The 70,703-nt window shown below is 44.7% G+C and overlaps 1 protein-coding gene and 2 long non-coding RNA genes across 6 annotated transcripts; all 3 read right to left on the reverse strand.

Moving 5' to 3' along the window:
• Positions 1–38,458: 38,458 nt before the first annotated feature.
• On the reverse strand, positions 38,459–41,650 carry LOC124686656. Its single transcript, XR_006997897.1, has 3 exons — positions 41,300–41,650; positions 39,328–39,412; positions 38,459–38,801 (listed from the first exon to the last, which is right to left on the reverse strand). It is a non-coding gene; the product is annotated as an uncharacterized LOC124686656 (long non-coding RNA).
• A 1,252-nt stretch (positions 41,651–42,902) lies between these two features.
• LOC124689852 (glycosyltransferase family 92 protein At1g27200-like) lies at positions 42,903–44,729 on the reverse strand. Its single transcript, XM_047223313.1, has one exon. It carries the CDS (start codon positions 44,727–44,729, stop codon positions 42,903–42,905), a length of 1,827 nt encoding a protein of 608 aa, XP_047079269.1.
• Positions 44,730–46,674: 1,945 nt separating this feature from the next.
• On the reverse strand, positions 46,675–51,094 carry LOC124686657. Of its 4 annotated transcripts, XR_006997901.1 has the most exons (7): positions 50,973–51,094; positions 47,938–48,127; positions 47,768–47,835; positions 47,424–47,602; positions 47,254–47,344; positions 46,988–47,079; positions 46,675–46,857 (listed from the first exon to the last, which is right to left on the reverse strand). It is a non-coding gene; the product is annotated as an uncharacterized LOC124686657 (long non-coding RNA). The 4 variants fall into 4 exon arrangements; XR_006997900.1 differs by having other exon boundaries at positions 46,675–47,079; positions 47,538–47,602; XR_006997899.1 differs by having other exon boundaries at positions 46,675–47,344; positions 47,967–48,127.
• Between the last annotated feature and the right edge of the window lie 19,609 nt (positions 51,095–70,703).

The following is a 70,703-nucleotide window of genomic DNA, read 5'->3' on the forward strand; positions in this document are numbered from 1 at the left end:
TAGGAATGGGCCCGGGGGTGTTATGTTCCTGAAGCAATAGTTATAATACTTTTTAGCTATAAATTTGTCACCCCATTTATACTTCCATTTATCATTTACCGAAGTGTTCCGAGAGTCTTCATCCATCGCGGTCTGTATTTGCTCCCATTCATCAAAAGCTTCAGGTGAGATAGGTAAATGAAAAAGATCAATAAGATCTGTTGATGAGTAGACCTCCGCAACTGAAATGTCTTCTTCAACAGCATATGAGTAAAGGCATGGATAATTATGCTGCATTATTCCATGAGACCAATCATCCTTCCAAAATAGAACTGAATTCCCTTTTCCAACTGTACATTCTTCTACTCCTCTGAATACCGGGGACAGCTTCATAATCGATCTCCACCAAAAGGAACCACAGCTATCAGTAGCATGTGGTATGGAATTTTGATAGTATGTATTCCAAATCAAATTTCCCTATTGAAGATCTTTTTTGTTATAAAATTTGTCTAGGTATTTCAGTAATAATGCTTGGTTCTGTGTTTTCATATGAATTATGCCCAATCCACCTTTATTTTTTGGTTTACAGACCATATCCCAGGCCGCCAGCGAAAAGCATTTATCTGAACCATCATCTGCTTTCTTTTCCCATAAACATCTTCTTATTATTTTCTCATTTTGTTCCATTGTCTTAGGATTTATTTCAATTGAGCACATTGTATACATTGCAATTGAAGATAAAATGGCATTGACATAGGCCAGCTTCCCTGCATAGGACATGAGAATAGTAGCAGTAGTAACTTTCCTTTCAATTCTGTCCACTAATGGTAATAAATCTGTAACAGTTGGTCTTGTTGTTCCCATGGGTAGGCCTAGATATGTAAATGTCATTTGAGCTACTGAACAACCAAAGATATTTGCTAGATCCTGTGCTCTCTGTGCAGTAATGTTTATTGGTACTAGGTTTGATTTATGAAAATTAATCTTTAGTCATGTGGATACAACATAATCTACCAAAATATTTTTGAGGTGTACCAATTGAGCTTCACAGGCTTGCATAACCAAGATTGTGTCATCTGCATATTGAATAACTGGGAAATATCCTCCACAGGGTATAGGTAGCTTGAGCCTGTCATTTTGATATTCTTTATTAATTACTTTCTACAATAATTCTGCACCAGCCACAAATAATAGGGGTGAAAGTGGATCCCCTTGCCTCACACCTCTTTTACAATGAAAAGTATTGCCGGGAACTCCATTAAGTAATATGGACGAATATCCTGAGTCCAGAATGCACTTTATCAATTTTAACCATGTTTCATCAAAACCCATGTGAGATAAGATTTTTAAAATTGTGTCATGCTCCATCATGTCAAAAGCCTTTTCAAAATCAAGTTTCAAGATAATTATTTCCCTTTTTGATGTCTGACATTGATGTAAAAAAATTCAAAGACCTATGCTAAACAGTCTTGTATTGTTTTCCCTTTAATAAAACCATATTGATTTGGATGCACTAATTTTATAATCCATTCTTGAAGTCTATCTGCTAGCAATTTTGTGAGTAGTTTCAAACAGGAATTTAAGAGAGATATGGGTCTGTAGTCATTAACACCTGTTGGTGATGCCTTCTTTGGTATAAGAGTGATTAGGGAATTATTAATCTCATCAAGAAACACTTTCCCTTCTGCAAATTCTTGTAATAGTTCATAAAAATCAGGGGCTATAATGTCCCAGTATGTTTTAATAAAACACCCATTAAACCCATCTGGCCCGGGTGCTTTGTCAATGGGCATTTTCTTTACTACATTGTCAATTTCTTCCTTAGAGAAAGGTATAGAAATGGACTGCAAACCCGGCAGTGGACTGAATAGCTCACTGAGATTGAATTTCATTTGGTGTGGAGCTGAAATTCCCAACCTCTGTTTATATGCCAGGAATAATGCTTGTGCTTTTCCTTCATGATCTTGAATATTTGAACCATCAGATAATGTAATTGTTGCAATGGTATTTTTTACTGTGTCTCTTAGTTGCTATTCTGTGAAAAAAATTGTATTCTCATCGCCATATTTAATCCATCTCTCTGTACACCTCTTTTTCCAATATTGTTGTTTGTATGAATGCAATCTAGCAATGTGTGCTTTAAGAATTAATCTGAAATTCCACTCTGGTGTAGACAGAATCCTCAACTGCTCTAAGTCATGAATTTGCACCAGAACCATTTTACACTTTTCAATCAATAAAGATAGCTTAGATAAAGATTTACTCCATTTCTGAAGGGCTACTCTCACATTTGCAAGTTTGGCATTGAGAATCCCTACTGAGTTCGGCTTATTGACTGGTATTTTCCATGCATTATTTACAGTCTCCTTAAATCCAGGGTGGTGTGTCAAAAAATTCTCAAAACGAAATAATTTACTTTTTGGTATTTTTGATTCTATTGAGATTAAACATGGAATATGATCAGATACTGGCCTGGACATTGTTGTGACTCTTGTGTTTGGAAAAGTTGTAGTCCAATTATTAGAAGTGAAAAACCAATCTAGCCTTTCAAGTAATGGTGTAGTTTGCATATTGCTCCAAGTGTATGTTGCCCCATGAAGTGGTAAATCTACAAGATTTTGTGCCCTTATGATATCATTGAAAGTAAACATATCATCTATATTTCCTCCCTCTCTATTTCTATCATTTGGTGATCTGTAGAAGTTGTAGTCTCCAATTAAAAGCCAATCTTCATTATTTGGTATTTGTAAGTTATATAACCATTGGATAAATTAATTTCTTGCTTCACCAGCACATGGGCCATAGATATTTAATAAATACCAAGTGTTATTTGATTGAGTTGAGTGAAACTTGACAGTGGTAGCCCAAGATTGGTTATCAATAACCTCTCCATCAAAAACTGAACTATTCCAAATTATAATTATTCCACCAGAGTTTCCCATCGATGGAAAATATGCAAACTTATCAAATCTTCTCGGACAGAATTTTCTTATGTATGAATGTTCAAAGTGTTCTCTTTTAGTTTCTTGTAAGCAAATTATTGAGCAGCCAGAGGAATCTATATGTGTTCTTAGAGCGTTATGTTTTTCTTCCCCATTTATGCCTCTGATATTCCAACAAAGAACATGCCATAATCTCAACGATGAATTCATATCAAAGGTTCAAATAAAAGTAAAGCTCGAGCTAAATTGTGAAAAAACGATAGAACTTCCTAAACTGAACTTCCTTAGGAGCTAGAGAAAATAAATAAAATATTTTATTCAACTGAAAACCTTCAAACCTCATCACCCTCAGAGTCTTCCTCCACTTCATCTTCATATGATTTCTCATTCTGAAGCTTACTTTCCTCCAACTCCTCTATAGGTATTCCACAATTATTAACTCCTATTTTCTGCAGCACCTTGACAGGGGTTGGTGGTGGAGGAGGAGGGGTAGAAACCTTTGCATGAGTACCTCCAGACTGAGCAGACTCTTCCTTGTCTCCAGGAACAACAATAGCTTTGACCTTGGACTTTCTCTTCCTCGAATCTGTGGGCATAGAAACTTTATGACCAGCAATTGCATGATTCCTTGGGCTTCTTCGAACATCTGTTGTTATCTGAGGGATATTCTTTTTCTTTCTCCTAGCTGTGCTGACAGTATCCACAGAAACCTTATGGCTAATGCTAGATTCACTGACAGAATGACTAGGAACGATACTATTCCCAACTGTGTCAGTATCAGAGCTTTCAGAGAATGGATCAAACAAAAACATAGAGGAGTCTGATGTTGGAGATGCATCAAAACACATCCTTCTTGCTACTCTTCTGCTTGAGAACCCAGGAGAAACTTCTGACAAAACAGACACATCCTTTTGCTGCACAAACTTTAACAGAGGGACATGAATAGAATTTGGCATGAGTAGTTGTTTGGTCCCAATATAAATAGAAGGTTGCTGCAAAGACATCATGACTGTCCTTGCAAACATAAAAACAGTAGGCACATCAGTAGGTCCTACATGATTATTTACTGGAACAATTGCCGAATCTGATGAACTATCACCCAGAGGGATAAAATCTTCCTCACTCTGCATGTTTAAGTCCATAGCTGCACCACTTCCTTGCTCCAGGTATAAATTAGCAGAGCTAGTGCTGCCCTCAGAAATCATATCTGTCCAAGCCTGCATGGGACTATCTATAACATTGTTTGTGGGAACAATGCCATCAGAGTAAATCCTGCCTTGCTCCCTAAGAATATGCTGATAATTGATTTGTCCTCTGTCTGGTAGATGCACTGTGTTTGCAGCCACCACAACCTATCCTGCAGCATCACCTCTAGCAAAAGCATTTCCTCCATTATTTCCATTACCTCCAACTCCTCCAGCCTGACCCATACCATTCTGCTGCAACCATATCTGGAACCTTTGCTGGAACCTTGTATCAGTTGTAACATGTGGCCCGTAGATAGGGTGTGGATTACCGTCAGCTGGGGGTTGGTCCTCAGAATCTGCAGGAACATTATGCATATGTGCAGTCCATGCTGCAGGTCGAAGCAAGTAAACATGAACAGTCCATGAATTCCTATGTCTACCCATCTGCCTGAGAACAATACTTTTTGGCACTAATGCATCACTCATAACCCAAACCTCGACCAACATACGAACATGACTAGTTGTAGGGTTTTGCCAGATCAGTAATTTACCAAAAAGTGAGACTGCCTTTTCAACCCAATAATCTGTCTGAAAATCCAGAAGAAAGCACAATAACATAACCCATCTTTCTTGCCCTAAGTTTGCAACTCTCCTATTCAGCGCCTCATCATGCTTAACAAAATTTACTTGCAGATTTTCATTGATTGAATAAGTTTCCCCTAGGACAGTGTCCCTGACAAATCCACTAGCAAAAGCAAAAAGACCCAAACCAATCGGATAGTCCTCCCCGCCGGACCATGATCAATGGCAAAGCCGTTGGGCACATAAGCATAAGGGTTGCAGGTGAAGTTCGCCATTGTATGAGAAGAAGCTTGTTCTGCGACAAGGGCTGTAGGTTGGTTTTTGCTAGCCACAACAATAGATTGGTTCTTGTTGAGGCTGGCTGTTAATATATGCGGTAGATTAGTTTTCTTAACTCGCCAAACTCTATCCGGAGGATTTTTAGCAACATAACAGCCTATTATTGAATGACCATATCGTGAACAGAATTGACATCTAGGGCTAGAAGAACAAACCAAACACGAGTGCCCCACAAGCAGACATCTTGTACAGAAGGAGAAAAGTCCTTTTGGGACCCATCTTTGTTTAAACTGTCTAGATCTCGAGATAAAGCGATTAGCTGTTGGAACAGATTTGCTGAATTTCTTGGGGGACTCTGGAGTTATATTCCAAATATGAATCTTGGACTGACATTGTTTTTTGACGTGCCCAAACTGCAGACATCCAAGACATAGAACAAAAAAGGTGCAGATGTCTGTACCATGATCAGAAGCAATGCAGTTTATACAAGATATCTTATACCTTTCAATGTACCAAATGATATCTGATGGAGAATATCCCGCATGGATGAAATCTTGTATAAGTTTCAGAGAAAAAGGTGGCAAAGATAGTTTAGTCTGTGTCTGATCTGTTTTGAATATCAATGGCATGTCACACTTACCAGGTGACATAGGCATCCCAAATGGGCATGCCGAATATAGTACCCGGGGTTTATTGAAGGCCCACTACCCGAAGAATAAGAAGATTCGGAAGCCCAAGATGTGTTAAAGGAAAAGATAGAGTTGTAATAGGAAGTGTTATTTGTAATCTGGCGGGATGAGTTAGAAATCGTCCCGGACTCTGTAACTTGTATAAAACGAAACCCTCGGCTCCACCTCTTATATAAAGGGGGAGTCGAGGGACGAAGAGATCATCGAATCATTGTCTGCAAACCCTAGTTTTCATATTCGTCGAGTACTTTTCGGCTGAAACCTTCGAGATCTACTTGCCCTCTACTTCTAACTAAACCCTAGCCTACAATCCATAGGCATTGATAAGTTAATCCCTTGTCAATTGGCGCCGTCTGTGGGAATTAGAGGCGTAAGGATCTGATCTCGATGGCACGTTCAAGATCTTCGACATCGTCAACCGGAAGCAACACTATGGATCGAGGTAAACAGATCGCTGCTGGTCTTGTCGATTTTGTTCCTCACCCACCCTCCCGTTTGGATGCATATGCGTATCTGGCGGAGCCCTTGGAGATGACGTTCGGAAGGTTCCACTTTCGCGTCGAGAAGGAAGGGTCGTATCGTGTCGAAATTCCGATTTCGTCGGGATCGTCGGCGGTCGATTCTGATTTTTCAAGCTATGCATCGTCAACTGAGTCAGAAGAAGAAACTTCGGCAACACGTTACGTCAGCATCAGAGCAAGAGAGAAACTCGCCAAGATCTTCAGCAACGCATCGTTTGAGTCATCTCGCGGACTCATATATAAGCGATGGCTCAAGCGATGTCGACAGTTACGACTTCATCGACAAATCTCTCACAGTGGGCAAGGTCTTCATCAATCTCAACAATGATGTCACCAAACCCAACATAGATCTGAGTACAAAATATCATCAGATTTATGCTATAGAAAATCAAGAGGAAACATCGGAGGCTTTCGACGAGTTGGGAAATCCTTTTGTCGATCCCTCAGATCTAAGGAGAGGTATGGGCACTAAATATGTCGGGCCCACACCACGCGTCGAGTTCAACTTCCACAGGCAGCTCGGGATAGAGCGGCAAAAGCCATAGATGGTTCGGAACCAATGACGACGACAGCTACAGCTCAAGAACTGCAAGCTTATCAATATATGCTCGCACGAACCGCCCGAGAAATAGAAAAACAGACAGCCTGAGTTGAACAGGAGAAAGGAGGCAGCTTCGCATCCAGCAGAGAAGGGCAGATCTAAGTGGACAATCTAGAGTTTCGGATGATAGCCACAGTGGAGGCTCGAAACAGAGGAAGATCAAGGTTACAACACATACCCGAAGCGTAAAGAGAGCACTTGATTCAAAACCTCGACATGTCTTTTATGACGATAGATACAAGAGGAAATATTATCCCTAAGACACCAGAAGCCGGGTATATGGCGACACAAGCTTACATCCTTGCATCCAGACCACCCCCAGGAGATCCAAGGGAAACATTATACAATATGGCGTTAGCAGGGGTTGGAGCTATGGGGACAGCTGCTCGTAGCAACGCCTCCCGAAGAAGCGGCAAGGCAAAATAGTCCACGACCTGCAGCAGCAACGGCGGCAGCTCCGGAAGGACCAAGTAGAGCAAGAGATACAGGAGCACAAGCAAGGGTCGATAGAGCGAGGCAAAGCAGAAGAGATCATCGACAGTCCCCGGAGCTTAATGACGAGGATATGTGCGGTCTGCCGTGCTTCACGAGAAGAGTCCGAAAACTCGAGTCCCCTCGAGATTCAAATTACCCGACCACTTCAAAAAGTTCGACGGCCCGCAAGATCCGGAAGATTGGTTAATTGATTACCTCGAGACGGTGAAGCTAACTGGAGGAACTAGAGCAACAGCGATGCAAAGTATTCAGGTGCACTTAAGTGGAGCCGCACGATCTTGGATTAAAAAACTTCCGCCAGGATCCATCGACAGCTGGGAAAGTTTCGAGGACGTATTCGTCAAGAACTTCAGGTCCACATGCAAGAAGCCTGCGTCGTTAGAAGAGCTGAGGGCGTGTCGACAAAAGCCAGATGAGTCAATGAGAAAATACATCCAAAGGTGGAACATCATAAAAAACTCGGCGAGAAAATATATCCGACGAAAGAGCAATAGATGCGTTTGTCGCGAGAATCGAGCGCGGAGATTTCGTCGAGGACTTGGGAAGGACCAATCCAAAAACAGTATCCGCGTTGATGGAGATAGCAAATAGATGGGCGGACGGAGAAGACGCTGTCCACAATAAACGACACAGGTCGCCGAAGAGGACCGTGGTCGAAATTATCGAGCCGAGGCGACGATTTCCTCGGCAGTATCCGAATTATGACGCCCTGTGGCAAATTTCGGCAGGATTTCGGGCAAATACAGGAGGAAGCAACAGAGACGATTATCAGAGAAGCAATGAGCAGCGAAGCGATAATAGGGACGACTCCCGCAACAGGCAAAATAGTGGGCCAAGGTTCCCAAGACCTTTCGTGTCCCCCGAAGAAATGCTGAACGGACCGTGCCAGATGCACTTCTTCCTCGAGAGCAATGGGAAAAGACAGTCAGGGCACCTACAGAAAGATTGTCGAAATTTTCAAGCAATGTTCAGATGTGCAGAAAACGCTCACGCACGAGCAGCACAAAGAAACCCTCGGGAGCCTAGGAGCGAAGTTCATCTACCGCCACCTCCCGCGATTACAGAGGACAATCGACACCAGCTCAGAATAGCGGCAGCACCTGCACCACCACCCTATGTTGATCCTAACTCCAACGGAGCAAGTGTCGATGATTCAGAAGGGAAGGCCGTCCAATAGAGCTCAAAAAGTAATCTCGCGACAGGTGTTCATGGCAGAGAAAATGCCTCCACCAACAGTTGAGTACCTCAATTGGTCAGGGCAAGACATCGGTTTCACCATAGCAGACCACCCGCAACAGGTTCCTCGACCAGGGCAGTCAGCACTTATACTGCCAGCAGTTATCGCAGGATTTGACGTTTCTCGAGTATTCATAGATGGTGGCAGCAGCTTAAACCTTATGTATGCATATACATTGAGGAAGATGAACATATCCTTAGCAAACCTGAAGCCAACGGACACAAGGTTCCACGGCATCACACCAGAGAAACCAAGTTACCCATTGGGGAAGATCAACCTCGACGTTCAGTTTGGAACCCGACAAAATTATAGAATCGAGAAACTAGAGTTCGAAGTCGTGGATTTTCCATCGCAGTACCACGCTTTGTTGGGACGACCAGCATACGCTAGATTTATGGCAGTACCACACTATACATACCTATTATGGAGATTGCCTGGACCCAAAGGACCAATCACGGTCAAAGGGAGTTTCGCCTTAGCTGATAAGTGCGACAAGGATTTCCATCGGTTATCAGAAACCTTCGGGATGCAAGCTGAATACTTGGCGTCGAAAAGCATGACCGATTACGACGTATCGCCGGACGTTGGAAGGCCAAACAAAGAATCAACTTTCAACACGAGAGAAAAATTCTAAGGAGGTGCAGTATTCACCCGACAGATCCAAAAAGACGACATCCATTGCAAACAACATGGATATCGCATAGGAAAGCGCGCTCGTCGAGTTCCTCCGTGAGAACTCGGAAAATCTTCGCATGGTGTCCAGCCGACATGCCAGGAGTACCTGTGGAACTTGCCGAGCACCACCTAAATTTGGATCCAACAGCGAAACCAATCAGACAACCTTTGCGGCGTTTTTCGGAACCAAACCGCAAAGCCATGCTTTCAGAAATAAATCGACTAGAGGAAGCTGGTTTTATCAGAGAGATATCTACAGAAGCCACATGGGTAGCTAACCCAAGTGATGGTGTCGAAGAAAACACGACAGCTCCTTCGCATGTGCGTCGACTTCACGTGTCTCAACAAACATTGCCCTAAGGATCACTTTCCCCTCCCAAGGATCGATCAAATCATCGACTCCACGGCAGGTTGTGAACGTCTTTCCTTTTTGGATGCATACTCTGGTTATAACCAGATCAGATTAAAAGAAGATGACGAATCCAAAACAGCGTTTATTACACCTTACGGCGTGTTTTGCTACAAGACAATGCCCTTCGGTCTAAAAAATGCGGGAGCAACATATCAGAGGATGATGCAGAAGTGTTTAGCAACACAGATCGGGAAAAACGTGCAAGTATACATCGATGATGTCGTCATAACATCAAAAAAGGGGACAACGCTGATCGAGGATCTCAAAGAAACTTTTGACAACCTCGACAAATTCTCGCCTCAAGCTGAACCCGACGAAGTGTTCTTTTGGCGTCCCAGCAGGAGAACTTCTGGGATTTCTAGTTTCAGCAAGAGGGATTGAAGCAAATCCCGACAAAATACAAGCCATAGTAACAATGAGGAAGCCAACGAAGTTGAAAGAAATACAACAGCTAACTGGGCGAGTCGCAGCTTTGAGCAGATTCGTCGCCGGGTTAGGAGAAAAGCGTTACCATTTTATGCGCCGATAAAACAAGGAGATAAATTCCAGTGGAACGAAGAAGCCGATAGAGCTTTCGAGGATCCGAAGCGAAAAATATCGACACCACCAATCCTGGTGGCTCCAAAGGAAAAGGAACCTCTCCTGCTGTATATTGCAGCCACACCCCAAGTGGTTAGCACGGTGTTAGTTGTCGAAAGAGAAGAAGAAGGGAAAATCCATGGAGTACAACGACCGAGTATACTTCGTGAGCGAAGTCTTGTCGCCCTCAAAACAAAGGTACCCTCAGTACCAAAAGCTAGCATATGGAGTGTTCACGACAAAGACGAAAATTGCGCCACTATTTTTCGGCACACCCGATCATAGTGGTCAATGAAGCTCCTTTGTCAAATATACTCGAACAACCCGTAAGCTACGGGTCGTGTCTCCCTTTGGGGAATAGAACTTTCCCCTCGGGACATCACGTATGAAAAAGAAAAGCAATAAAGTCGCAAATACTACCGGACTTCATCGCAGAGTGGACGGAGTTGCAAAATACAGGACCCCGAGATTTATCGAGAACCCGGACTATGAACTTTGATGGGTCCAAAAGACTAGAAGGGGTCGGCGCAGGAGTAGTACTCATATCACCCGAAGGCGACAAGTTGAAGTACATCCTTCGGATGACGTTCCCTAACGCGTCTAACAATGAAGCAGAATATGAGGCTCTCATACACGGGATGAAGATGGCGAAAGCATGCGGAGCAACTCGATTAAAAATCTTTGGCGATTCACAGTTGGTAGCTCAGCAAGTTATGAACCAATGTGACGCAGTCAACGATAGCATGATGGCATACAAGGAGGTGTACAATGAGCTCGAGAAGTTGTTCGATGGATGCGAAGTAAATCATATTAGTAGATTGAGCAACGACGAAGCCGACGTTCTGGCAAACATCGGGTCGCAGTGCCTTGCAGTCCCACCAGGTGTATTTTGGGAAGACATAACAGAGAGATCTACTGAGTCCACAAAATCAAAAAAGAAGGAGAAGAAACCCTCGGGGGCTACCAAGGAGAAGCAAGAGGAAGAAGAAGAAGAGCAAGACCTGGTCATGGTAATACAGATACCATGGATGCAGCCATACATATCATATATACTCAGGAAAGAAATACCCGACGATCCGAGTCGAGGCAAGGCGAGTAATTCGACGCTCCAAAGCTTTCACAAGTGGTTAAGGGAGAATTATATAAGAGAAGTATTTCAGGCGTCTTGCAAAGGTGCGTCACACCTGAAGAAGGAAGAATAATTCTGAAGGATGTACACGAAGGAATATGTGGCCACCACGCAAGTAGTCGAGCTATCGCAGCCAAGGTTTTTCGGGCAGGATTCTACTGGTTAACAGCAATTGAGGACGCTAAGGACATAGTACGAACTTGCGACGCGTGCCAAAGGTTTGCCGCAAAACCTCACTCTCCAGCAGCAGAGTTAGCACCAATACCTTTGTCGTGGCCCTTTGCACAATGGGGACTCGATATGGTGGGCAAGTTACACAAATCGTGGCCAGGAGGAAAGGAATACATGCTAGTAGCTGTCGACAAATTTACAAAGTGGATAGAAGCGAAGCCGATAAATTCACCAGACGGAGCATCTGCAGTAAAATTCATACAAGGCCTCGTCTTCAGATTTGGAGTGCCCCATAGCATCGTCACAGACAACGGCAGCAATTTCACATCCAATGAATTCAAAGACTATTGTAAAGAGGTGGGTATCAAGCTGAACTTTGCGTCAGTTGCACATCCTCAAACCAATGGGCAAGTCGAGAAAGCCAATGGCATCATTTGCAATGGCATCAAGAAACGTCTGTTGGGGCCTTTGGAAAAAGCTCGACATACCTGGCCTGATGAACTACCAAGTGTGCTGTGGAGCATCCGAACAACACCAAACACGGCGACACAAGAAACCCCGTTTTTTCTAGTCCATGGCGCGGAAGCAGTACTTCCAATAGAAATAGAGCACGACTCCCCTAGAGTCACAGCATATGATGAAGAAGCGTCAAAAACAGCATTGGAAGACGATGTAGATGCACTTGACGAAGCTCGAGACGAAGTATTATCAAGGGTCACCAAATATCAACAGGACTTGAAAAATTATCACAATCGACGTTTGCGGCCAAGATCTTTTCAAGTGGGGGACTTAGTTCTTCGGCTCACGCAAAAAGTCATGAAAAACTCGAGTCACCATGGCTTGGTCCCTACATCGTCACGGAAGTAATCGGAGGAGGAGCATACAGGATAAAAGACAAGAAGACAGGGGTGGAGGAGCCAAACCCCTGGAACGTGGCGCAACTTAGGCGGTTCTACGCCTAGAGTCGAAATATAGTCCTTGTAAAACTTCAAAGTACTGAAACGCCCACGAGTTTTCAGACGCACTCTTTTCCTTTTTCGGGGCACCGAGTGGGGCCGGGAAAGGTTTTTAATGAGGCGGGCTCGTGGTGCTGCAATATAATAAAGATAGTGGAGATACACTTCTTATTCTTCGACACGCTCGGGGGCTCAAACGTCCAAGTCTCAAAATACATACAATATAGATTCACTGAAATATTTCGCCTTGGTACATTAATACCTCGCCCAATATAACAAAATCGGAAGACAGCAATCATAAATATAGTATACACATCAAAACAACGTAAGTGCCTTGGTTTAAAAACCTCGCCATGTAAATATAGAACTTCGACATCAAAGATACTCAAGGGACAAACAAAGATGTTTTATTCCAGCAGAAAAAACAGATTTCAAGGAAGGAAAAATAGTGCAATCTTCGCCTAGTCAGGCTCGGGGGCTTCAACAACATAGAGGACCTCAGCAACATACAATAAGTTCCTTCGGAAATACAAAAAAGAGAGAGGAGGAAAAACAAAAAAAATTAAGACACAAGGTTTTCTAACAATGATACAAGTCAATTAAATCCCAAGATAGCATCTACCGACAAACCCCTGGTTGTTTTATGTTTAGCATACGAACCCTTGGTAAAGAACTCGGAGTCCATCCGAAGAAGTTCATCAATCATCGACTCAGCCACAGGAGCTACCATGGCATCGATTGAGTCAATATCATTTTTCCGACGCGTTTTCTTGGCCGTGCAACCAGCAACAATCTTCGTCGAGTCCAACTTTGGATAACAAATGTTTATCATAATCATGGCAAATCTAGCTCCAGCGAGTGAGTTGAGCCCGCACAAAGTTATGGATGCGAGGAGCATCTCTGAATACCTCCAATAATTCGGGAAGAGTTTTTGGAACCTCGTTTCTCGGAAACAGATTCCTATAGACAAGGGTCAATGTCGACGTGCAAAAGCTGAGAAAATCGCGCACCGGGCAAGCACGATCTTGGAACCTAACAATTTGTTGGGTTCGCTCAGAGTGGCCCGTAACAAACACCCATGATTAAGGGAGAGATTAACAAGAAGATTTGTCCTCTCATTCACTCTCTGATCTTCGGCAGCAGAATCAAGAACTGAGCCTGTTAAAAGCGACAGGGCAAGAAATTGGAAGAAAGGCACAACAAGATAAAGAAGAGGCATCAAAAGAAGGCAAAAACGTACCTAGCATATCTGTGCTAGCTTCTAGCATTAGCTCAAGCATACTATTTTCTCGGGTTGTGGCTCCCTTTGCTTCCAAGATGCAGCAAGCATCCCTAGCAGCCACAGCCTTCTTCGGCTTGATGAAGAGCAAGTTTTTCTCCTTCAGAGGCTTTTCGAGATTGTTCCATCATGGCCAAAGTTTGTTTCTTCATAGACTGAAGTTGTTGTCGAAGTTCTTGTAAATCTTCCGACAAATGTCTGCTTGAGGAACTTTCAAGGAGACTAGGGTCGACTAGTATTTTCTTCGAGAAGGAAGATGCAGGTGAAGCAAGTGGCGTAACAAGGAGGAGTCGAGTAGTTATCAAATATTAACTGGAAAAGAAAGGCCCAGGATCAATGAAAAGCACGAAGGGAAATTTCATTACTTGCTAGAATATTTACATGGGTATTACAAAAGAAAGTTCTCCAGGTGGACTAAGTGAGTAATTGTCGCCAAGGCTAAAATGGCGACAAGAGCAAAAGAAACAGAAAAGGAAACAAGGAGGCATGCAACTAGACCTCCGGCCTCGAGGAGCTAGGAGTCGAAGTTGGCTTGATCCCGAGATACGCCAAGATTTTCTTCGTATTGGGTTTGGCCGCCTTAATCAGTGACTTCCATCTTGATTGCTCAATCTGCTCGGTGTCGCCAACTTTCATCCAGTCAATAGCCTGTCCACTGTCAGCAACCAACGCGACAGTGTTTTCAACAGCAACCTTCATATTTTCTTGGCGCACTTTTAGTCCAAGGTCCTCCGATGTATTGAACATCTTGGCGAGGTCAAGGAAAGTCGAAGGTTCCTCTTTCTTCGGGAAGAAATAGGGGAACAACACCGACAAAACCGCACTGGCATTGGCCACGCCTTCACGAATTTCGCGTCCATGCAATTCCAAAAGAGAGAGTGCGTCAAGGAGAGGGTCATTGACGGGATTTTCCGCATCAAAATCCTGGTCCGTTTGGGCTGCCATGTGAGACAAAACATTAGTCGAAAACCAAGATACAGGAAATGCAACAAAATAGAAGAAATTGAGGATATTACTCAGCGTACGTCGACTTTGCGACTTCAAACGCTTGATGATCCCTTGCTCACGAGCAGCATGTGCAGATTTTTGCTCGTGTAAGGCAGATTCAGCATCTTTGAGCCTTTGCTGCAATTCTTCAACACTAGCGGCCTTTGCTTTGGCATCATCAGCTTCAGCTCTAGCTTCGCTAGCGGCAAGCTCAGCTTTCTTGCGAGCCGTCTCACTTTGCTCAAGTTTTTGAGCAAGTGTCTCGGCACGTTTGTTAGCCTCTGCAAGTTTTTCTGTTGAGATGTGGAAAAGAAAGAGAAGAAAGATCAAAAATAGCGACAGGCAGCAGGAGTAAAAAACCAAGGAAAAACAGCAAATATAAAAGTCGTTACCTTCGGCTCTGCTGGCATACTCGCGGTACCCAATAAATTGGGACCCGATGCGGATAAGATCCTTGATCATAGGCTGTCAAAGAAGAAGAAAAGAAGGGGAAAAACTTCGGCATTACAAAAAGTAAGGGTCCACAAAAGCAAAATAGAGGAAATATAGATCTCGATAAACTTACATCATCCAAGAGCTGCGACGAAGAGCTGCTCAATTGAGGAGGAGGCTCAACGATAATTTCAACCCTTGCCCTTTTTGGCGAAGGGACAAGGGGGCTTGATGGTGGAGTAGTGGTGACGACGTTTTGTTGAGGAGGCGATGTTTCATCTCCTTCAACTAGCGTGTCTGAAACAAGTACGATACGTGACGTGCTTGTCCGAGGAGCCACGTCGTGGATCGGTATTTCTTCTTCCTCATCACTAGTGAACAAAAAGTCGACAGTATAAAAAGCAAGACAATATAAATATTTCGAGTACAAAAAAAGGGGGGAGAGATAAAAGTTGACTTACGAGCTGATGAGGGATTCAACATAAGGATCATAAGCTGCCTTCGGATGAGAAGGAACAACTTCTTCAGCCTTAGAAATGCCAGAATCCTCGGCATCAGTCCTTTTCCTTTTGTTCTTGGGAGAAACAGCAGGAGGAAGGGATTCAGTTGATTCACTGGCCTCAGACTCAACTTCTTTCTCATGGGAAGCCGCAGATTTGTGAGAACCCGCGACTTCACTTTCAGGAACAGAAGAGCCTTGAGTATCGTCGGCAACGATGGCCATTTCTTCGACCTCTCCACCCTCAGGAAGAGGAGGAAGGGAAGTCATACTAGGATGGTCCTGTAAAAATAGAAAACAAAGGGAAAGTAAAGAGATGACAATACAATGAGATGCAGGAAAAAGGGCGCAACAAGATAAAATACGGAAAGACAAAATACCTTGGGGAGTGGATTGGTGGAGCTGTATGGTTCCACGCGACAAGAAGAAGGAACTGGATCTTTGCCCGTGCGAGAAAGTCTTCGAACCAACTTTTCCAAGTCCTTGGTGGAAAGGTCACCGGAGATTCTGTTGGCGTCATTTTCACCGTAGTACGTCCAAAGGGGATTTTTGCGAGCCTCGAAGAGGCTGCACTCTAATCCTAAGGAAGTAGGCAAGTGATTTGAACACCGGATAGCTCCTTGCCTCGAGTGTTTTGAAGCCGACGAATGCGAGACATGAGCGCTTCTGTCGCCTTTTTCTCTTCCTCAGAAGCTTCGGCATCCCAGGAGCGACGGCGCTGAATTTTGGCATTCCCGTCGAAGGGAATTATGTTGTGCTCAACGGAGTTGGCGCTTTCTTCATGGATGTAAAGCCACCTCTTGCGCCATCCTTGGACAGAATCAGGAAACTTGACGTCGAAATAATCGACATCAGTACGAACACAGATAACAACGCCACCTATGTTATAAGTGACGTTGTGGGAGCCATTGCGGCGGATGCAGAAAATGCGCTTCCAAAGAGCCCAATTAGGAGCGACTCCAAGGAAGCATTCGCAAAGGGTGATAAAAATAGAAATGTGAAGGATGGAATTGGGGGTCAGATGATGCAGCTGAATCCCATAAACAAAAAGAAGGCCGCGGAGGAAATCATGAATTGGAGGCGAAAGGCCGCGGATTAGATGGTCAACAAAACTAACCCGGTACTCCATTGGAGGATTGGGATAGCTTTCTTCGCTAGGAAAGCGGATGGCGTCCTCCTTCTTCATAAGGCCGAGCCTCTTCAGCATGTTGGTATCTTGGTTGGAGATTTTCGATCTCTCCCACTCAAGATCCTCAGCGGCCATCTTGGATTCCGGAGTGCTGTGGCGAGTTAGGCGCACGCGCGGTGGCATCAACGGCAATGGGCGGAGCAATGTATGCGAGTGCGGAAAAATCAGAGAGAGTTGGGCGCAGGGGAAGTTTTTGCGAAGAGGAACAGGTGAGCGGCGCAAGCGAGGGGATGAACGGAGGTTGAAGACAGGTTTATATAAGAATTGAGGGTCGCAGAAAGCCATTGGATGAGGAAATCGTGTGGTGAGAATCGATCTTCTGGGTACAAGGGCAAAAAAGTATTTTTACTGAGATAGGCGTTACCGTACGTGCGCCAGAAAAAGCGGAGGACGTGTGTCCCCCACTTACACGACGTGTCAACGTGGTGGAAACAATGGACCCACAAGGCAGGAAAAACTCGGCCATTCATAGAGTTGAAGAAAATTTGCCAAAGGAAAATATGTCGACAAGAAAAATAAAAGGAGAATGGCGACAGGATGAGTATTTGCATACTTCGGGAGCCTTTGGTCAAGAACAAGTGTTTGCCCAAATGCTCGGGGGCTACTTTGACAGAAAGTAAAATTTCGAGTATGACAATATAGAAAATGTTGAGCCTACAGTCAAGCACAAGTTCTTGGCTGTAGCCTCGGGGGCTACTCCCATCGGGAGCGCTGTTCGCGCACCCGATAGATAACAAAAAAAAAAAAGAAGAGAAGGGAAAGAATATCGGGAGATAATGGCAATATAGCGACAAGGTGGACTAAAATGTTGAGCCTACAACCAAGCACAAGTTCTTGGCTGTAGCCTCGGGGGCTACTCCCATCGGGAACGCCTGTTCGCGTGCCCGATGAAATTAACAAAGGAAAAATAGAACGAGAAGAGAGTATATTTCGAGTTATAATTAACTCTACATATACTCCCATCGGGAGAGCAATATAAGTCATATTTGACTCGATAAAATGTGCCATTCCAACAGCCGGAAAAGCACTCGACAATATATTCTCGAACGCCAAAGTTGCGATCAATTTCGAATGCCGCAAATTTGCGAAGGTAAGACCCCGGATCTATTCTCGCCGGGCGTGGCATCGCCGAAGACTCGCGCTCTGCTACTTTTATCCGTATCAACAGATACGAAGAAAAATCCTAACGGACGCGTTAGGTACTCGATAAATTTGACCGGGACTCGACTGAATGGTAAGACCTTAAGCGGCACCTGTCGAAGTTTACACCAGTATCCCGAGTTCATGTCCAGGGACGTGATTTTGAAGTATGTTTTTGCGTATTGCCACTAGAGCAGCTTAACTAGTACCCGATCCGTCGGATGAACTAGCCCCAACTACCAATATCCCTGTACAATATAGAATTTTATGAGAAGAAGTATGAAAGTTAGAGCTTTCGAGTAAAAATAAACAAGAGAGATTTTCCTTGACTCTATGATTCAAGCAAAATCTCGGGGCTACTGACATAGGCATCCCAAATGGGCATGCCGAATATAGTACCCGGGGTTTATTGAAGGCCCACTACCCGAAGAATAAGAAGATTCGGAAGCCCAAGATGTGTTAAAGGAAAAGATAGAGTTGTAATAGGAAGTGTTATTTGTAATCCGGCGGGATGAGTTAGAAATCGTCCCGACTCGTAACTTGTATAAAACGAAACCCTCGGCTCCACCTCTTATATAAAGGGGGAGTCGAGGGACGAAGAGATCATCGAATCATTGTCTGCAAACCCTAGTTTTCATATTCGTCGAGTACTTTTCGGCTGAAACCTTCGAGATCTAGTTGCCCTCTACTTCTAACTAAACCCTAGCCTACAATCCATAGGCATTGATAAGTTAATCCCTTGTCACCAGGAGACATTTTTAAAGCTGAGAAAGATAACTGTCCAAACGATATAGAATTAAACTTTGAAAATTCTGCATGACATTCATTAACTGAATTAATTCCATGAACTGAATCCGTGCTGTCCTGTGGAAGATGAGTGCACTCCTCTGAATTCATATTCTTCGAGGGTGTTAAGGACTGACTAGATTTCAAAACTCCAAGATCCACCTTAACCGCCAGAGGTTTCCTATACGCGATCTGGCCTTCGCATCCTTTTAAATTTTTTGGTACATTTCTCAGATAGAAAGGCACTGTTGATCTAGATCTCTGCTTGTCTGATCGAAAACCATCGTCATGAAGAACAATACGATCAAATACTGAAGTCTTGTGAGATCCCCGGTACAAATTAAAATGACAAGGGAAGTCCGGGCATTTAAAGAACTTGAGAGCACAGATGAAGTGACCAACTCTATTGGAGGCAACCGAAAATTTGAATCTATGTTCATGAAGTTGAGAAACTTTTAGTCTATCGTATCTGCCTCCAATACACGATTCCAAAGCCAGAGCCACATTCTCCTCATTTAGATCAAAATTCTCCTCGGAAAACGTGGCAACAAGAAAGAATTCCGATCATGGCAGCTTACCATCATGATGAACAGAAGAAAGGAAACGTCTACGAATCTGATCCGCCACCTTGGATATGTGAGAGAAGTCCCACATGATCAAGGAATCCATACCTCCGATGAGATCTAGAAGAAGAGGACGATCTTGCCGTGGATTAAGTTCACGATAAATTAAGTTTACTATTAATTTTTAAATTAACTAGGTGAACTCCCACTCAAAACAACATTCCTCACGTTGCCTTAGTGATTACACGAACCAAATCCACTACACCAAGTCCGCTCATCACGAGATATGATGTAGCTTCAATGGCGAACATCGACATGTTCATCATATCATCTATATGATTCATGCTTAACCTTTTGGTTTGCCGTGTTCCGAGACCATGTATGTACATGCTAGGCTCATCAAGTTAAACCTTAGTTTCCGCATGTGCAAATCTGGCTTGCACCCGTTGTATGCACACATTGAATCTATCACACCCGATCATCACGTGATGCTTCGAAACAATGAGTCTTAGCAACGGTGCTAACTAAGGACGAACAATTTATTATCTTGATTTTTAGTGAGAGAGATCATCTTATAATGCTACCGTCGCGATCTAAGCAATACAAGATGCATAAAAAAGATTAACATCACATGCAATTCATAATGTGATATGACATGGCCCTCTTATCTTGCGCCTTTGATCTTCATCTCCAAAGCACGGACATGATCTCCATCATCGTCGGCCGGACGTCAAGGTCCATGGTGTCGTCTTCATGGTTTTCCATCACGTGTAGCAACTATTACAACTACTTTGAAATAAAACTACTACATGATGAATCGATATGAAATTAAAGACAACTATAAGGCTCCTGCCGGTTGCCACAATACAATAAGGATCATCTCATACATCAAATATAATCTCAATCACATCATGGCCATATCATATCACCAACCCCTGCAAAAACAAGTTAGACGTCTCTAATTTTGTTTCCATATTTTACGTGGCTTGGGGTTTTTGAGTAAGATCCGATCTACCTACGAACATGAACAACAACGCTGATACAAGTGTTGTCAAGTACAACTTGTAAATTGGATCTTAACTATGGTGAGAGAGACATACACCTGCAGAGCCACTTATGCAATACAAGTTGCATGTCGAGCGTGGAGCAAGTATCATGAACGCGGTCATGTAAGGTTAGCCCGGGCCGCTTCATCCCACCATGACGCAAGATGCAAAGTACACGATAATAAAACGAAAATAAAAGCATCAACGCCCACAGAAACATTGTGTTCTACTCGTACAACCAATCTATGCATATACACGACTCTGATACCACTGTTGGGATTTATAGCATAGAAAATAAAAAATTCCTACCGCAAGAACGAATAACAATCCATGATCTAATCTAGTAAATGATAGCAACAAGATGAAATCAACATACCACTACTAGGAAACAGCTAATCACTAGGGCACCACTTTTGACTATCAGTGGCGCACCTGGGTGCACCACTACTATCACGCCACTGCTAACTGTTAGCAGTGACGCACCTCCTAATGCTCCACTAGTAAATCAAATACCAATGGCACACTAGTCAATGCGCCATAGCTAGACATTCCATGCGCCACAACAATAATACTAGGAAACCAAAAAGTAAGACCCGTGCGCTACCACTAGGGATTGACGTGCGCCACTGTTAACCATAGTGGGAAACAAAAAAAAGTTGGCATACTAGGTTGGCTTGGTAATAACAATAAATTAAACTATTTTTTAGGGACATAAATTACAGTAATTAACTTAGACAGCAGTCAAAATACAATTACAACACACATTTACAGAAACCACCCTATACACAAAAATCAAAAGCAATCAAGTCCAAATGGACCGCGTCGCCGCCGTTGTCGCTTCCATCGCATGCTGCTGTCGACTTTGCAGCTCAGGGCATGGGCCAGTGTCAGGAGCACGGGCCGGTGTCAGGAGCGATGCGGCCGCCGCTGACCGAGGCCCTCGTCGCCGAGCTGCCACCGCCTGCTGCCGTCGAGGTGGGGGCGCGTGGGAGGAGCAGGGGAGCAACGTCGGTAGCCCCAAGGACCCATCCCCGTCGACGTTGAAGTGCAGTGTAGTTGCGACGAGACGATGCCGCGGCCCTAGTGGTCGTGCGCGAGCGCGTAGCCGAGGTTGGCCCGGTGGCCGCCCTCATCGGCGTAGGGCCACACGGGTGTCCCTGATCTGCACCACGGCCTCCTCCCTGGACACGCACAGGGGACGCTTCAGGTGGCGCATCCACGGTCGTCGACGCCCACGCCGTGAACGCCTCGACGTCCTCCAGGCCCAGCAGCCGGAGCCACACCGCGGGCGCTGGTGGGGTGTCCGAGCCCTACACCTGTCGTCCCTGATGTCGCGCCGGGGTGAGGAGGAAGGGGGCCGTGACTAGGGCTTGGGGCTATGAGGAGAGAGGGGCAACGAGCGTGCTAGGCCTCTTCCGGTGATGGTGGCGACCGGATCGGGGTGGGTTTGGGGGAGAGAGAAAGTGGGTCTTGGAGAAGGAGGAAGAAGTAGGTGCGGTTGGGTCGGGTACGGGTGATCTGGGGAAGAGAGAGACGATTGGGTATGAGTGGATGGGTGCGGTTGCGTGGGTGCGTGCAGTGCGGGTGGGTGGGTGCAGTGCGCACTGCATGTGCGGTGGCAGCACAGTGGCGCACCTTGTATACTGCACCATTGCAATTTGCAGCACAGTGGAGCACCACATTTTGTTGCGCCATTGCTATTCAAAATAGCAATGGCGCACCTATATGTGGTGCGCCACTGGTAACCGTAAACCCATCTATAGTCCAGTTCTAAAATTAGTAGTGGCACACCACTTGTACTAGTGCGCCATTGGCAATTCGCTAGCAATGGGGCACAGTATTAATGCGCCACTGCTATATAGCAGTGGAGCACCTCAAGCATGGTGCGCCACTAGTAGTAATCTTACGGCTAGGCCATTTTCTAGTAGTGTACCCTCGAAGATTGCTAAGTGTTAACGAGATAAATCTCATGGATGATGTAGTCGATCACTTGCCGCTCTCAAGAGAGCATTGAAGATCTTGACGGTGCCACAATCGGGCAGCACCTCCGCACTCGGTCACACGTACGGTGTCGATGAAGACGTCCATCTCCCCATTCAAGCGGGTAGCAGAAGTAGTAGATCATTCTAAGAATCCCGGCAGCACGACGGCGTGGTGACGGTGGTGGTGGTGGAGAACTCCGGCAGGGCTTCACCGTAAGCAGAGCGGGAGAGAGGTGGAGGAGGGAGTCGCTAGGGTTTAGAGAGAGGGGGCTAGGGCATCGGCGAGGGTGCCCTTGGGTGGTGCGGCTCAAGCGGTGGCCGGCCCCGCCCCTCCTCTCCCTTTTAAATAGGTGAAAAACCCTAGTGTTCACCCAAAAACCACATTGAAGTCCAACTCCAAAACTTAGCAAATTGGGAAACCTAGACAAGGAGCGATTCCTCCCTTTCCTTGTCATGTGGCCGGTCAAGGAGGTGGAGTCCACCATGGACTCCACCTTCCCACCTTGTAGGTCGGCTAGGGTAGGTGGAGTCCCTCCACCTGCCATAGTGAATTATTCCGGATGATTCTAGAACCTTCTACAACCTTCCATAAATTCACCGGACCACTCCCAAACTTGGAATGTAACTTCCCATATATGAATCTTATCCTCCGGACCATTCCGGAACTCCTCGTGATGTCCTGGATCCCATCCGAGACTTCGAACAATATTCGAACTCCATTCCATATTCTATATCTACTTAAAACAACATCGAACCTTAAGTGTATCACCTACGGTTCGCGAACTATGCAAACATGATCGAAACATTTCTCTGATCAGTAACCAATAGCGGGACCTGGAGATCCATAATGGCTCCCACATATTCAACGATGACTTCGTGATCGAAAGAACCATTAACATACGATACCGATTCCCTTTGTCGCGCGATATTTTACTTATCCGAGGTTTGATCGTCGGTATCTCTATACCTACTTCAACCTCGTTACCGATAAGTACTCTTTACTCGTACCGTGATATAACATCCTTTGTGAGCCAGTCTTACATTTAGTCCATGAATCAATACCATTCTTAGGCAGAGATAGCAACCAATCTTTAGCTCTTCCTCTTAATGAGAAAGGAAACAATTTTAATTTTATAATGTCACCATCTACATCTTTATACTTTTGCATTTCACACAATTCAACAAAGTTATTAAGATGGGCAGCAGCATCATCCGAACTAACACCAGAAAATTGCTCTCGCATAACAAGATTCGAGTAAAGCGAGGTTTAATTTCAAAGAATTCTGCTGTAGTAGCGAGTGGAGCAATAGGTGTGCATAAGAAATCATTATTATTTGTGGTTGTGAAGTCACACAACTTAGTATTTTCAGGAGTGGCCATTTTAACGAGTAGTAAATAAAGCAAACTAGATAAAGTAAATGCAAGTAACTAATTTTTTTGTGTTTTTGATATAGAGTGCAAGACAGTAAATAAAGTAAAGCTAGCAACTATTTTTTTGTGTTTTGATATAATGCAGCAAACCAAGTAGTAAATAAAATGAAGCAAGACAAAAACAAAGTAAAGAGATTGGATTGTGGAGACTCCCCTTGCAGCGTGTCTTGATCTCCCCGACAACGGCGCCGTAAAAATAGCTTGATGGCGTGTAACTCACACGTTCGTTGGGAACCCCAAGAGGAAGGTATGATGCGCACAAGCAACAAGTTTTCCCTCGGAAAGAAACCAAGGTTTATCGAACCAGGAGGAGCCAAGAAGCACGTTGAAGGTTGATGGCGGCGGGATGTAGTGCGGCGCAACACCGTAGATTCCGGCGCCAACGTGGATCCCGCACAACACAACCAAAGTACTTTGCCCCAACGAAACAAGTGAGGTTGTCAATCTCACCGGCTTGCTGTAACAAAGGATTAGATGTATAGTGTGGATGATGATTGTTTGCAGAAAATAGTAGAACAAGTATTGCAGTAGATTTGTATTTCAGATGTAAAAGAATGGACCGGGGTCCACATTTCACTAGAGGTGTCTCTCCCATAAGATAAATAGCATGTTGGGTGAACAAATTACAGTCGGGAAATTGACAAATAGAGAGGGCATAACAATGCACATACATGATATTGATGAATATTGTGAGATTTAATTGGGCATTACGACAAAGTACATAGACCGCTATCCAGCATGCATCTATGCCTAAAAAGTCCACCTTCAGGTTATCATCCGAACCCCTTCCAGTATTAAGTTGCAAAACAACGAGACAATTGCATTAAGTATGGTGCGTAATGTAATCAATAACTACATCCTCGGACATAGCATCAATGTTTTATCCCTAGTGGCAACAAGTACATCCATAACCTTAGAGGTTTCTGTCACTCCCCAGCATTCACGGAGACATGAACCCACTATCGAGCATAAATACTCCCTCTTGGAGTTAAGAGCAAAAACTTGGCCGGAGCCTCTACTAATAACGGAGAGCATGCAAGATCATAAACAACACATAGGTAATAGATTGATAATCAACATAACATAGTATTCTCTATCCATCGGATCCCGACAAACACAACATATAGAATTACGGATAGATGATCTTGATCATGTTAGGCAGCTCACAAGATCCGACAATGAAGCACATGAGGAGAAGACAACCATCTAGCTACTGCTATGGACCCATAGTCCAGGGGTGAACTACTCACTCATCACTCCGGAGGCGACCATGGCGGTGAAGAGTCCTCCGGGAGATGAATCCCCTCTCCGGCAGGGTGCCGGAGGTGATCTCCAGAATCCCCCGAGATGGGATTGGCGGCGACGGCGTCTCAGCAAGGTTTTCCGTATCGTGGCTCTCGGTACTGGGGGTTTCGCGACGAATACCTTAAGTAGGCGGAAGGGCGGAGTCGGAGGGGTCACGGGGGCCCCACACAGCAGGGCCGCGCGGGCCCCTCCTGGGCCGCGCCGCCCTAGTGTGGCGGCGCCCCGTGGCCCCACTTCGTCTTCTCTTCGGTCTTCTGGAAGCTTCGTGGCAAAATAGGCCCCTGTGCGTTGATTTCGTCCAATTCCGAGAATATTTCCTTTGTAGGATTTCTGAAACCAAAAACAGTAGAAAACAGCAACTGGCTCTTCGGCATCTCGTTAATAGGTTAGTGCCGGAAAATGCATAAATACGACATAAAGTATGCATAAAACATGTAGATATCATCAATAATGTGGCATGGAACATAAGAAATTATCGATACGTCGGAGACGTATCAGCATCCCCAAGCTTAGTTCTCGCTCGTCCCGAGCAGGTAAACGATAACAAAGATAATTTCGGAGTGACATGCCATCATAACCTTGATCATACTATTGTAAACATATGTAATGAATGCAGCGATCAAAACAATGGTAATGACATGAGTAAACAACTCGAATCATAAAGCAAAGACTTTTCATGAATAGTACTTAAAGACAAGCATCAATAAGTCTTGCATAAGAGTTAACTCATAAAGCAATAAATCAAAGTAAAGGTATTGAAGCAACACAAAGGAAGATTAAGTTTCAGTGGTTGCTTTCAACTTATAACATGTATATCTCATGGATAATTGTCAACATAGAGTAATATAACAAGTGCAATATGCAAGTATGTAGGAATCAATGCACAGTTCACACAAGTGTTTGCTTCTTGAGGTGGAGAGAGATAGGTGAACTGACTCAACATAAAAGTAAAAGAAAGGTCCTTCGCAGAGGAAAGCATCGATTGCTATATTTGTGCTAGAGCTTTTATTTTGAAAACAAGAAACAATTTTGTCAACGGTAGTAATAAAGCACATGTATTATGTAAATTATATCTTACAAGTTGCAAGCCTCATGCATAGTATACTAATAGTGCCCGCACCTTGTCATAATTAGCTTGGACTACCGGATCATCGCAATACACATGTTTTAACCAAGTGTCACAAAGGGGTACCTCCATGCCGCCTCGTACAAAGGTCTAAGGAGAAAGCTCGCATTTTGGATTTCTCGCTTTTGATTATTCTCAACTTAGACATCCATACCGGGACAACATAGACAACAGATAATGGACTCCTCTTTAATGCATAAGCATGTAGCAACAATTAGTGTTCTCATATGAGATTGAGGATATATGTCCAAAACTCGAAACTTCCACCATGATTCATGGCTTTAGTTAGCGGCCCAATGTTCTTCTCTAACAATATGCATGCTCTAACCATTAAAGTGGTAGATCTCCCTTACTTCGGACAAGACGGACATGCATAGCAACTCACATGATATTCAACAAAGAGTAGTTGATGGCGTCCCCGGGAACATGGTTATCGCACAACAAGCAACTTAATAAGAGATAAAGTGCATAAGTACATATTCAATACCACAATAGTTTTTAAGCTATTTGTCCCATGAGCTATATATTGCAAAGGTGAAGAATGGAAATTTTAAAGGTAGCACTCAAGCAATTTACTTTGGAATGGCGGAGAAATACCATGTAGTAGGTAGATATGGTGGACACAAATGGCATAGTGGTTGGCTCAAGGATTTTGGATGCATGAGAAGTATTCCCTCTCGATACAAGGTTTAGGCTAGCAAGGTTTATTTGAAACAAACACAAGGATGAACCGGTGCAGCAAAACTCACATAAAAGACATATTGTAAACATTATAAGACTCTACACCGTCTTCCTTGTTGTTCAAAACTCAATACTAGAAATTATCTAGACTTTAGAGAGACCAAATATGCAAACCAAATTTAGCAAGCTCTAGGTGTTTCTTCATTAATGGGTGCAAAGTATATGATGCAAGAGCTTAAACATGAGCACAACAATTGCCAAGTATCAAATTATTCAAGATATTTTAGAATTACTACATGTAGCATTTCCCGATTCCAACCATATAACAATTTAACGAAGAAGATTCAACCTTCGCCATGAATACTATGAGTAAAGCCTAAGGACATACTTGTCCATATGCAACAGCGGAGCGTGTCTCTCTCCCACACAATGAATGCTAGGATCCATTTTATTCAATCAAAACAAAAAACAAAAACAAACCGACGCTCCAAGCAAAGTACATAAGATGTGATGGAATAAAAATATAGTTTCAGGGGAGGAACCTGATAATGTTGTCGATGAAGAAGGGGATGCCTTGGGCATCCCCAAGCTTAGACGCTTGAGTATTCTTAAAATATGCAGGGGTGAACCACTGGGGCATCCCCAAGCTTTAGAGCTTTCACTCTCCTTGATCATATTGTATCATCTCCCTCTCTTGATCCTTGAAAACTTCCTCCACACCAAACTCGAAACAACTCATTAGAGGGTTAGTGCATAATAAAAATTCACATGTTCAGAGGTGACATAATCATTCTTAACACTTCTGGACATTGCATAAAGCTACTGGACATTAATGGAACAAAGAAATTCATCCAACATAGCAAAAGAGGCAATGCGAAATAAAAGGCAGAATCTGTCAAAACAGAACAGTCCGTAAAGATGGATTTAATCGAAGCACCATACTTGCTCAAATGAAAATGCCCAAATTGAATGAAAGTTGCGTACATATGTGAGGATCACGCATGTAAATTGACATATTTTTCTGAGCTACCTACAGAGGGGCAGGTCGAAATTCGTGACAGAAAAGAAATCTGTTACTGCGCAGCAATCCAAATTTAGTATGAACCTTACTATCAAAGACTTTACTTGGCACAACAAAGCACAAAACTAAGATAAGGAGAGATTGCTACAGTAGTAAACAACTTCCAAGACTCAAATATAAAACAAAAATACTGTAGTAAAAACATGGGTTGTCTCCCATAAGCGCTTTTCTTTAACGCCTTTCAGCTAGGCGCATAAAGTGTATATCAAGTGTTATCAAGAGACGAAGTATCAACATCATAACTTGTTCTAATAATAGAATCAAAAGGTAACTTCATTCTCTTTCTAGGGAAGTGTTCCATACCTTTCTTGAGAGGAAATTGATATTTAATATTACCTTCTTCATATCAATGGTAGCACCAACAGTTCGAAGAAAAGGTCTTCCCAATATAATGGGACAAGATGCATTGCATTCAATATCCAAGACAATAAAATCAACGGGGACAAGGTTATTGTTAACGGTAATGCGAACATTATCAACTCTCCCCAAAGGTTTCTTTATAGCATTATCAACAAGATTAACATCCAAATAACAATTTTCAATGGTGGCAAGTCAAGCATATTATAGATTTTCTTAGGCATAACGGAAATACTTGCACCAAGATCACATAAAGCATTACAATCAAAGTTATTGACCTTCATCTTAATGATGGGCTCCCAACCATCCTCTAGCTTTCTAGGAATAGAAGTTTCAAGTTTTAGTTTCTCTTCTCTAGCTTTTATGAGAGCATTTGTAATATGTTTTGTGAAAGCCAAGTTTATAGCACTAGCATTAGGACTCTTAGCAAGTTTTTGCAAGAACTTTATAACTTCAGAGATGTGGCAATCATCAAAATCCAAACCACTATAATCTAATGCAATGGGATCATCATCCCCAATGTTGGAAAAAATTTCAGCAGTTTTATCACAGGCAGTTTCAGCAGTTTTAGCAGTTTCAGGCAATTTTGCACGCTTCACACTAGGAGTAGTAACATTGCCAACACCAATTATTTTACCATTGATAGTAGGAGGTGCAGCAACATGTGAATCATTATCATTACTAGTGATGGTAATAGTCCAAACTTTAGCTACATTATTCTTTTTAGCTAGTTTTTCATCTTCTTCTCTTTCCCACCTAGCATGCAATTCGGCCATCAATCTTATATTCTCATTAATTCTAACTTGGATGGCATTTGCTGTAGTAAATTTTTTATTTTCAATATCCCTATTAGGCATAACTTTCGATTTCAAAAGATCAACATCAGAGGCAAGACTATCAACCTTAGAAGCGAGAATATCAATTTTATTGAGCTTTTCCTCAACAGATTTGTTAAAAGCAGTTTGTGTACTAATAAATTCTTTAAGCATAGCTTCAAGTCCAGGGGGTGTGTTCCTATTATTGTTGTAAGAATTCCCATAAGAATTAACATAACCGTTACCATTATTATAAGGATATGGCCTATAATTATTACTAGAATTGTTCCGATAAGCATTGTTGTTGAAATTATTATTTTTAATGAAGTTTACATCAACATGTTCTTCTTGGGCAACCAATGAAGCTAACGGAACATTATTAGGATCAACATTAGTCCTATCATTCACAAGCATAGACATAATAGCATCAATCTTATCACTCAAGGAAGAGGATTCTTCGACAGAATTTACCTTCTTACCTTGTGGAGCTCTTTCCGTGTGCCATTCAGAGTAATTAATCATCATATTATCAAGGAGCTTTGTTGCTTCACCAAGAGTGATGGACATAAAGCTACCTCCAGCAGCTGAATCCAATAGGTTCCGCGAAGAAAAGTTCGATCCTGCATAAAAGGTTTGGATGATCATCCAAGTAGTCAGTCCATGGGTTGGGCAATTTTTGACCAAAGATTTCATTCTTTCCCAAGCTTGTGCAACATGCTCATTATCCAATTGTTTAAAATTCATTATGCTACTTCTCAAAGATATAATTTTAGCAGGGGGATAATATCTACCAATAAAAGCATCCTTACATTTAGTCCATGAATCAATACTATTCTTAGGCGAGAGATAGCAACCAATCTTTAGCTCTTCCTCTTAATGAGAAAGGAAACAATTTTAATTTTATAATGTCACCATCTACATCTTTATACTTTTGCATTTCACACAATTCAACAAAGTTATTAAGATGGGCAGCAAGATCATCCGAACTAACACCGAGAAAATTGCTCTCGCATAACAAGATTCGATGAAAGCGGGTTTAATTTCAAAGAATTCTGCTGTAGTAGCAGGTGGAGCAATAGGTGTGCATAAGAAATCATTATTATTTGTGGTTGTGAAGTCACACAACTTAGTATTTTCAGGAGTGGCCATTTTAACAGTAGTAAATAAAGCAAACAAGATAAAGTAAATGCAAGTAACTAATTTTTTTGTGTTTTTGATATAGAGTGCAAGACAGTAAATAAAGTAAAGCTAGCAACTATTTTTTTGTGTTTTGATATAATGCAGCAAACCAAGTAGTAAATAAAATGAAGCAAGACAAAAACAAAGTAAAGAGATTGGATTGTGGAGACTCCCCTTGCAGCGTGTCTTGATCTCCCCGGCAACGGCGCCAGAAAAATAGCTTGATGGCGTGTAACTCACACGTTCGTTGGGAACCCCAAGAGGAAGGTATGATGCGCACAGCAACAAGTTTTCCCTCAGAAAGAAACCAAGGTTTATCGAACCAGGAGGAGCCAAGAAGCACGTTGAAGGTTGATGGCGGCGGGATGTAGTGCGGCGCAACACCGGAGATTCCGGCGCCAACGTGGATCCCGCACAACACAACCAAAGTACTTTGCCCCAACGAAACAGATGAGGTTGTCAATCTCACCGGCTTGTCTGTAACAAAGGATTAGATGTATAGTGTGGATGATGATTGTTTGCAGAAAATAGTAGAACAAGTATTGCAGTAGATTTGTATTTCAGATGTAAAAGAATGGACCGGGGTCCACAGTTCACTAGAGGTGTCTCTCCCATAAGATAAATAGCATGTTGGGTGAACAAATTACAGTCGGGCAATTGACAAATAGAGAGGGCATAACAATGCACATACATGATATTGATGAATATTGTGAGATTTAATTGGGCATTACGACAAAGTACATAGACCGCTATCCAGCATGCATCTATGCCTAAAAAGTCCACCTTCATGTTATCATCCGAACCCCTTCCAGTATTAAGTTGCAAAACAACAGACAATTGCATTAAGTATGGTGCGTAATGTAATCAATAACTACATCCTCGGACATAGCATCAATGTTTTATCCCTAGTGGCAACAAGTACATCCATAACCTTAGAGGTTTCTGTCACTCCCCGCATTCACGGAGACATGAACCCACTATCGAGCATAAATACTCCCTCTTGGAGTTAAGAGCAAAAACTTGGCCAGAGCCTCTACTAATAACGGAGAGCATGCAAGATCATAAACAACACATAGGTAATAGATTGATAATCAACATAACATAGTATTCTCTATCCATCGGATCCCGACAAACACAACATATAGAATTACGGATAGATGATCTTGATCATGTTAGGCAGCTCACAAGATCCGACAATGAAGCACATGAGGAGAAGACAACCATCTAGCTACTGCTATGGACCCATAGTCCAGGGGTGAACTACTCACTCATCACTCCGGAGGCGACCATGGCGGTGAAGAGTCCTCCGGGAGATGAATCCCCTCTCCGGCAGGGTGCCGGAGGTGATCTCCAGAATCCCCCGAGATGGGATTGGCGGCGACGGCGTCTCAGCAAGGTTTTCCGTATCGTGGCTCTCGGTACTGGGGGTTTCGCGACGAATACCTTAAGTAGGCGGAAGGGCGGAGTCGGAGGGGTCACGGGGGCCCCACACAGCAGGGCCGCGCGGGCCCCTCCTGGGCCGCGCCGCCCTAGTGTGGCGGCGCCCGTGGCCCCACTTCGTCTTCTCTTCGGTCTTCCGGAAGCTTCGTGGCAAAATAGGCCCCCGGGCGTTGATTTCGTCCAATTCCGAGAATATTTCCTTTGTAGGATTTCTGAAACCAAAAACAGTAGAAAACAACAACTGGCTCTTCGGCATCTCGTTAATAGGTTAGTGCCGGAAAATGCATAAATACGACATAAAGTATGCATAAAACATGTAGATATCATCAATAATGTGGCATGGAACATAAGAAATTATCGATACGTCGGAGACGTATCACATGCTTGCAAGCTAATTGGATGAAATTCCACCGAGAGGGACCAGAGTATATATATTCGTCATTTGGATGGACAAATCCCACTATTGATCCACGCGCTTCAACCTATATTTTTCGAATACTTAATGCCACATTTATAATCACCCATTTACGAAGTAGTGTTTGATGTCATCAAAGTATCCATCCGGTGCAGGTGATTAACATGATCTCATGGTCGAAGGTTTAGGTTACTATGTATCTTAAAACTTGTAGCAAAAATGAACTTAATGACTTGATCATATGGTACGCTTATTATGAGTGTGTGTCCATCACATCCTTCACCTAATGATACGATTTTGTTATTAATAAAATCCAATGTTCATGATCAGGAAACCATGATCATCTATTAATCAACAAGCTACTTTAACAAGAGGCTTACTAGGGACTCTTTTATGTTTATAAAATACACAACTATTAATGTTTCTGGTTAATATATTTATAGCATGGGATATAAACATTTATCATGCACACTAAGATATAACAAAATACACTTTTATTATTGCCTCTTGGGCATATATCCAACAGTCTCTGCACTAGAGTCAATAATCTAGTTCATTTGTGAAGATCTAACACCGTGGCCTTCTGATGCTTATCATGTTTGTTCATGGGAAGGGTTTCAGTCAACGAATCTGACACGCTCAGAAACGTATGTATTTTGCAATTCATTTGCGTCTTCACTCATTTTTCAAATGAGTCGGCATTAATCGTGTATGTTTGGCGCATCAACCTCGGCACGTTCGAGACCGCGCACGAGGCGATGCGCGTACGACGCCGTTGCCTGGAAGCTCGGGCGCCCGCGCCAACGGGCCGAGGACCTCGCGCCGCCGCGCCTCGTCACGCATGAGGAGCATCGTCGCCTTCTCATCGCCGAGTAGGACGAGCGCGTGCGGCTCGAGTGGGTGGCCCGCTTCCCCGAGGACGTCGCCACCGATAAGGCACACTTCGCCACGCGCAAGGCGGCGCAGAAGGCCGCGAAGGAGGACCGCATCTTCCGGAGGCCCGACAAGGCGGCGAGGCGCGCCTTCATCGAGGCGCAGATGGAAGGTCCGTAGACCATCTCCAACATCGACGCCCGCTGGGCCAATCAATTCTCGTCGACACCAGTGCCGACCACGATACCAAACTCGTCCTATGTCGAGTATATTAGGTTTGTTTTTCTGCTCTAATATGAACTATCTATGTTTTTTGTTCTATCTAAACTAGTTTTTTCCCTATTTTCTAAATCTTATTTTGTGTTATTTCTTTGCAAAATCGTGTTTCTCGCGCTGCATTTTAGCGTGCCTGTGGGGAACAATTTGAGCTATTTTGGCGCATTGCCTTTTAGTGCTTCCCGCGGAGGAGAAACCGACACCACACGCTATGGGACGATGCAGCACGCTGCAAAGCTAGTTTAGCACGTCGCTATGTAAAGCCGGCCTCTATTGGAGATGCTCTAACTATCGAGGGATATTATTTTGTCTTTCTATACAGACCACAAGATGTTTTCCTTGTAGCGTGGTGTGCGAATATAGAATGTGCGGATGTACATGCAAAATTTTATTTTAGTACTTATAATTTTTTTGTTTTTATATATTTTTATGCACTTGTGAGCCAAAACACTAATTCCGTGTTCGATGCACTACTTGTTTTTTTTTTCCTTTTCTACCAATGTAGGATGTCACGTGTCCTGCAAGATCATATTAACATCTCGAAGATCTAGTTTGTTGTGACGATGTGGAGTCGATCTTGAGCTAAACAATACAATAAAAAATCAATATATGGAGCAATTGTTTTATCAATTTAGGCCATAGCAACATTATAAAAACAACTATAAATAGTATTGCAGGCAAAACAATGATCATATAAAATTTGAAAGTAGCTTGGTTTATTTTCTGTAGATCTATCTGCAGAATCATCAAAATGCCTTTTTTTCTGATCGAGGCTGGGTGGAAATAAAGAGTTGGACTCATCAACATGTTCGACTATGCGGTGTGGATGTAGCAGCAGCTCTACAGATTTCGGGTTTCCAGAGATGAAATGGAAGAGCATGAAACGCACACTAGCGGCTCTCATCCCCCTCTCGTATGAGAGCTTCCTCGGTCCCCCCCGGCTTTCCTTCCCCCTCGTCCGGCAGCTCCACCGGCTGGAGCGGAAGGGGGAGGAGAGGCTGGCCTTCTCTCCTGTATAGTAGTAGGTTTAGATTGTCTACCCATGTGTGGAGGCTGGCGCTATGCTATTAGAGTGGAGCGGAGTGCTTGATCTGTTCGGCCAGATCTGGTACGGATTAGGGTTCCTCCTTGTCGTCTTCTTGATCTAGTGGCAGGAGCAACATGCAAGGATGAGGAGCACCGTCTCCTTCAATAAAGCCGATCCTTTTGGTGGGGGTGGTCTGGGGAGGGGGAGCTCCGCTCTGTTTCTGTCTCCCGTGGTGGCGAGGGGAGACGGGATGGTGGAGCTCTGCTCTTCTTCAGATGGTGCCTACCCCGGTGTCGGTGGCTCTAGCTACATCAACGTGCGCAACCAAACTAGAGGAATCTTCGCCTCTGCTATCCTTGGCCGACATGGCGGGCCATCATCGACAACCTCCAGATCAGAGGCTCTTCTCTGTCTTGGCTGCTAGAGCTCGACGCTTTGTTGCCACCAACTGGTGCGTCCCCGATGGCTTCGAGGTGACCAGCGGCGACGGTTCCTCGCCGAAAGGGGGCGTTCGAGCGCTCTCGCCCTGTTCCTCGGTGGCGACGCCTTGAGGACGCCGACGTCTGGTGGCGGAGGCACCTAGGGACTTGATTGCTTTTTTTATATTCTATGGTCTTTTTTTGTAAATAGGCAGGCTTTATCCTCAAATACTAGGTTCTTTAGGCGAGTGTTGTAAAGGGCCTATCTGGAAATTATACCTGCCACATGTTTTTCAATACATGTTCCACCAGGGTCTTCGGGTCTTCTAGACCCCTTCTTTGTGCAAAAAAAAAAAAAGGAAGAGCATGGGTTTGCACATGTGGGTTAGCCCTTGAAATAAAACTCCAAATTGGTGAGTTAAACAGGCAGCTCGGAGCTTGACTTTTACTCGGCTTATAACGAGCCAAGCAAGTTTTAACTTTCGTTATTAAACGAGTACAATTTAAATAAGCCGGGTTCATCGAGTAGTCATTTAGCTTCGTTTAACTCGGCAAAAATCTAGTTTTTTTTTTCTTTTGCTTAGGAGTTCTTCGAGTACGGATGTAACAACACTAGGCAAATCTTTGCCTCCGTTTTGAAAAAAAGGGATATCCGTTTAAGTAGTGTCCTATCATCTCTATGAGAGTCCAGCAGCTGCTAACATAAATTCCACGAATAAAACGACAGAGTCAGTAGCTATCAAGGGAGAATCACCGTATTGAAACATCATCATCATTCGTTTAGAGCATCTCCACCGGCGCCCTTTAAATAGTCGCCGGCAGAGACGTCGGCACCTCCGTACGGAGAACGCCGACACTACATACTCTATTTAGGGAGTTGTTCTCACACGGGCGCACCCAAACCGGCAGTCCCGATAGATATTTTGAATTAAAATCACAAATAAAAGCATAGAAAATCGAATAAAGAGAAGAAACATTCCATTCCACAAACTAATACATAATTGAGAACGTGATTTACACGAAGATATAGTTTGGAACATGGTTTTCCACAAACTAATACATAGTTTGAACCATGGTTGACACAAATATAAAACATTGCAAAAAAAACTAAACCTAACTAGGCCGATCATCGCAGATTTCGTGTGTTCGCTGCCAAGAAAGAACACTCGAGGACACACCCAGTTACCCAAACTGGAAAATCCAGCTGGTGAGGGTGCCTCTGTTGGTTCTTTCGAGAAAGAACATCCAAAAACATGCGTGTCGATATTCGCTGCGAAGAAACAACACTCAGTCGTCGTCCTCCTCGGCGTTGTCGTTGTGGTAGTGGCGGCGGCAGCGCATCTCGTCGAACACCTTGACGCTCATGTCCCTCTCGCCAAAGTAGGAGAACATGAGCACAAAGCCGGCTTCGAGGCGGCGCGCGAACTTCTCCCAGCCGATGTGAAGGTACATCTTGCCACGCGCGTCGTAGATCACGTCCACGTCCACCGGCAGCAGCCGCAGGCAGCGTCCCGCAGATGCAGCGAGCCCGGGCGCTCGTCGCCGGCGACGAAGTCGGCGAAGGTATCCGTCAGCCTCTAGATGGCGTGTGGGTCGCCCTTGAGGACGACGACAAACTCGAACAGCACGGGCCCCTCCTCGTCCTGCATGTCCGACGATGAAGACGACGGCGTCACAGGCGACGGCGAGCGTGCAGCTCTGCCGCGGCCATGACCACGACCACGGCCGCGACCTCGACCAGACATGGTGTCGTCTCTTCAGATGGCGGCGGCTAGGGTTGGGAAGAGCTGCGCTAGGATTTGTGTGTGGGAGGGACGATGAGAGGCGGCCCTTTTTATAGGCCGGAGGGAGACGGGGGAGCGGTGGCACTCATTAACGCCAGCACGAAGAGCAAGACGCGCGCGACAGGACGGTTCGCTGCGCATCTGCGCAAACTGCACCGCCGCTGCACCCCAATAATTCCCGTCGCGAGGTAGACAATGGTTAGGTTAAAATTGAATGAGCCGCTGACGCGTCAGCCCCGCCACTCCCCGCTGGCGTCGACTTTTGGGATGTGTGGCTGACAGGTGGCTCCCACGCCCAACATTTTCCGCCTCGCGAGACGCCAGCGTGCCCGATTCGCGCCCTTGGCGAAGGGGCCGGCACGGGATTGCCGACGATTCTATTGGGCTCGAAAAATAGCCGGCACCGTTTGGGACGTGCCGGTGCGAGCCCATTTTCGCTCCCGGCCCCCAAACACTATCGGGGCCGCCGGTGGAGATGCTCTTATATCGATTCAAGCATGAAAGTAGCTAAATGCAAGTAGAACTCTCTCGTCCTCTCGTTCTCCACCGCCCCTGTCTCTCTCGAGTTCTCCACGTCCGGGCCGGCTGGCCCCTCTCCCTCTCTTCTCCGGTGTGAGCCGGTGTTGAGTTGGGCGGGGGACCCCTCTCTGTACAGCCCTAGTCTAGGTGTAGAAGTCTAGTTTAGGATCAGATTTCCTTTTGCCTCCATGGCGTCTGGCATCTTGCCGCTGTTGGGGATTTGGTTGCTGCTGCACGCGAGCTGCACCTGGTGGCCGGCGGTTGCTCCTCTCTTGCTCATGGTGCTTCGGTGGTCGGAGCCGCAGGTGAGTATGGGCGGGATCCTCGCGATCCCAAAGAATAAGCTCGAGTTCTGGCCTCCATCCATGGAGGTCGTTGCCGGTGAGGATGAAGCAGGATTTTCTGCCTTTCCTTACTGCTCCAGCCATCAAGGAGGTGGAGGAGGCGATTGGAAGGCTGGAGTTCAGTTTGTTTCTTCCCGGTGGGGATTTGCTGCTGCATCTCGCGGAGAACCTCTACGGCGGCGATCTGGCGCTGCTGTTATCCTCGGCCAAGGCGGCCACTCCGCGCTGCGGTCCGACCGGAACCGCGGCTTCTTCAACCTCCAGGTCGACATGCCAAGAAGGAGGCCTTTCCGCGACTCCGTCACGGCGCTCTTCGTCACGCCTTCGCCAAGTGTTCTCGTCCCCGACGTTGGTGCTGGCGGCCGCGATGTCGAGTTCGTCACCAAGTTGCGGTGGAGAAGGGCCCAAGCACTTGATTGCTTTTTCTGAAATTGTTTAGGGGTCCTTTGTGTAAACATGCAGGTCCTGGTTGTATTTTCCCTTTCGTTCTGGACATGTATGCAAATTGTAATCCCACCGCTATAATATAAGCAGCTTCCGGGTCCTCATACCCGATCCTCGTTCAAAAAAAAAAGTAGCTAAATGCAAGGAACATATTAAATAACAAAATAAGTTTCTAAAGGCTAGGAACCTGGCACTGAAATAAAATAAAAAAATACTGAAACATAAGCACCCCGTCTATAGTACAAAGGGAACACCTGACATTATATTATATTGTGGTAAAAGTACTACTTATTTTGCTTGTGTACCTCAAGCATGGGGATTCTAAATGGAATTAACGCAACAGGAGAACTCCTTCTCAAGTTAAGCTCTTACGATTCGAATTCAGTTTTATTTTGGCAATGGCTAGTGGTCATAACAGAAAGCAACAAAAGCCATTCTCGAAATTGCCCCTTATAACTAGGAACAGAGGGGGGCAGGCTAATGGCATCTCATTTCCTGGGCATACAATTTTTTTCGATAAATTCCTGGGCATACAAACATGAAGCATTTAGCAGATATAGTTTTTCTTCCTTGTTATGTACATTAGTACATACATCCACCACAGAGCATTTTCGCTCATGCCTCCATTGCTAATTTCCCAGACATGCAACACTCAAAGAAAGATGCCTTATTTTTCTATAGGCAAGTGTTCACTGGTTTTCACTTTTTCCCCCTCTGAAAAAACAAATACATGTACATGTGGTCATGTGGATGACCTGGTCTATCTGGAACTCGAGACACACAATTAAAGGAGCTATCCTTATCATATACTGTATGAAAGAACTACAAATAAAATCTTCTACTAAATACGGGATAGAACACCATAAGCATAGATGGGGTCATTTTTCTAGTCAGCAGTCCAGTCCGTGAACCATTGATCAGACCGGAGATGGAAAATACCAAGTGAACCTGAAGAAGAGTTGAAAGGTAAGATATAACATAAATGCAGTAGTTCCGGGAGATCCAAGAAAGGAAAGTAGTGCATTCTCGGAAATTCAATTCGGCTCCCGGGTGCGTATGCACCCTCTACCAAAAAATCTCCATATCATTTGACTGAACAATTGCCATGTTAACTACTCTATTGACTAACAAGACCCAAACATTGTCAGTCTAAACATCTCTCAAATCACTTGGATAAACAACACATCTGTGTATGCATAGAAATCAAACCTATGCTCAGTTAAACTAGCAATCCAAGGTGCATCAGTTCAATATAATCTAATAATAACTGAATGACCGATTAATCTACCCTCCGATTCATATTAATTGACTCTAATATGGATGTATCTAGACACATTTTAGTTCTAGATACATCCATATTGAAGTCAATTAATATGAATCGGAGGGAGTAGATGGAGTAGTAACTATGGCGAGAATTAAATATGAAGAGCAGAATTCATTCAAAGTATCAAGACTGCAATCCCAAACCACATACCTTTCTAAATGTGCATGGAGGATTGGTAAATAAGATCTTGCAGCCCTCACCGACAATTTCCTGTTATTAAGTGTTACATGCAAACCTGTGAAATAAACAATCTAGCAAGTTTAGTTGAAACCAGAACTCCAGAATGAAAAGGGTCATTTCTTACTCATCTTCACAATATACTAAGTTTCTTTGGATGCAGGCTCGTATATCACCATTATCACGGTATAAACTTCAACTATGAAGAATGGACATAATCTCTGCAATAGGATCTACAGAATCCACCGGCATTATATGAAGGAAAAAACCATTGGAAGGATGTCTGTTGTTGTTTTGCAATAGAAAACTGAAAAGACAGGAACTGAGTTGAGTAAGGGCAACTGAACAAAAGACTACAAACAAGCACCACTGCAAATAAAGATGGGAATCGGAATTACGACCTACATGGACTGCTCACTAATCGGGATACGTATCGGGCAGTATCCGAGCAGTATACAGTATCCATGCAGTATCCGATACCGGTACGCCGACAAAGCGCAGTATCCGCGCTTCATAGCTGCTCAGTATCTAACACGTTCACGCTGGTTTGTGAGGACTGATGCAAGAATATGACTTTAGAGGAAAGATAATAGCACAATTATCTGATGTGGAAGCATCTGCCGTGTGGTCAGGTTCCTCAAATATCTGACAAAAAAGTGTTGGTTCCTCAGTATTCCAGTGATAATCTAACACATAACAACTATCAAACACAGTTCCTTTTTTCGATAAAGATCAAACACAGTTCCTAAGTCTGGACAGCTAATGGTCTTCTTAGATTTCACTGCAGTTAAAAGATTTTCAACAAGCTGCCAATCTAATAACCCTTTGGAAGATCTGGCTAGAATGGAATAGCGGAGTTTTGAACAAGAAGCACACTCGAGCAAGTTAGTCGTCCAAAAAACCCACCTGAACTTTTTCATTCAAAAAATTTGGCCCAAAGCCAGATACACAGCTGGAGTTTGGGGATTACAGAGTGAAAAGGGGGTCAAAGAGGGGGGACTACGGGGGCCTAGAGCTAAGGAGGAGAAGCCAAGCATCAGTGGAGCATTGCACGTCCCAAGGGAGGTGGGCACGCCACAACCGGGCATCATCGCGGCACATCTGAAGCAAAAGCGACAGGCTAGATCACTACTCTCTGAAGGTGACAGCGTTGCGGTGCTTTCAGATGTTCCAGCAGCACAGAAGGATGGAAGTGGAAGCCGTCCTTTGATCCACCAGGGGGGCATGGAGGGATGCTTCATGGGGACAATGGGGCAAGCCGACATTCCCCACAACAACCTCGACCAGGGCAGGGCGCTCTCAGAGTGCCGGTGGTGTAGCAGCTTCACCTGCAGGGACTGGTTTTGCTTGAAGAGACAACGAATGCCCAGGTGGCCTTCCTTCTTGGGACAGCACACCTGCTGCCAGGCCACCAGGCACTTGGCTCCAGAGGGACGATCCAGAGCGTTCCACAGAAAGTCGCGGGGCAGCCGTTCGAGGATGTGCAGCAGCGGGAGGGAGGAACGCCGTGTCAATGGCGTAGTTCGCAAGGGCATCAAGCACTGAGTTGATCAAAAGCGCGATCAGCAGTGAGAAGGTAGCCAGGGTGAGCTTCTCAGCTGACGGTTGCAGCCCTAGGTAGATCTGCGGGAAGCCCTCAACACGGCAGCCCAGAATCTCTTGGATGGCAAGGATATAGTCGGTGGCAACTGCACGATGGTGCTTTTATGGAAGTTAATCACCAACCCCATGGCCGCCGAAAACTGGAGTAGCAGAGAGCCAACGAGCCGAATTTGCAGATGGAGAATAACAATGGTCAATACACATACCAAATGTTAAACAACCCGTAAATTTGGCCATCCCAAAGAGAGGTAGCTCGATCAATTTTCACATCAAAATGAGTAAGTTCATGAGTTTTAAATTGGTTTGTGTAAACTAAATAGAGAAAGTACGATAGTGCGATCACCTGGAAGGCTGCGGTCATAACTGGTGCTATCATGGCACGCCAGAGTTCGGCATCACAGTAGATCTTTTCTGGCCTCCAGACACCATGGGTAATCCGTGGGAGTCAAGCCACCCACATCAAACCACCCCCTTCCTACCGGCTACCGCCTTCGTGTCCGTCGTCATCGCAGTGCCACTCCCAGTTTTAATCCTTAGAATTTGCAGATTGAGAAAAACAATGATCAATTAGCGTAGCAAATGTTAAAAAACCCATAAACTTGTTCATCCTAAAGAGAGATAGCTCGACCAATTTGACATCAAAATAAGTAAGATTATAAGTTTTAGTTTGGTTTGTGTACTACTGAAGAAACAAAATAGAGAAAGTACGATAGTGCAATCACCTTGGAGGCTGCAAGAGCTCCTTGCCACCACCCTGCACGTTGTTTGTAACTTTTAATTCCTAAGTCAATGAATAAAGTGTACCATTAGAAGGGATATACATATATAACTAACCTAAAAATATAAATTTTGTCGGACAACTTAATTACCATAATAATCAGCAAAACGAGGGATAGCATAAAATGTTTTCCAGAACTAATCACCCAGGGAAATGAAAGTAACCTCTATAAGATTCTTGTTGCCAACTGAATTTCCACGTATATTCTCTAAGTGTAAAACAGGAACTGACTATACATATTTTTCCTATATGGGGAAAACATGGTGATATTTATTCGGTTCATATTCCAAAATATATATTTTTAGGTCGTTGGGATCATGGATGGCGTATCTGTCACATATTTAGTATGAAATATAATACTGGCTGCAAGGTACTGAACTGAAGATCAGTGAGGAAGCACAGATAAGGAGCAAGAGTAACATAGGTTAACGCACAAGAATAACAGGGAGTTTAACCTGTGTGTACCGATGGCTGAACAAAGAACCTCCGTTGGGACGCTTCGCTCTCTGAAAAATAGCAGTTGCTCCTAATTACAGATGACCAAGATATCAATATCCAGAAAGAACAAACCGGGGGAATTAGGATCTACAGGAAACTTGTACTGCGTCAAAAACAGCAATAAAAATCCAATCATAAAATTATGAAAAAAACAATCTCACCTAAAAACAGAAATTCAGTAACAGCAGCTACCAGCGCCCACCAAACCACACCTGCAAAATAACAAGTTAACAAACCAAAATCCAGAATAAGAAAAAAAACTGAACACCTGCACCCAGAGGAACAGCCAGCACCAACAGAAGCGCGCCAAGAACCTGCAAAAACTAACGCAATAACCTGATGAAATACATTGAAGCGTCTATATCACAGATAAATTCTGCTAACATGTGACAGGAGATAATAAAATGATGGATCTTTAGATGCATTGAATACTACAGACCTGCAAAAGGAAGAACTTGGAGTACCAACATTACTGGAACCCTAAATAAAAGCATCTAGAAACATTAAATAGGAGTTTCCAGAGGATCCTGAAACAGAACACCCTAAAAAATGAAAATTTTAAGTTCAACAAACAAATATTTTGCAAAAAATATGTATACTATTCAATTTAAGGGCTATCTTTTAATTTTGGCATGTTGAGTGTTTGCTTCATGTTTTATTACTTTATAAACTATGGAAGAGAGGAGGAGAGGGCAACATCACCAGTGTGGGTTTCATGGGAACCCTTTGACTTGGACGATCCATGGCCTGCAAATCCCGTACCAAACCATCTTACACTCAATTCCTGCATAAGAGTATCCTTTACCTCACAAAACTTGTCAGCCCAACCAGGTGGTTCGACAGCTTCAACTCCTAAACCAGGAGCTCGGTCACTGGACTTTAGGTTCACCGGATCAGTCCAGTCAGCTACATATGCAGAAACACGTCTTTTGAACTTTAACTTGAACTCTGTCCACGCTTGATATTTGTAGTGGTTGATGCGCGCCAGCCTGGTCCACATGTTAGTGAAACCAGATCTGAGCGAAAAGTGGTGTACAGAGTTCTGCAGGGAAGGTTCCACAGCCTCAAGACGGACGAAGGACTTGTGCCGCTGCTGGGTCTTCAACCGACAAGTATAGCCTTGACAGACACCATCCTGCGGATGTGCTGTTTGACCCGAGGGACCAAAATCAAAGCAGGGGAGATAGATTTGGCCAATCTGTGGGTCAACCGAGACAAGTGCTTCAAGCATGGACTTCGAGGGACTCTCTAAATTTTTCCAGTCCGGAGAAAAGATGAACTCGTCGACATCAACGAATGCCATCCACTGGCACGATGTTTGGTGCACTGCGGCGCAGTGGGAAAGGCCAGCTTCCTGCGTTTTTGTCCAAGGCCAGGCCACGGTGGAAATGTTGACTCCTGTGGACCTCAAGTCAGCCACCTTACCCGCCAAATTATCCTCGCTTCCATTGTCGTACAAGAAAAACTGGTCGACGCCCAGAGCGTCATGGTACAGTACCCACTCGCAGAGAAACTTTGAGACATTCCGCACCATTGTGCAGGCACAGATATTGTTTCTCGTAGGTGGCGCTACTGCTGCAAGGTCACTTTGTTGTGGACGGTATATCGCAAGGGAGGGGATGGGCTCCTCGCCGATGACAGACAGTGTGACTCGGAGCTGGGTGTTGCTGTGGGAAGTAAGAAGAGCCGGTGGAGGGGGGCACCTGGCTACTTGTTGCGCCGCAGTGATGGCTGGGAGGGAGGCCGACGCGCCATCATCATGGCCACGGTACACGCACTGGACTGGGGGATTGGCTGTGTTTGCCCACTGGCGGCGGATGACACCTTTCGCGAAGACAAGGACGTCGCCTCCGTCGAGAACAGCAGAGTCGAAGACTAGGCGGTTGCTCCAGTTGAGCATCGGGCGGACAGGGAGATCAGCAGGGGCGGCGGCGGGGGAGTCAGCGGAGGAGGAGGCGGAAAGCAGCAGGGGCGCTTGGAGCGGCTGGATGCTCTGCTCTGTTTCAGGCATGGCGCAGAGGTAGGCCTGGCGTCCGGGGCCTGGCAGCGTCCCGAGAGCACGCGCCGGGGACGAGGCACCACCTTGGAAGGCACAGATCGCGTCGTCCACAGGCTCGTCGGCCAGGACCAGGACCTCGGAGTCAGGGAGCAGGACGGCATCGGAATCAGGGAAGACCGCGGCATCCGATTCATCAGGGAGGAAGACGTCGTGCTGGGGCTGCGAGTGGGGGCGGAGCGGCAACAGGCGGCGCGGGAGGGCAAAATCGATGTCGGCTTCCGACGGGTGCGGAAACAGGAAGGTCGGCGGGCGAAGCAGCTCCTGAGGCAGCGGCCAGCTCTCGACGGCGAGGCCGCCGGGGAACAGGCCCGGCGAGAAGACGGGGGCTTTGGAGAGTACCGCCTGGCGGCCGGAGAAAAGCACAAGACCAGCGACGGTAGCAGCCCCGGCGGCGGTGAGGACACGGCGCAGGCGGCTGGGGCGGGGTTGCTTCGGCATGGCGGGAAAGCTTTGCGGCAAGCGGCGGGAGTCGAAAATTGGGAGCAAAGATGGGAGGAAGCTTTTCTTGGTCTCGCGAGCGAACGAAAGCTTGTTTGCAGATTGAGATTGAGACCGGAGTTTAGGGCTAGCTGTCGATATACGATACGATGCCCTAAAACGAACCGACCCGGCGAGGCGGTCGAACCGACCGATCGCGCCGCCGATACGATGCCCTAAAAGAAAATTGCTCTTTTTAGTCTACGGTCATGTGTGTAAAGTCCATGGACTATGTTGTAATTGCTCTTTTCTTTAGCGTCCTCAATGTAATTTGTACTGTCACCGGCTCACCGCTAAAGATTAATGCAATTTCTAGATCCTTCTGGTCCGTTCCTCTGTTAAAAAAAAGACCTCTCCAAACCTATTTTTTCTTTGTTTGCATTTTAAAAATCTTAGTCACTCCCTAAATCGCCATGACCTTTAAAAATCCGGCAGTTTAAAGGTTTCTAGGCCACCGCATTTTCTATTCGAATGACCAAAAAAAAGTTGTGGTGTTGTTCTTTGCAACTGCGGAGCGAGAAGGTTTGGAGATTGAAACTACAACAGTCTTCTGGAGCTCATCCTTGGTGGCTTCCCGCTGGCCTAGGGCTAGCCTGCCACCGAATCTCATGGCTAAAGGGCGGCTGCTCCGAGCGCTGATACCGGTAATTGCTCGGTGCCATCTCAGATACAACCTCCAGGCCCGATGTGCCATTACGGATCAGCTTCGATGCAGGATTCCCCGCTCAGGATGGCTTTTCTTGTTTTTATTATACGGTCATGTGTGTACAGACTAGGGACTATGTTGTAATTGCTCTTTTCTTTGGGTCCTTGATGTAATTTGTACTGCACCGCTGAAGATTAATGCAATTTCTGGATCCTTCGGGTCCCTTCTCCTGTTAAAAAAAACTCTCCAAACCTATTTTTTTTATTTGTTTGCATTTTAAAAATCTTACACATTCCCTAAATCACCACAACCTTTAAAAACCCAGCGGTTTAAAGGTTTCTAGGACACCGCATTTTCTACTCGAATGACCAAAAAGAAATGTGCTGGCTTATGGTGCAGGCCAATAACTTTGTGGGGACTGCGCATTTACACATGATGGGTGTTTGTACAAATAATAGACTCGTATTGCAAAGTATCCCATTGGCTTGCTTATACCAGAAGGGCGGGCCTGACGAAGCGGTAGACTATCCCCAGTTGTGTCCTCAATGTTTAGATTTGCTTATACCAGGTTCATCTCAAAGCAATTCAAGGGAAATGCTGCCTACAAATATCCTTTTCTAGATCCTACAATGTCTGAGAGAACTCTCCCCCAAGTCCTACTCCCCAACCTAGAGTAGCTAAGTGTGGAAACTAAAATTAAGCCTTGTTCATACATGGGCTTTTCTAGTACGAAATGAGGCACTTCAAATATGTTCATTGCTCCACCCCAGGATACGATTAATCTGGCATTAGCTATGTGAGCTCCAAGTAGCTTAACAGAAAAAATGATAAGCCTGGCATTCCCAGCCCACCCAGGAGTCCAGGACAGCCGGTGGTTTCTTGGTCATGACCACCTAAATTGAAAATTACATTAAAGAACATTTCCACGTGGTTGAACCTCATAAGGGAATATAAGATTTTCATGAGGTTGATCCTAAGCTGCCATCCACACACGAATACCCTAGTTTAAAGGATATTTTTGGTGTAAAATTCAGGATCCTCCGCTGGACGGATTTCGCTCATCGGTGATGGGAGCTTTGAGCACTGGGTACACCCTTTTGCTCTTCTTATACCAGGTTCATCTCAAAGCAATTCAATGTGGTGGGCAGGGCACGTACTGAACTAGCACTCTCCGTTGTATGGTTTATGATCCTGTTTTGTATGATTATTGTTAGCGCCACACGGTTCGGTGGTGCAGGTAGGCATATGTCAAACGGAAAATAGGTTGTGGCGCAACGGAATAAGATTACGCTCTTTCAAAATTACACGGTTCTTAAATCTGAAAAGGAAGAGGTGGAGCCAATTCCTTCAGCAAGCACAGTCGTAAGGGAGCAGATACAGTACCTCTTCAGTCGTGCCTACATGACTTGAAGTGAGAAAGCCATATTTGATTCAAAAGATCCCCTGTCAGTAGATCATGCAATTACACAGAATGTACAATAGAACTACATGCACAATATATTCGTTTATTTAAGAAAGAAAAGAATGTATGGGAACAATATGTAAATACATGTAAGGCCCAAAGAGGGCTTACCCAGCTCACAAGACTAAGCAGGCTATTAGTCCAGTTTCTGAATGTCTACACTATTCCACAGCAAGTAGTGTGGTGAAACAGAGAACTGAAGCCTGAAAAGATCATTTTGAACAACAAACATGGTTTATCAAGTTTCGAAAGACAAACAAACATGGTTTATCTTGAAAGATGCCTCAGTTTAGTACTTCTGAAAATCTATCATGAAACTGCATCATCTTCGAACATGAGAAATTTGAATGGTATAAATGAACAACGGTATAATGCACCTGAATTAGAGGACCATTGCAAGCCATGTCAACTACCCCAACCCTTGCTAGCCGGCAAAGAAAATGGACCGTGCACAAGTTCAGCCAACTCCTGAACAAATACGAAAGTAGCAACCGGTCAATACTAGAAAAAGTCCCCCTTGCACAAAAATAGAGATAGTACTTTGAACCTTTTAAAAGTACATTAAAGGGAATGGGAACTGATTCCCCATTCAGATATGGTTCAGGGATCTCTTGTGAGTGGGCTGCATAGCAGTACATTACACAGCAAAATAGGCTGCTACCTGGCAATCTTGAGCAGTCAGCACAAAATGTAGGGCCACAGTGACAACACAAGTTCGTTTCTTCACTGGATAAAGTAATGGTAAAAGGTTAGACCCACGTTTATGCACCAACTACGAGATACAGTGAGCTCTGAGAAAATAAGTAAATGCATCTCATCCTTATTCCTACCATTCATATAGTACTATCAAGATTTGTTATCCATCTCAAAATCTATAAAAAGAAAGCTCACATTAGAGTTTCCAGCGCCATCGAGATCTAGGTGGATCAAAACCTGCCGTTAGAACTTTCTTTAAAGACCTGCATTGAGCAAAGACGAAATTGAAACCAAACATGTTTCATGCGTGCGAACCACAACTATTTCAGATATAAACAATCCTTGTTGTTCATTGTTGACTGTACCCTTACTGTTCACCAGTTAGATCAACTACCTGGTGCAGTCTGCACAGCTGCCTGAAACACCTGACGATCCTTGCTTGCAATGGCGTACTTGTGGTATGCAGCCTTGAGATAAGCTATTTCGACACATTCATATGCTAAAGAAGAAGCAGCAGCCATTTTCTTGCACATTTCATATTCATGGCAAACAAAGCTGGGCAATAAAATGAACAGAATTAATTCTAGTGACCAAACTTGCGCACTGTTTACATAAAAACAAGAGTACTGTTACACAAAACCACAGCTTCAGATTATATAGTTGGATAAGGCCAACAATTATATTGTTATCAGACCAAATTTTCCAGCATCCAGCTAGCAAAAATTTAGTAATATCACATCAGCTTGAAACAGCAAGGTTCTACAAAACCATTAATGTGAGGGGCAGTAGGCAATATAGTAACAATACATGTTTAGACATCAGCGAAGACTGATATCAGCAGGACATGACACCTACCGAAACACATGTTTTGCAGTGGATTAAGCTAACAGTGGAACATATGTCATATTTAGATTGATAATTAGTGTACTTCATGTGTAATACTGTGCCTCCTTAACAGATATATCTTCTATAACTAAATAGGACCCCCACACTACTGATTTTTGCAGTACAAGCAGCAGCGCCACATCATATATTATTTTTAAATCTTTTTTTGCCAAACAACAATGAAATCCCAAGCGGTCTTTTCGCACGCAGTCTTTCCACTTCCAATTAACCACATCGCCTCCCCACTTCTCATTTCCCCCTCCTTTTCTGTAACCATCCAGCCCACTTCATTATAATGATTGTGAAACTTACTATAGGTTATAGTGATTGTCTTCATCTGCGTCTGCCGCGTGTGGATGAAACCTTGTTTTGAGTTATCAAAGCTCAGTAGCCACAGCCAAGACATCATATATTTTCCTCCTGCTGTCCTCCAAGGCATGTGTATTGGCATCCATGGACTCCCTACAATGCTACAAGAGGCTGCAACCGATCTTTTCTGCCTCCTATAAACTGATTCCTGCATTCTAAGTTAACTGGTTGATATCCTATACGATTGTTCCTTTTACATGTAGAGTACCGATCGATGCCATCGATTATTTCCCCAACACGCTAATACTGAACAAAATGTCATTTTCCTGGTATGCGGCTCACACTTGTTTTCAAATATAGTTATTTCTCCCATTTAGATTGTCTATCAGTCTAGATCATTTCTTGGTGCATCCTCTGTTGCAGGGGAGTTTCACACAATCATCAAAAGGCCCTGATGTTTTCTCAGCAATATACTTTCAGATTATTTATTCCTCTAAATATTTATTGATCTATGTAACTGTAGAGTACTTTTTGGACTCCTACACACGATGTGAAGTTTGCATGCTTGCTCTGAGTAGTACAATAATCTTTGGTACACACACACTGGATTTTTCTTGGTGGTGTTATTTCGAAGATGAACCCGCTGACCACTCTGCTTCTATATTTCAGAAAAATAATCTACGTATCCATGATGGTGTGTTAGCAGTAATTTCTATTAAAATTGACATTCTGTTCAAATATGCAAATTCATTCCTTTTCCTTTTCTGCCATGGTTAATTGCCAAATTTCAATGGTTTTTTTTTCCAGAGTATATATGTGTGGATGCATAGAACGAAACATGATGGAAGTGCTTCTGGTTTTGTTGGTGGAAGATATATCAAAAGTTACTCTAGCTGTTGCGTCAACCACCTCAAATGTTCAAAGACATATGATTTTTTCAAGGAGTCTGCTACTGCTTCCATTGCTGAAGCATAGTTTTTCTATTGGTGTTTCCGATGAAAGGCCTGTGGTTTACCACTTCAGTTTATTAGGAACAGTTGGTTTAGCCTAAGCTATGTATGGCTGGCTTCAGCCTTCAGGATTAACTGTCTAATTGTCTCATTTCCATGCCGACTGAGAATCAAATATGCATCAAAATTCGGTATAGCTCACTCTTCTAAAGAATGATCCTGCACTTGGTTATTTTCTCTTTAAGGTGAGTTGCTGCACTATTTTGACACGCTAGTATTTGGTCAAACCGAATCATAGTACTGGTCTAAACATAAATTGATCAAGAAGTGATAGTGAAGAAATGGTACGCTACAATAACTACAGCGTAGTCTCATTTTGTCGACTATACATACTAGTTTTTCTCCGTGGAGAACAGTAAGGTTGCCTTGCAAAGTTTCTGTATTTCTGCGACAAATTTCCGCCGCAATGTGCAGGGCATAATCTATTTAATCAAAAGCTACATCTAACTAATTTGTTTTGGAGTATTCTGCTTCCAAATTGTTATGGTATCTGGAAAAATGATGACCTTTTTATTAATGCATAACTAACAAAAAATCAATATTAAATTTGATAGAAGCATGTTTTTCAGTTAGTAATTCAAGTTTGTACAATAAAATATTATTCTTGTGGTATTATTGTTGCATGCAGAAACCAAAAAGTAGCCGAACTGGAGATCCTCCTTAATCCTTAGCACAAGAAACCTAGCAGGCTTTATAATATTTGAGCCTAGTCTTTTAGTATAAAGAGAAATAAAGATCCTCCCACAATCTGATGATCCTATTGTTTGAATGCTTATGGAAGGAAACTACCATGCTCACTGGTATAGGCGTATAGCTAGATCTGTGAATATTCATTTCTGCAATATCTCAGGATTAATCTACAACAAAAGAATTTAGAATAAAATTGAAAGGCTCACAACTGACATTACCAATCGTTTCCATAGATGAATCACCTCTTTCCCCAAATTCTTTAACTGTTTGCATAGGTTAAGTTGGGGAAACTCCAACAACTACACTATTATTAGTACGATCATAAATTTGTACAAATTTAGTAGTGTGAAGACTCTCAGAATAACTAGGCGATATTATTATCTAATAAATCAAGACAGGGCAAGCAATCTGTTCATGTCATTACTAGAACTGGAACAACATAGTAGTAATAGTTTGAACTGAGTCGAAATAAATGCTCCAGGAAAGGAGAAGAATCACATACGCACCTAGATAAGGCGCAGCAGGCTCGACAGCTGCACCAGTCGTGCCATTGGCCTTGGCCATGAGGGCAGCCAGCGGTGGTCGGTGGAAGCCCGTCATCCGCGCACAGCTGCAGCTGGGAGGCGTGTGCGCACACGGGTGTGCAAAGGACGGCGGCGGAGACCGTATCCCTGGCTGCTCGAAGGAAGGGTGGAGCGGGGCGTCCTCGCCAGCATCACTTGTGCCGCGGGAGGTGGAGGCCGGCGCTGTGGAGCCCTCTAACGCGCGCGCGGTGGCTGCGGCAGCGGAACCGGTAGAGACGATGTCCGCGGGGAGGCCTTGCCTGCCCCCGAGCGAGCGAGATCCTCGGGCCGGCGGCGGGAGGGCAAGGGAGGGCGCGGCGGCGGGGGCCACCGGAGTGAGGAGGGAGAAGTGTGTATTGGGATAGGAAAATCCACGGGTGCAGGAGTACGAACGCATTGTCTGGAAACAAGTCAAAAATCTGAAATAAAATTTTATTTTTTGGGAAAAATAAGAACTTGAAGGAAGAAAGATTTTGATGTTCTGACATAACTATTCACATGATATTGTTTGGACAGGGTGTTTCTGCACCCGGTTGCATATGCATGCTTTATTTAAAATACATATTAAACATATTTACAAATATTAAAAAATTATAAATCTTTACTATTATATTGGAGTTGGTCGTAAGTCATACAACGCGTTTGGTGAAGGAGATTGGGATCATCCGGACCGCTCAATCTACATCCAACAGCGCGGTTAGTCGATCTAATGTTTGGCTTGATAATTACGTATATGTGCCACCGATAAGTGAAAATACCGCTTCAGAAAACCCAAACACAAAAGGAAGCAACAGACCGACCTCCTCCCCCCATCGAACCCTAGCATCCCGCCGCGCCCTCATGTTTCATCCCCGCCCCAGCCGCTCGAATGTTGTCCACGCCGCAGGAGGAGTGGACTGCGAGCGCGCTTTTCATGTCGTCCCCACGCGCCCCACGCAGCTGACCCCTGCCGCCGCCTCCCACACAGAACGCCGCCGCCGAGCTCCCACGCAGACCGTTGCCGCCGGCCAACGCTCTTCCACGCCCTCCGTCGAGCTCGCTCGGCCCGCTGCCGCCTCGCCCCTCCCCCCGCCTGCTCCTGCAAGGCCCTCCTCGCGCGCCCGCACGCTCGCGGCCGGCTGCCATCGCCGCTCCTGCCCTCCACCGCTGCCCCAAGCCTCGAGCCGCCGCGCCGTTTGCTCCCTCCCGCTTGTCCCTCCACGACCAGCTCGACGGCATGGCCGAGCGCCGCAGCCGGGTCGTCCCAAGGTAGGCGCGGGCGGCCCGCTGCCTGGCCGACCACCTCTAGCCCGATCCCGTCCTATAGCCCGAGCGGATGAGGTGAGATATTGTCTTCCCTTCATTCTCCCTTTCCTCTTTTTTCTAATAATCATTGTGAACCCCTGGAAACGCATATGTTGGGTGGTGCTTTAGTGTGGTGGAGTGCATCTCATGAACATTTTTTATTTTTTATTCTGCTCTTCTAGCACAGTTTGTATTCTCATATTATTGCTTTCTGCTAATATATGCCATCATATTTGATATTGGACAGGAGATAGGTTTTGTACCATCCCAAATTTCAAAACAAAGAGAAAATGAATTTCCTTTTTCCAAAAATGAGAACCAACAAAAAAATTTCTTACATAGAGTGCTATGCATAGTGCTCATACCTAATACCTGTGTTTTGCCATGATTGTTTGTTTACTACTTTGAACATATTTCCAAAACCCTCAACCCTATAACCTTCTCAAAAACAAAGTGGGTCACATTTGAGAAACCAAAATAAAAGAAAAAGACATATGTGGGCATATAGCCCCAATATGTAAATCTTGAACCCTACCTTTCTTATTTTGCTAAATGGTGGTGAACCATGGTGAACCCCACTAAACCCTAAACCTCATCCCTCTTGTCACCAACCTTTGAAAAACAAAATAAAAAAAGAAAAGATCTTAAATAAGAAAAAGGCATATGCAAGCCTATGGCTACTTTTTGCAAATACTAAACTTTGCTTTGTCTACCTTGGTAGAGGGTTTGGAAATACCTCAACAAACCTAATTTAAGGCTTACCACTCAAATCTTGGTGAAACCAAAAAGAAAACAAAAATCAAATAAAGCATATGCATAGAGGCATATGTGGCACTTAGCCAAGATATCAAATCTTGACCTAGGCACCCCCATTGCCCCAAAATGTTTTGAACCTTTTACCCAACTAAATATAACACCAAATAAACCTCACCCTTGTCAAAGAGAAGCAAAGAAAAAGAAAAGAATAAAAAGTTAGAAAATCACAAACCCTCACATATGGTTTATGCCATTTTTCCAAATCTTTGACCTAGACCAATTTGGCCTTCACCATTAGTTGTATTATGTTACTAAATACTTATTACAACTTTTGGAATCAAAGAAACACAAAGCAAATAAAATTCAAACTCAAATGGTGATCACATATGATAATGGTCAAATCTGCCATTTTTTCTGGTCACTACTTTGAGCCTCTGGTTTTCAAGTTTTTCAAACTAAACTTTCCAAATTCTTTGCACCACATCCAAGAGCACATCAAGGTGAACAACTTTGGAAAAGACCACCATGTCAAATTCATCTTGGATCAAAAACTATGCTCATGCAAAGTTGGGACTTTTTATCAAATGCAACAATCTCACACATTGCAATTTTTGCAATTCTTTTATTTTTAAAATTCCACCACCACTTGTATTTGTATCTGGTCATTTGCAACTTATCAAAATGCACCATTTCAAATTTTGGAACCCTAAGACCCAAACCAAATTTGGCAAGAATTTGCAATTTGCAAATAGGCATCAATTCAAACACTATTTGAAATAGTGTTTTCCCAACTCTAAACTACCACCACTTGACCCTGATGTCTACGGGTGCTTCTATTCTTGTAGACAGTGTTGGGCCTCCAAGAGCAGAGGTTTGTAGAACAGCAGCAAGTTTCCCTTAAGTGGATCACCCAAGGTTTATCGAACTCAGGGAGGAAGAGGTCAAAGATATCCCTCTCATGCAACCACCGCAACCACAAAGCAAGAAGTCTCTTGTGTCCCCAACACACCTAATAGGTGCACTAGTTCGGCGAAGAGATAGTGAAATACAGGTGGTATGAATAAATGCGAGCGAGTAGCAACGGCACCGGAAAAGTGCTTTGCTGTCCAGGACTGGTGTGTGGTTGATGGTGGTAATATTGCAGGAAGTATAGATGAAGTAAAACAGTAAACAAACAGCGATAGCAGTATTTAGGAACAAGGCCTAGGGATCATACTTTCACTAGTGGACACTCTCAACATTGATCACATAACAGAATAAATAGATAGATGCTAGACTCTACACCCTCTTGTTGGATGATGAACACCACTAACTGTGTAGGATTACACGAACCCTCAATGCCGGAGTTAACAAGCTCCACAATATTCAATGTTCATATTTAAATAACCTTAGAGTGCATGACAGATCAACATAACCAAACCAAGTACTAACATAGCATGCACACTCGTCACCTTCACACTACGAAAGGAGGAATAGATCACATCAATACCATCATAGCAATAGTTAACTTCATAATCTACAAGAGATCACAATCATAGCCTACGCCAAGTACTACACGATGCACACACTGTCACCATTACACCGTGCGGGAGGAATAAACTACTTTAATAACATCACTAGAATAGCACACAGATATATTGTGATACAAAACACATTGCAATCATAAAGAGATATAAATAAGCACTTCACTATGCCATTCATAACAGTGAATAAGTATTCTGTGAAATATAGCCTAAGAGACCCACACGGTGCCACACTGTCACCTTTACACACGTGGGACAAGGATTCTCCGGAGATCACATAAGTAAAATCCACTTGACTAGCATAATGACATCTAGATTACAAGCATCATCATATGAATCTCAATCATGTAAGGCAGCTCATGAGATTATTGTATTGAAGCACATAGGAGAGAGATTAACCACATAGCTACCGGTACAGCCCCGAGCCTCGATGGAGAACTACTCCCTCCTCATGGGAGACAGCAGCGTTGATGAAGATGGCGGTGGTGTCGATGGAGGAGCCTTCCGGGGAACTTCCCCGTCCCGGCGGCGTGCCGGAACGGAGACTCCTGTCCCCCGGATCTTGGCTTCGCGATGGCGGCGGCTCCGGAAGGTTTTCTCTCGGTTTCGTCGAACGTGATAGGGTTTTCGCGACGGAGACCTTAAGTAGGCGGAAGGGCAGCCTCGGAGGGGTCCTGGTGGGACCACACACTAGGCCGGCGCGGCCAGGGCTTGGGCCGCGCCGCCCTACTGTGTCCCCACCTCGTGGCCCCACTTCTTTTCCCCTTCGGTCTTCTGGAAGCTTCGTGGAAAATAGGACCCTGGGCGTTGATTTCGTCCAATTCCGAGAATATTTCCTTACTAGGATTTCTGAAACCAAAAACAGCAGAAAACAGGAACTGGCACTTCGGCATCTCGTCAATAGGTTAGTTCCGGAAAACGCATAAATATAACATAAAGTATGCATAAAACATGTAGATATCATCAATAATGTGGCATGGAACATAAGAAATTATCGATACGTCGGAGACGTATCAGACCCCTACTTGTTCCCCTGTCCCCTTTCTCCCTACTCTAAGCATAGGAACCCTAAGAGGAGGCCACACCTAGCCATGGACATGGCCATGCCGGCCATGTCACACTTGGCATGCTCCCCTCCTCTCCTCACCTCCTCAACCCTGGCCACCATGTCCTGGAGCTCCACCTCGCTCCCCTACACCCGCCTGTGCCCGCCATTGCCGGAGGAGAAGCCCACAGTGCTGGCACGCGTCGCGCCCTGGGCCATGCCGAGGACGTCGTGCACGCGCCCATGGACGCGCGCAGAGCACATGTCGCCTCGCCGCTCGACGCCACCTCCGGACCCCCTCGCTGCACCTTGAGCATCGCCGCCGCAGCACCAACCCACCAGACACGCGCCCGTGCCCTCGCGCAGCCTGCCGTCGTCGACCTCGTCGTCGTTTTCCCGCAACCGTTCCGCCAGACCTCGCCATCGCCAGCGCTTGCCAGGCCGTCCCCCACCTCGCCAGCAGGCTCCCTAGCACCGCATTGACGTCGTCTACCTAGCGTTGCCGTCGCCTACCCCTATCCCTCGCCGGAATCGCCGCGCCGCTATCGACCCTCACGGCACCCTCGCAGCACCTCGAGCGCCTATAAAAGGGGAGCTCATCCTCCTCATCTGAGCACGCCAATCGATTTCCCTCCCTCCTCTGAGCCTCCTCGCCCTCTCTCCATGCAACATTGCCCAGCGCCGCCGTCCAATTGCCACATCGCCGCCCGTGCTCCGCCGTAGAAGCCGCCGGAGCTAGAAGCCACCCCAGGACCTGCGACTTGTTCGAGGAGCTCCGCCGTCCTCGACAACCTCCTCCTGCCTCGTCGCCGACCTTCGCCGGAGTCCCAGCTTGCCGTCGACCCCCGTGCCTCGCCACGCCAGTAAGCCTTCTCGTCGGAGAAGACGACGATCGTGCGCCGCACGATCGCGTTGTAATCCAACGGCCGTCTCTCCCCCATACTGATTCGGGTTTTAAAACCCAATGACAGCTGGGTCCCACTGTCAGCTGGCCCGTAGCGCTAGCTGGGCCGGCCCAATCCTTCTCTGCTGCGCAGCCCATCTGTTTTCCCGCGCGAGCCCAACCATTTGAAATTGATTTAATTCAAATCTGTAAAATACAAACTGGTGTCCTATTCAAATTTAAATAGTTTCAAATCTACCCAACCAAATTTGATGAATTTGATATTGTTGGAAAGCTACTGAAAAGCTCTATCAAACCACACTGGTCTCACATTGAAATTCCTTGTAGAATTAATGAGACAAAAATAACAAGTCGGAGACTTTTGCAACTTCAAACAATTATTAAAAATCACCCAAAAATGATATTGAGTTGATTTCAACTCTCATAGCTCACATTTAACTTACACTAATTGTTTATGCAATAATATGGCAGGGTTACTTTGAGTGATCATGGCCCAAATTAAATAAAGGACTACATGGCTAGTTTAGTCAATTGATATTGTCCAAAACTATTATGCAAATCATATGAAGTGTTTCGCTTCATTTAAATATAGTCCCAAGTACTTTCATATGAAGTTTGGACCCCTGGTCAAATACTCTCACATGAAATACTTGGTGATTTTAAATCATATTTAGAATTGTTAAATGGTATGAGGTATCCTACCTCATTTAAATCATTTTCCCAAATGATGATGATGAATGGTTGACTTAGGTCAACATGATTTCATGCATGATTGTTTGAAGAAGTTAAATCTTAAGAAGTCTAATGTGCCAAAACGTTAGTCAAACCACCTAGGTTGTGTTTGTTTTGGAGAGTTCAGCTAGTCCGAGATTCAATGAGAGGAAATTATTTTCCTCAAGAACTAAATGGAAACTATCATTTACATATGTAATGAGAGGAAATTGTTTTTCCTAAAGAAAGGAAACCAATGCACCTAAATGTGTTATGTGTGTGCTTAGAATAGTTTGTGGGAAGTGATGATGTGCTTAGTATAGCTATTTGAACCTTGTTGAGTGATTATACCTCGTATTCGAATTTAGACACTAGCACCAGAGAATACCAGGAAGAGGAAGGTTGCTACCAAGAGGAGGAATAGGAGAACTTTGAGAACTACCAAGGCAAGCTAATATTCTTGCAAAGTGCAAAGCCCTTTGGGGCAATGCACCCTTAGTTATACCTTACTTACAACAATCCTATCCCAAGTTTTTACCTTACAAGTTGTTACTTGTTTTATTAAAGAGTTACTTTTATAGTTAACTTTGGTCTAAGTTAAGAAGATTACTAGATTAGCAAAGTTAGTCTCAAGCTAGCCAAGCAAGATAGCACCCCTCATGATTAGTGCTAGTGCTAAATACTAAAACTTGACTACTCTAGATGGGAACATGTGACTTGAAATGAATTTGAAACCTTGGAATGATGAGTCATTCCATTGAATGATTTTTGAAGGTGGATATGACTTGGAGAAGATGGTGATTTTTGATTTAAAACTGATATTGGTTTGGATGCGATACCTTTCCAATTTGTGAGTACCCCCACAATACCTGATTATGGGTAGGGCTTAACTGGAAATTTATGCATCTTAGTATGGGTTCCCTCTGAACACACATCATAGGGGTTATGCCGAGGCTGCCTCCGTTGTTGAGAAAGGATGTGAATTGAGGTGAATTGTACGGCCAAGCCTCGTGCGGTTCCCGAGGTTGACGAGTTGGTCTTCACCTGGGAGGCCAAGCTCATGGGGAGAGGTGCTCATACTAGGGTTTGTAAGTGAAAGGTTATGGTTGATGATCCGCGTCTTGTGTTACGATGATTCGGGGTTATCCCGACGGATGAATCAAATGTTGTGGCACAAGTGTGCAACCTCTGCGAGTGTAAACCTATTCGAATAGCCGTGTCCACGGTTACGGACGGTTGGAAAGGCCATACGGTTTCCGGTGTCGGATTCTTCAAAATGTTGGTGAAGTGAATGGTGAATGGTGACTTGTTTTTGAATCACAACTGAGTTGTGGAAATGACACTAATGTTCCCACTTGAGTTAGTTAGCACATGAAGAGTCTTTTATCAAATACTTGTGAACTAAAATTGGCTTTATACAAAATAGACTAGAGCTTAGCAACCCCTTACTAGAGTTAATAGTACTTATACTAGTATTAGTTTGCGAGTACTTTAAAGTACTCACGACTGTGTCCCTGGCTATTCAAATGGCCAGACTATGAAGAAGAGCAGCAGTACCAGGAGGACGGACAGCAAGACGCTTACGACAACTAGGGAATCTTCTGACGTCAGACGTTGGCCTGTGGATTAGATAGTCCACTTTCGTTACGCTTCCGCCATGTAATATGTTCGTTGATCAGTAGATCAACTATTTGTGTAATATTGGATCATGTGATCTCTATTTATAAGACGACTATGGTATGTAATGAATGATGACTTATGATATTCAACTGTTATGTCTCGCAACAACAATATTCCTGGGATTGCGATGTATGGCATAACAGGCATCCGGACTTAAAAATCCGGGTGTTGACAAGTAGGTATCAGAGCCATTGTTTGACCTTAGGAGACCCTAGTTAGAATGGACGTCTGCCAAACTTAGTTTCAAAACCCAAGAAGTGAATATTTGTGAAAACTTATTCTCACTCTTATCCTTGAGATCTTTTCAAAATGAGAAGTTCATGCTCTACCTTTTTCCTTGTAGAACTACATAAAATTTTACACACTTGACCACTTCTTTAACTTACTTATCCTAATTGCTCACAGATGGGGTACACCTGCAAGACCTATCAGCTTGGCCACGGAGGAAACCTAATGTTCGAGAAGTATTTGAAGCAACTAGTGGAATATCTAGGACGCCCGTATCCCGAGTTCTTCGGAATACCCCTCAATAATTACTCCGGAGGACCACCTCGGTGGGAAGTTACTGCAGATCTGCGAAGAAAGCCTGGAGCCCCAATATGGGAAACCTTTTGGTTTTCTGTAACGGGGAACACTTGGAAGGGAGGACTAGTCAGAGCTATGCAAGAAGCAATTGCCCGTCTGTGTGGACAAAATGAGAACAAGATTCAGAACACTCGCTTCATCTACTACCCAAGACATGACCCCATGGGAAGACCGATGACCATGCCCCCGCACACGGAGATGAACCACTATGTAGCACACCTGGACTTCATGCTGTACAAGACCCGCAAGGAGTTGGACAACGCCCTCGCCTTTCGCCAAGCATATTACCCGTGAAGACAAAGAATCCACCCTGAAGAGTGGTATCACTAAAGCACGTTCGTAGGTGTGAATTGTATCAGGATCCCCTTGTATCGTAGAGCGAATGAATGGTTCTTCAAACCAACGGTGTGTTAGATTTGTAATGTATGATGTTTGGTATGAATAAAAAAGTGTTGCTGGTTTTTACCCCCTCAACACTACTCAAGTTTTCAAGTTCTGAACTTTTTGAACTTTAAATCAAACAAACCATAGAAATTTCCCTCTTATCTTATCATCTACTCCAATGTTCAGATGGCCCACCAACCCGCAGCGCCAACCAAGACGCCATGATGCAGATGCTAGAAATGATGATGGCCGACCGAGAAGCCGAGAGAGCTGAACGCCAAGCCAACATCGCTGCACTGCAGCAGATCGCTCAGAACTACAACGGCCATGGAAACCACGACCACCCTGGGTCAAAACTGAAGAATTTTCAGAACACAAACCCACCCATTTTCAGCGAGACCGAAGAGCCACGAGACGCAGATGACTGGCTCCAGACAATGGAGAACAACCTGGAAGTTGCGGGAGTTGAAGCCACAGAGAAAGTGCTATTCGCCACCACTACCTATCAGGACCTGCACGAGCCTGGTGGACAAGCGCCCGCGCAATGAATGAGGGACAGATGATGACCTGGGAAGACTTCAAGCTGAAGTTTAACAAATACCATGTGCCCCAAGGACTGATTAAGAAGATGAGAGACGAGTTCCGTGAACTCAAACAAGGCAGGATGTCAGTGGTAGAATACCGCGACAGATTCCTCACTCTGTCAAGGTACGCCCTGGACGAAACTGACACCAACGAGAAGCGGAAGGAAAGATTTCTGAACGGATTACACGATGAAATGCAGACTGTAGTGGTCAACATTCCCTTTGCTGACCTAGAAGCCCTGGTGGACTCCGCCATCCAGATGGAAGGGAAGCTTCACCAAGCCAACGAGAACCGCAAGCGCCGGATGATGAACCAGCATGGGTCCAGCAATACCCAGAAGTACCGCAACAACTCAACTGGAGAGTTCACCCCAAGAAACAACAGGCCCACTGCTCAGACCTACCGCCCAAACTACACCAATAACCATGGAGGACCCCCGAAGCCCGGAGGCAACAACAACAATCACACCAGCAACAACAACAACGGGAATAACAACAACAACAACAACAACAACACTGGCCCTAGGACTGGAAGCAATGCCATCCCCGTCGCCACCAAGGACAAGGCCACCATCACTTGTTATGAGTGTGGAGTGGTTGGGCATTACTCCAATGAGTGCCCCAAAAGGTTAGCCAAGATTGCCGCCAACACCGCTGCACCTGCTCAGAACCAGCGCCGCTTTGCCGCAAGAAGGAACCAGAACAACAACAACGGCCGCCTCTACAACATGACTGCAACAGAAGCCCAAGAAGCACCTCAGGCCATGCCAAGTATGTTTTCCTGTTAAATCATATCGCCCAATCTCTCTTAGGAACCTAACTTTTCCTAAAATCTCGGGATGAGATTTGTTTAAGGGGGAAGGGTTTGTAACATCCCAAATTTCAAAACAAAGAGAAAATGAATTTCCTTTTGCCAAAAATGAGAACCAACAAAAACTTTTCTTACATAGAGTGCTATGCATAGTGCTCATACCTAATACCTGTGTTTTGCCATGATTGTTTGTTTACTACTTTGAACCTATTTCCAAAACCCTCAACCCTAACCTTCTCAAAAACAAAGTGGGTCACATTTGAGAAACCAAAATAAAAGAAAAAGACATATGTGGGCATATAGCCCTAATATGTAAATCTTGAACCCTACCTTTCTTATTTTGCTAAATGGTGGTGAACCATGGTGAACCCCACTAAACCCTAAACCTCATCCCTCTTGTCACCAACCTTTGAAAAACAAAATAAAAAAAGAAAAGATCTTAAATAAGAAAAAGGCATATGCAAGCCTATGGCTACTTTTTGCAAATACTAAACTTTGCTTTGTCTACCTTGGTAGAGGGTTTGGAAATACCTCAAAAAACCTAATTTAAGGCTTACCACTCAAATCTTGGTGAAACCAAAAAGAAAACAAAAATCAAATAAAGCATATGCATAGAGGCATATGTGGCACTTAGCCAAAATATCAAATCTTGACCTAGGCACCCCCATTGCCCCAAAATGTTTTGAACCTTTTACCCAACTCAATATAACACCAAATAAACCTCACCCTTGTCAAAGAGAAGCAAAGAAAAAGAAAAGAATAAAAAGTTAGAAAATCACAAACCCTCACATATGGTTTATGCCATTTTTCCAAATCTTTGACCTAGACCAATTTGGCCTTCACCATTAGTTGTATTATGTTACTAAACACTTACTAAAACTTTTGGAATCAAAGAAACACAAAGCAAATCAAATTCAAACTCAAATGGTGATCACATATGATAATGGTCAAATCTGCCATTTTTATTCTGGTCACTACTTTGAGCCTCTGGTTTTCAAGTTTTTCAAACTAAACTTTCCAAATTCTTTGCACCACATCCAAGAGCACATCAAGGTGAACAACTTTGGAAAAGACCACCATGTCAAATTCATCTTGGATCAAAAACTATGCTCATGCAAAGTTGGGACTTTTTATCAAATGCAACAATCTCACACATTGCAATTTTTGCAAATCTTTTATTTTTAAAATTCCACCACCACTTGTATTTGTATCTGGTCATTTGCAACTTATCCAAATGCACCATTTTGAAATTTTGGAACCCTCAGACCCAAACCAAATTTGGCAAGAATTTGCAATTTGCAAATAGGCATCAATTCAAACACTATTTGAAATAGTGTTTTCCTAACTCTAAACTACCACCACTTGACCCCTACTTGTTCCCATGTCCCCTTTCTCCCTACTCTAAGCATAGGAACCCTAAGAGGAGGCCACACCTAGCCATGGACATGGCCATGCCGGCCATGTCACACTTGGCATGCTCCCTCCTCTCCTCACCTCCTCAACCCTGGCCACCATGTCCTGGAGCTCCACCTCGCTCCCCTACACCCGCCTGTGCCCGCCATTGCCGGAGGAGAAGCCCACAGTGCTGGCACGCGTCGCGCCCAGGGCCATGGCGAGGACGTCGTGCACGCGCCCATGGACGCGCGCAGAGCACATGCCGCCTCGCCGCTCGACGCCACCTCCGGACCCCCTCGTTGCACCTTGAGCATCGCCGCCGCAGCACCAACCCACCAGACACGCACCCGTGCCCTCGCGCAGCCTGCCGCCGTCGACCTCGTCGCCGTTTTCCCGCAACCGTGCCGCCAGACCTCGCCATCGCCAGCGCTCGCTAGGCCGTCCCCCGCCTCGCCAGCAGGCTCCCTAGCACCGCATTGACGTCGTCTACCTAGCTCTGCCGTCGCCTACCCCTATCCCTCGCCGGAATCGCCGCGCCGCTGTCGACCCTCATGACACCCTCGCAGCACCTCGAGCGCCTATAAAAGGGGAGCTCATCCTCCTCATCTGAGCATGCCAATCGATTTCCCTCCCTCCTCTGAGCCTCCTCGCCCTCTCTCCACGCAACATTGCGCAGCGCCGCCGTCCAATTGCCACATCGCCGCCCGTGCTCCGCCGCAGAAGCCGCCGGAGCGAGAAGCCACCCCAGGACCTGCGACTTGTTCGAGGAGCTCCGCCGTCCTCGACAACCTCCTCATGCCTCGTCGCCGACCCTCGCCGGAGTCCCAGCTCGCCGTCGACCCCCGTGCCTCGCCGCGCCAGTAAGCCTTCTCACCGGAGAAGACGACGATCGTGCGCCGCACGATCGCGTTGTAATCCAACGGCCGTCTCTCCCCCGTACCGATTCAGGTTTTAAAACCCAATGACAGCTGGGTCCCACTGTCAGCTGGCCCGCAGGGCTAGCTGGGCCGGCCCAATCCTTCTCTGCTGCGCAGCCCATCTGTTTTCCCGCGCGAGCCCAACCATTTGAAATTGATTTAATTCAAATCTGTAAAATACAAACTGGTGTCCTATTCAAATTTAAATAGTTTCAAATCTACCCAACCAAATTTTATGAATTTGATATTGTTGGAAAGCTACTGAAAAGCTCTATCCAACCACACTGGTCTCACATTGAAATTCCTTGTAGAATTAATGTGACAAAAATAACAAGTCAGAGACTTTTGCAACTTCAAACAATTATTAAAAATCACCCAAAAATGATATTGAGTTGATTTCAACTCTCATAGCTCAAATTTCACTTACACTAATTGTTTATGCAAAAATATGGCAGGGTTACTTTGAGTGATCATGGCCCAAATTAAATAAAGGACTACATGGCTAGTTTAGTCAATTGATATTGTCCAAAACTATTATGCAAATCATATGAAGTGTTTCACTTCATTTAAATCTAGTCCCAAGTACTTTCATATGAAGTTTGGACCCCTGGTCAAATACTCTCACATGAAATACTTGGTGATTTTAAATCATATTTAGAATTGTTAAATGGTATGAGGTATCCTACCTCATTTAAATCATTTTCCCAAATGATGATGATGAATGGTCGACTTAGGTCAACATGATTTCATGCATGATTGTTTGAAGAAGTTAAATCTTAAGAAAATTCAATGAGAGGAAATTATTTTCCTCAAGAACTAAATGGAAACTATCATTTACATATGTAATGAGAGGAAATTATTTTTCCTAAAGAAATGAAACCAATGCACCTAAATGTGTTATGTGTGTGCTTAGAATAGTTTGTGGGAAGTGATGATGTGCTTAGTATAACTATTTGAACCTTGTTGAGTGATTATACCTCTTATTCGAATTTAGACGCTAGCACCGGAGAATACCAGGAAGAGGAAGGTTGCTACCAAGAGGAGGAATAGGAGAACTTTGAGAACTACCAAGGCAAGCTAATATTCTTGCAAAGTGCAAAGCCCTTTGGGGCAATGCACCCTTAGTTATACCTTACTTACAACAATCCTATCCCAAGTTTTTACCTTACAAGTTGTTACTTGTTTTATTAAAGAGTTACTTTTATAGTTAACTTTGGTCTAAGTTAAGAAGATTACTAGATTAGCAAAGTTAGTCTCAAGCTAGCCAAGCAAGATAGCACCCTTCATGATTAGTGCTAGTGCTAAATACTAAAACTTGAGTACTCTAGATGGGAACATGTGACTTGAAATGAATTTGAAACCTTGGAATGATGAGTCATTCCATTGAATGATTTTTGAAGGTGGATATGACTTGGAGAAGATGGTGATTTTTGATTTAAAACTGATATTGGTTTGGATGCGATACCTTCCCAATTTGTGAGTACCCCCACAATACCTGATTATGGGTAGGGCTTAACTGGAAATTTATGCATCTTAGTATGGGTTCCCTACGAACACACATCATAGGGGTTATGCCGAGGCTGCCTCCGTTGTTGAGAAAGGATGTGAATTGAGGTGAATTGTACGGCCAAGCCTGTGCGGTTCCCGGGTTGACGAGTTGGTCTTCACTCGGGAGGCCAAGCTCATGGGGAGAGGTGCTCATACTAGGGTTTGTAAGTGAAAGGTTATGGTTGATGATCCGCGTACTGTGTTACGATGATTCGGGGTTATCCCGACGGATGAAATCAAATGTTGTGGCACAAGTGTGCAACCTCTGCAGAGTGTAAACCTATTTGAATAGCCGTGTCCACGGTTACGGACGGTTGGAAAGGCCATACAGTTTCCGGTGTCAGATTCTTCAAAATGTTGGTGAAGTGAATGGTGAATGGTGACTTGTTTTTGAATCACAACTGAGTTGTGGAAATGACACTAATGTTCCCACTTGAGTTAGTTAGCACATGAAGAGTCTTTTATCAAATACTTGTGAACTAAAAGTGGCTTTATGCAAAATAGACTAGAGCTTAGCAACCCCTTACTAGAGTTAATAGTACTTATACTAGTATTAGTTTGCGAGTACTTTAAAGTACTCACGGCTGTGTCCATGGCTATTCAAATGGCTAGACTATGAAGAAGAGCAGCAGTACCAGGAGGACGGACAGCAAGACGCTTACGACAACTAGGGAATCTTCGACGTCGGACGTTGGCACGTGGATTAGATAGTCCACTTCCGTTACGCTTCCGCCATGTAATATGTTCGTTGATCGGTAGATCAACTATTTGTGTAATATTGGATCATGTGATCTCTATTTGTAAGACGACTATGGTATGTAATGAATGATGACTTATGATATTCAAGCTGTTATGTCTCGCAACAACAATATTCTTGGGATTGCGATGTATGGCATAACAGGCATCTGGACTTAAAAATCCGGGTGTTGACAAGTTGGTATCAGAGCCATTGTTTGACCTTAGGAGACCCTAGTTAGAATGGACGTCTGCCAAACTTAGTTTCAAAACCCAAGAAGTGAATATTTGTGAAAACTTATTCTCACTCTTATCCTTGAGATCTTTTCAAAATGAGAAGTTCATGCTCTACCTTTTTCCTTGTAGAACTACATAAAATTTTACACACTTGACCACTTCTTTAACTTACTTATCCTAATTGCTCACAGATGGAGTACACCTGCAAGACCTATCAGCTTGGCCACGGAGGAAACCTAATGTTCGAGAAGGATTTGAAGCAACTAGTGGCATATCTAGGACGCCCATATCCCGAGTTCTTCGGAATACCCCTCAATAATCACTCCGGAGGACCACCTCGGTGGGAAGTTACTGCAGATCTGCGAAGAAAGCCTGGAGCCCCAATATGGGAAACCTTTTGGTTTTCTGTAACGGGGAACACTTGGAAGGGAGGACTAGTCAGAGCTATGTAATAAGAAATTGCCCGTCTGTGTGGACAAAATGAGAACAAGATTCAGAACACTCGCTTCATCTACTACCCAAGACATGACCTCATGGGATGACCGATGACCATGCCCCCGCACACGGAGATGAACCACTATGTAGCACACCTGGACTTCATGTTGTACAAGACCCGCAAGGAGTTGGACAATGCCCTCGCCTTTCGCCAAGCATATTACCCGTGAAGACGAAGAATCCACCCTGAAGAGTGGTATCACTAAAGCACGTTCGTAGGTGTGAGTTGTATCAGGATCCCCTTGTATCGTAGAGCGAATGAATGGTTTTTCAAACCAACGGTGTGTTAGATTTGTAATGTATGATGTTTGGTATGAATAAAAAAGTGTTGCTGGTTTTTACCCCCTCAACACTACTCAAGTTTTCAAGTTTTGAACTTTTTGAACTTTAAATCAAACAAACCATAGAAATTTCCCTCTTATCTTATCATCTACTCCAATGTTCAGGTGGCCCCACCAACCCGCAGCGCCAACCAAGACGCCATGATGCAGATGCTAGAAATGATGATGGCCGACCGAGAAGCCGAGAGAGCTGAATGCCAAGCCAACATCGCTGCACTGCAGCATATCGCTCAGAACAACAACGGCCATGGAAACCACGACCACCCTGGGTCAAAACTGAAGAATTTTCAGAACACCAACCCACCCATTTTCAGCAAGACCGAAGAGCCACTAGACGCAAATGACTGGCTCCAGACAATGGAGAACAACCTGGAAGTTGCGGGAGTTGAAGCCACAGAGAAAGTGCTATTCGCCACCCACTACCTGTCAGGACCTGCACGAGCCTGGTGGACAAGCGCCCGCGCAATGAATGCGGGACAGATGATGACCTGGGAAGACTTCAAGCTAAAGTTTAGCAAATACCATGTGCCCCAAGGACTGATTAAGAAGATGAGAGACGAGTTCCGTGAACACAAACAAGGCAGGATGTCCGTGGTAGAATACCGCGACAGATTCCTCACTCTGTCAAGGTACGCCCCGGACGAAACTGACACCAACGAGAAGCGGAAGGAAAGATTTCTGAACGGATTACACGATGAAATGCAGACTGTACTGGTCAACATTCCCTTTGCTGACCTAGAAGCCCTGGTGGACTCCACCATCCAGATGGAAGGGAAGCTTCACCAAGCCAACGAGAACCGCAAGCGCCGGATGATGAACCAGCATGGGTCCAGCAATACCCAGAAGTACCGCAACAACTCAACTGGAGGGTTCACCCCAAGAAACAACAGACCCACTGCTCAGACCTACCGCCCAAACTACACCAATAACCATGGAGGACCCCCGAAGCCCGGAGGCAACAACAACAACAATCACACCAGCAACAACAACACCACCAACAACAACAACGGGAATAACAACAACAACAACAACAACACTGGCCCTAGGACTGGAAGCAATGCCATCCCCGTCGCCACCAAGGACAAGGCCACCATCACTTGTTATGAGTGTGGAGTGGTTGGGCATTACTCCAATGAGTGCCCCAAAAGGTTAGCCAAGATTGCCGCCAACACCGCTGCACCTGCTCAGAACCAGCGCCGCTTTGCCGCAAGAAGGAACCAAAACAACAACAACGGCCGCCTCTACAACATGAATGCAACAGAAGCCCAAGAAGCACCTCACGCCATGCCAAGTATGTTTTCCTGTTAAATCATATCGCCCAATCTCTCTTAGGAACCTAACTTTCCCTAAAATCTCGGGACGAGATTTGTTTAAGGGGGAAGGGTTTGTAACATCCCAAATTTCAAAACAAAGAGAAAATGAATTTCCTTTTTCCAAAAATGAGAACCAACAAAAACTTTTCTTACATAGAGTGCTATGCATAGTGCTCATACCTAATACCTGTGTTTTTCCATTATTGTTTGTTTACTACTTTGAAACTATTTCCAAAACCCTCAACCCTAACCTTCTCAAAAACAAAGTGGGTCACATTTGAGAAACCAAAATAAAAGAAAAAGACATATGTGGGCATATATAATATGTAAATCTTGAACCCTACCTTTCTTATTTTGCTAAATGGTGGTGAACCATGGTGAACCCCACTAAACCCTAAACCTCATCCCTCTTGTCACCAACCTTTGAAAAACAAAATAAAAAAAGAAAAGATCTTAAATAAGAAAAAGGCATATGCAAGCCTATGGCTACTTTTTGCAAATACTAAACTTTGCTTTGTATACCTTGGTAGAGGGTTTGGAAATACCTCAACAAACCTAATTTAAGGCTTACCACTCAAATCTTGGTGAAACCAAAAAGAAAACAAAAATCAAATAAAGCATATGCATAGAGGCATATGTGGCACTTAGCCAAAATATCAAATCTTGACCTAGGCACCCCCATTGCCCCAAAATGTTTTGAACCTTTTACCCAACTCAATATAACACCAAATAAACCTCACCCTTGTCAAAGAGAAGCAAAGAAAAAGAAAAGAATAAAAAGTTAGAAAATCACAAACCCTCACATATGGTTTATGCCATTTTTCCAAATCTTTGACCTAGACCAATTTGGCCTTCACCATTAGTTGTATTATGTTACTAAACACTTATTACAACTTTTGGAATCAAAGAAACACAAAGAAAATCAAATTCAAACTCAAATGGTGATCACATATGATAATGGTCAAATCTGCCATTTTTATTCTGGTCACTACTTTGAGCCTCTGGTTTTCAAGTTTTTCAAACTAAACTTTCCAAATTCTTTGCACCACATCCAAGAGCACATCAAGGCGAACAACTTTAGAAAAGACCACCATGTCAAATTCATCTTGGATCAAAAACTATGCTCATGCAAAGTTGGGACTTTTTATCAAATGCAACAATCTCACACATTGCAATTTTTGCAATTCTTTTATTTTTAAAATTCCACCACCACTTGTATTTGTATCTGGTCATTTGCAACTTATCCAAATGCACCATTTTGAAATTTTGGAACCCTAAGACCCAAACCAAATTTGGCAAGAATTTGCAATTTGCAAATAGGCATCAATTCAAACACTATTTGAAATAGTGTTTTCCCAACTCTAAACTACCACCACTTGACCCCTACTTGTTCCCATGTCCCCTTTCTCCCTACTCTAAGCATAGGAACCCTAAGAGGAGGCCACACCTAGCCATGGACATGGCCATGCCGGCCATGTCACACTTGGCATGCTCCCCTCCTCTCCTCACCTCCTCAACCCTGGCCACCATGTCCTGGAGCTCCACCTCGCTCCCCTACACCCGCCTGTGCCCGCCATTGCCGGAGGAGAAGCCCACAGTGCTGGCACGCGTCGCGCCCAGGGACATGGCGAGGACGTCGTGCACGCACCCATGGACGCGCGTAGAGCACATGTCGCCTCGCCGCTCGACGCCACCTCCGGACCCCCTCGTTGCACCTTGAGCATCGCCGCCGCAGCACCAACCCACCAGACACGCGCCCGTGCCCTCGCACAGCCTGCCGCCGTCGACCTCGTCGCCGTTTTCCCGCAACCGTGCCGCCAGACCTCGCCATCGCCAGCGCTCGCCAGGCCGTCCCCCACCTCGCCAGCAGGCTCCCTAGCACCGCATTGACGTCGTCTAACTAGCGCTGCCGTCGCCTACCCCTATCCTTCGCCGGAATCGCCGCGCCGCTGTCGACCCTCACGGCACCCTCGCAGCACCTCGAGCGCCCTATAAAAGGGGAGCTCATCCTCCTCATCTGAGCACGCCAATCGATTTACCTCCCTCCTCTGAGCCTCCTCGCCCTCTCTCCACGCAACATTGCGCAGCGCCGCCGTCCAATTGCCACATCGCCGCCCGTGCTCCACCGCAGAAGCCGCCAGAGCTAGAAGCCACCCCAGGACCTGCGACTTGTTCGAGGAGCTCCGCCGTCCTCGACAACCTCCTCCTGCCTCGTCACCGACCCTCGCCGGAGTCCCAGCTCGCCGTCGACCCCCGTGCCTCGCTGCGCCAGTAAGCCTTCTCGTCGGAGAAGACGACGATCGTGCGCCGCACGATCGCGTTGTAATCCAACGGCCGTCTCTCCCCCGTACCGATTCGGGTTTTAAAACCCAATGACAGCTGGGTCCCACTGGTTGCCGCAGCGCTAAGCGGGCCGCCAATCCTTC

Source organism: Lolium rigidum, chromosome 2, assembly GCF_022539505.1.
Source record: "Lolium rigidum isolate FL_2022 chromosome 2, APGP_CSIRO_Lrig_0.1, whole genome shotgun sequence".
Taxonomy (NCBI): domain Eukaryota; kingdom Viridiplantae; phylum Streptophyta; class Magnoliopsida; order Poales; family Poaceae; genus Lolium; species Lolium rigidum.

Bases quoted from the DNA above. Each gene is read 5' to 3' on its own strand.
- LOC124689852 (XM_047223313.1), bottom strand. From the start codon at position 44,729: ATGCCGAAGCAACCCCGCCCCAGCCGCCTGCGCCGTGTCCTCACCGCC.